Here is a 71,657-nt window from a genome sequence, read left to right on the forward strand (position 1 = left end):
GTGGCGAAGATAGCAAGCTCGAGGTCATTACCTCGGTGCTCTACTATTGTACATTGTGATATAGTGATAGTTTGCAGTATGTGGGATGTCATGGTTTTTTCCCTAGTTTGGGTTTTTCCACGTTAACATCCTGTGTACTCTTCTCTTCACTGTGTCGTGCGTACATTATCCGTTTTTCTATGTTTGATCCTAGACTCGGTTGTGGCCGAGTGTTGTTTGCAGAGCGTGTAGTCCTTTCAAAATTGACTGCGTAAAGCTCCAGCTCGCAGCATCATTTGACATGAAGGACCTGGGGGACCTTCATTACTTCCTCGGGATCGAAGTGATCCATAACCCCGAAGGCATACTGATCAGCCAACGGCATTACGTGTTGAATCTGCTCTTCAAGCTCGGGATGGCAGACCGTAAGCCCATCTCGACCCCTCTGGATAGGAACGTGAAGCTTCACCCAGATTCGGGAAAAGTGTGCAACCCGACACGGTTCCGATAGATTGTCAGAAGCCTCATCTATTTGACTATTACTCGGACAGACCTCAGTTACCCGATCGGACTGATCAGTCAATTCATGTCGCAACCTATGGTCGAACACCTTCAGTGCACGCAAAGGATATTGCGATATGTTAGCGGCACGAAAGACATGGTGTTGCTATATCGGGCAGGTGTAGCCGAACAGTTAGTCGGCTACACGGATGCCGATTGGGCCGGAAACGCCCACGATCGTAGATCCACGTCTGGATACGCATTCTCTCTAGGAAGTGCGGCGATCACGTGGAGCAGCAAAAAGCAGCCGACAATGACACTGTCGAGCACGGAGGCCGAATATCGAGGGGCGACTATCGCTACGTGCGAAGTCATTTGGCTAAAATGGCTATTGCGAGATCTGCAAGTAGAGGTGTCTGATCCGACGACAATCTATTGCAACAACCACAGCAGTATCCACCTTGCGAAAAACCTTGTGTTCCATGCCCGGACCAAGCACATTGAGGTGCATTACCATTTTGTCCGCGAGCGGATCCTTCCGGGTGAAGTCGAACTGGTGCATCTTCCGACTCCTCAGCAAGTTGCCGACATCTTCACCAAGCCTCTTGGTCTCGACAAGTTACGGCATTTCTCGGGTGAGCTTGGGTTGCGTCACCTTGACACGCCAAACTTGAGGGGGAGAAACGAAGAACAGGAACAAGAGTGTGAAAGGAGCGGAGGTGTTCATCACGGTGATGAGGAATCGAACGGAGAATTTGATTTCGAACCGGCTGAAGAAGCCGAAGGAAGAAGGGTCATAATCGTAGGAAAGAGTCGAAGACAGCCGAATCAGGGGGAGATAAGGCCAAGATGAAGACGTGGTCGGAAGTTGTCAAAGGCCTGAAGACTGAAGACTAATTGGAGACAGCCAATTCGGATGAGTACGGAATTGAATCGAAAGTGTTTGATTCAATCGGAATGTTTGATTCGGATACGCCGAATCAACTAGAGGCCATGCGGAGAAAAGGGCAGCGAAGGACGCGCCAACACCGCGACAGCAAGGGAGCTGAGAAGGGCCGGATGAGCAAACAAGCCGACCGGGAGGGTCGAGGCGTGCGGAATCGAACAGGTCAAGGAGCGCGAGCGAGGCGTGAAGCTAGAAGAAACCAGAGCGGTGATCCAGAAGAACCAGAAGAGCCTCAAGTTGAGCTTGAGGGGGAGTGTTGAGATACAAGCTCAACATTGGCCGGATTGGCTATGCAAGCCAAGAACCGGATCGATTGGGACCGATCAGTTAGGCCGGACCGGTGCGTAAACCGGTGTGCAACAAGAAGCCGTAGCGGTGCGTAAACCATGAGGCTGTTGGAAAGATATTCCGTGTAGGAATATATTTTGGGAGTTAGTGTAGAGCTCATTTATGAGCATTGAAGTACGTGTCAGTACTTCTGTTAGTCCGTATGGACTTGTATAAAAGTGCTCACTGAGCACATTCTATGTACAGACTTAGTATTATTTTTTTGAATAGAGTTGTGTGTATTGACTCTCTCTCTCTCTCTCTCTCTCTCTCTCTCTCTCTCTCTCTCTCTCTCTCTCCCCCGCGTATTGTGTGTCCAAACTCTCCATTAAACCTGTGTTTTCCTATGTTTTGCTTTCTGTTGCTTCCGCATGTTGTTCTTTTCACAAAAGTCTTACTTGCCAAATTTGTGGTGCGAGGACTCCAACCAGGAAATGACTGTTGGAAAATGCTATTGAGGTTACATTTCCTTACTTTAGGCCACGAAAAAGGGGTCAATTGGGCCCCCCAACGGGATGGATTCTAAACATGGATCTCAAACCTAATTTCTCCCGCCAATTGGAGGATAGATTCAGTGCATCCATGTGGAAGGCATGGTGTGACATTCGTCGAGGGCTCAAGTGTGATCAACCGAGATCCGATCTTGCATGGCTCCGTCAACGTATCCTATGGAACCCATGTATCAAGGATGAATCTAATCAACTATTGGGATCACGTAAGGGGTTGTCATGGGGATACATTGCAGAAGGTCTAGGAAAAAGTATAGAATGTTGGCAACGGTTTATGTCACTACCACTACAAGATCAGGCGAACATACTCCATGGAATCAGGGGCGGATGGACTATGAGATCGGAAATCATTAACGCTCTACTGATTAGGGAATCTACTACTCAAAGGACAACAATGGAGAAATGGATAGGCCACGAGGAGGAGGGATCTTTGATCCCGAGAGGTAGGGGACCACCAGACAAACTCGAAGGCTCTGAACTGCGAGACACTGAGACACCAACACAGAATAACGCAATTCGAGTACTCGCGTATATTGGTAATAAATGGATTGTAGATCCTGATCTAATCAGAGTACAACCCGATTGGCACATATGTGTTAGGAAATAGGTCCCTCCGGATGGGAAGTGAGAAGAACAGTGTTGATGAGCAAACTCAACCTCGGCCGATAGGTCGAGGCCGAATCCGGATGACGAGTACCCGGCTACGGAAGACCCGGTGAGAACCGGATGACGAGTACCCGGCAATGGAAGACCCAGTGAGAACCGGATGTGGAGTACCCGGCTACGGAAGACCCGGTGAGAACCGGATGACAATTACCCGGCAACAGAAGACCCGGTGAGAACCGGATGTGGAGTACCCGGCAACGGAAGACCCGGATGACGAGTACCCGGCAAGAGCCGGATGGTGAAGGCCCGATGAGAAATGCTCACCGGATGAAGGGACATATTCGTAAATATGTTTTCTGAGAGTCCATTGGGGCTATATTTGTAAATAGCCGAAAATTCATATTAGTATAAATATGACTTAGGGCAAAGTTAGTGGTACTGTAGTTGTCATTCTTGTTGGTGCAAGATTTGAGTGCGTAACTGTGTACATAGAGAGAGAGAGAGAGAGAGAGAGAGGAAGAGGTTGTTGCCTCTGTTGTAACCGCCGCCTGTGGCGAAGATAGCAAGCTCGAGGTCGTTGCCTCGGTGCTTTACTATTGTACATTGTGATATAATGATAGTTTGCAGTCTGTGGGTTGCCATGGTTTTTCCCTAGTTTGGGTTTTCCACGTTAACATCCTGTGTACTCTTCTCTTTACTGTGTCGTGCGTTCATTACCCGTTTTCTATGTTTGATCCTAGACTCGGTTGTGGCCGAGCGTTGTGCTTAGGGAGCGTGTATTCCTGTCAAAGTGGTATTAGAGCGAAACGACACAGAAAAATGGACGATTCGTTGGGAGGCATGTTCAAGCTCACCGGCTCCAACTATTCGGTGTGGAAGTCGAAGATAACGGACATGGTCGTGGTTAAAGATCTTTGGTTGCTAGTTCAGTTCGGGGACAAGAGACCGGACAAAATCGATGCCACGATATGGGAGGTGATACACATGAAGACAACGGCGTACATACGGTGCTTCATCGACATGAGTCTATACAACAACTTCAATGAAGAGAGCAAGGCTCATGAGCTCTGGGAGAAGATCGGCATTATGTTTCAGAACAAAAATGTTGTTAATCAGGTTTCGGTATTTCGAAAGCTAGTAAGACTCCGGTACCAAGATGGCTCCAGCATGGCGGAGCACATGAATGCCTTCCAGGGGCTGATCCACCAAGCAACATCATTGGAAGTACCTCTCGCTGATGAGGTACTAGCACTACTCCTGCTCGGTTCCCTCCCAGATAGCTGGGAGACGTTGGTTGTCACTTTGGGCAACGCCGGGCCGGAAGGGAAACGGTTATCCCTAGCAAGAGTGAAGTCGAGCTTGCTAGATGAGGAGGCGCGTCGGAAAAATAAGGATACGATCTCCGACTCCCAAGTGGAAGACAAACGAACCGTAGCCCCTAGAACCGGGAAAAGTCGGGGACACGGTCAAAGTCAAGGGGGACGCCTACTTGCTTCTATTGCGGCAAGCCGGGACACTTCCAGAAGAATTGTCGGCACTTCCGAAAAGACAAGGAAACCGACGGTACCGATTCGAAGCGGACACCGGACCGGAACAGTAAAGACCGGAGGGGGCCGGACCGGAAGGGAACAACAGCAATCGCAGCAAGTGAAGAAGAGTTGATGCTCATCACCGAGGAGAGTGAGCTAAACCTTGCCGGCGACGAGATGACCTGGGTGGTCGACTCCGGAGCGTCGTTCCACCTTACCCCGGACCGGAAATGCTTCTAATCCTACTCAGCCGGTGATCACAGCTGTGTCCGGATGGGGAATGAAGGTACATGCCGAATTGTCGGCATAGGAGACGTGTGGTTGACAACACCAACCGGATGCAAGCTGCTGCTAAAGGCTGTCCGACACGTTCCGGAGGTTCGTCTGAACCTGATATCAGCCGGTCGGCTAGATGATGAAGGCTACACGGGTAGCATCCGGAATGGTGTTATGAAGTTCAGCAAAGGGAGCTTGATTGTGGCTCGGGCCCGGAAGGTCAACACGTTGTACCTGATGAATGCCCAGTTATGCCCGAAAGAAGTGAACGTGGCATCTGACACTGCTGGTGAGTTGTGGCACAAGAGGCTGTGTCACATGAGCGAGAAGGGGATGAAGAGGCCTGCAGAAGACAACCTCATTCCAATGAAGAACGTGCACTTGGAGAAGTGCACTAATTGTCTGGCCGGTAAACAAAACCGGACCTCCTTCCGATCAAGGCCACCAATGAGACGTAATGCACTACTGGAGTTAGTGCATACTGATGTATGTCAAGTGGACACGAAGTCACATGTCGGATCGCAGTACTTCGTGACGTTCATAGATGACCACAACCGGAAGTTGTGGGCCACACCGTTGAAGACGAAAGATCAGGTGTTATCCGTCTTCAAAGAGCTCCACGCGAGAGTGGAAAGAGAAACCGGCCAGAAGCTGAAGGCGGTTCGAGCAGATAACGGAGGTGAATACCGGGGGCAGTTTGAGGAGTACTGTCACTCGAAGGGAATCCGGCTCGAATTTACCGTGCCGAAGACGCCGGAACTAAACGGGCTGGCCGAGAGGATGAACCGGACCATAATGGAGAGGGTCCGGAGTATGCTGGCGCATGCAAAATTACCCAAGACGTTTTGGGCTGAGGCGCTGTCGACAGCAACATATGTGATAAACAGATCACCCTCAGTGCCCTTGGATGGAGACACACCGCAAAAGGTGTGGAACGAGAAGGAAGTGTCCTACCGGCATGTGAAGGTGTTCGGGTGTCTCGTGTACCTGCATGTTGCTAAGGACCGGAGAGGAAAGTTGGATCCAAAGACCCGGCCATGCATATTCCTCAGATACGGCGATGATGAGTTCGGCTACCGAGTGTGGGATCCGGTTGACAAGAAGTCTTTCCGGAGTCGAGATATTATCTTCATGGAGGACAAGACTCTTGCCGACTGGGAGTTGGAGAAGAAGATAATGAACTCCGATGAGATTCGGACACACCTGGCTAAGAGCCGGTTAACACTCAAGGAACCAGCCAGTTACGGTGAGGATACCGAACCGACAGAAGAAGTAGAGGAAGTTGAAATCGGAACCAGCCAAGACCCCGAATCGGATTCGGATGAAGAACAAATAGTGGAGCCGGTTGCCGAAGGCCAAAGACGGAGATATCCTGTCAGAGAGAGAAGGGCCCCCAGAGATTTCCGAATGCATAGCATGTGCTGCTGACCGATGAGGGAGAGCCGGAAAGCTTCGAAGCGAAGGATGACACCCACAACCGCAAATGGTCAAGTGCCATGCAGGATGAGATGGATTCCCTGCATGAGAACCATACGTACAAATTGGTGGAGTTTTCGAAAGGAAAGCGGGCACTCCGAAACAAGTGGGTGTACATGTTGAAACCGGGAGATGCCGGCAACCCCCTGAGATACAAAGCCAGGATCGTGGTGAAGGGGTTCCAGCAAAAGAAGGGTGTGGACTTCAACGAGATATTTGCCACGGTAGTAAAGATGACCTCCATCCGGACGGTACTGAGTATAACGGCAAGCATGGACCTCGAGGTACAGCAGCTGGACGTGAAGACGGCATTCCTTCACGGTGACCTCGAAGAGGAGATCTACATGCAGCAACCGGAAGGATTCGTGGAGAAAGGGAAGGAGCACCTGGTTTGCCGGTTGAAGAAGAGCCTATACGGACTGAAGCAGGCTCCCCGACAATGGTACCGGAAGTTCGACTCCATCATGACCGATCAAGGGTACCACAAGACGCAGGCCGATCACTGCGTGTTTGTGAAGAATTTTGAAGGAGGCGATTTCTTGATACTCCTTCTGTATGTGGACGACATGTTGATCGTCGGACGGGACCAAGCCAAAATACGGATGCTGAAGAAGGTTCTCAACCGAACTTTCGCAATGAAAGACTTGGGTCCGACAAGAGAGATGTTGGGGATGCATATCATCCGGAACCGGCCAACGAAGCAATTGTGGCTGTCATAGGAGAAATACGTGACAAAGGTGCTTCAGCGGTTCAACATGTTAGAAGCAAAACCGGTCAGATCGACACTCCCGGCAAACTGCAGATTATCCGGTAAGCAAAGCCCGAAGATGAAAGCAGAGAAGGCTGATATGATGAAGGTTCCATATGCCTCTGCCATTGGGAGCTTAATGTACGCAATGGTGTGTACCCGACCGGATATAGGATACGCAGTCGGAGTGGTGAGCCGGTTTATAAGCAATCCCGGCAAGGAGCACTGGAATGCGGTCAAATGGATACTCCGGTACTTGAAGGGCACTTCGAACATGTGTCTCCGATTCGGCTCTGGTAAACCTCAACTTGACGGTTTTACCGATTTGGACATGTCGGCTGATGTGGATACCAGCCGGTCTACATCCGGGTATGTAATGACATCCAGCGTAGGTATCACTGTATCCGGGAGCAGGTAGAAGATTGAGAGTTCGCGCTGACGAAGATCCACACGGCCAAGAACGGGTTAGATATGCTGACCAAAGTACTGATACCCGACAAGCTGGATGCATGTCGGAAGCGGATCGAACTAGTAAGACATCCCATGCCGGAGTGAAGGGGGAGTTTGTTAAGAAACAGGTCCCTCCGGATGGGAAGTGAGAAGAACAGTGTTGATGAGCAAACTCGGCCTCGGCCTATCCGGATGACGAGTACCCGGCTACGGAAGACCCGGTGAGAACCGGATGACGAGTACCCAGCAACAGAAGACCCGGTGAGAACCGGATGTGGAGTACCTGGCTACGGAAGACCCGGTGAGAACTAGATGACGAGTACCCGGCAACGGAAGACCTGGTGAGAACCGAATGACGAGTACCCGGCAAGAGCCGGATGGTGAAGGCCCGGTGAGAAATGCTCACCGGATGAAGGGACATATTCGTAAATATGTTTTCTGAGAGTTCATCGGGGCTATATTTTTAAATAGCTGAAAAGTCATATTAGTATAAATATGACTTAGGGCAAAGTTAGTGGTACTGTAGTTGTCATTCTTGTTGGTGCAAGATTTGAGTGCGTAACTGTGTACAGAGAGAGAGAGAGAGAGAGAGAGAGGAAGAGGTCGTTGCCTCTGTTGTAACCGCCGCTTGTGGCGAAGATAGCAAGCTCGAGGTCGTTGCCTCGGTGCTTTACTATTGTACATTGTGATATAGTGATAGTTTGCAGTTTGTGGGCTGCCGTGGTTTTTCCCTAGTTTGGGTTTTCCACGTTAACATCCTGTGTACTCTTCTCTTTACTGTGTCGTGCGTTCATTACCCATTTTCTGTGTTTGATCCTAGACTCGGTTGTGGCCGAGCATTGTGCTTAGGGAGCGTGTATTCCTGTCAATATGTACTCATAAAAACACATGGCTACGTAAGGTTGGTTGGGACCCTTTGCAATGGACATGGCGTGATCCCTACGTGGGGCAAGGAAGCAAACCCATCCCTTTCTTCCAATTCACAACTAGATTGGGTCGCCACATTCTAGCTGCTCAAACCGCCCGAGAACCAGCTGTTGCGAAGGTCTGGCACACATTTCAAGCTCCTCCCACAATAATCACCAAGTTTTGGTAGAAAATCTGGAAACAACAACACACGAGGCAAATTACCACATTCCAATGGATATTAATACATAAGTCCCTACCAGTGGGAGCATGGCAACGTGGGAACCTTAGCTCTCCTAATTGTGTAGAGTGCCCACCTGCAGTAGAATCAATACGACACGCTCTGTGGGACTGCCCAACATCCCATCGAATATGATGGGGGGTTGGCCGCTTGTTGCAATTATGCCAAGTGCAAGGCTCAGTCAAGTGGGGAAATATATGTTGGCTAGCATGGCAGGCCACAATTGGCAGATACAAGCATCAGGAGGAGGGGATGACTTTGATGATAATAGCACAAGAGGTCTTTTTCTCCTCCAGCGGTAATGTCCACTCCACTCCACTTAATGACAAATCTCAAGAGGTGTTGGAATTGGTCAGCCCAATAACTCTTTGGATTCTATGGAAACAACGATGTAGGCGAGTCTTCTCCAACCAAACCACACATCCAACAAGGTTACTACAAGAGATATGGAGTGAAATTGAAGCCACTCTGAAGAGCCAATATGATGGCCTTAAGGGCAGCTCCGAGGGAGTTGAAAGACAACGAATAGCCTTCATCCAACAATGGTCGTCCTCTCCCTTTCTTGAGTCAGTGGGCATCCACATAAGATGGAACTATCACGTCCCTTCAAGGATTTGTACATAATCGTCTCATTTGTAAAATTTTATAACTAATGGAAGGAGTTTTTTTTTGGAAAAAAAAAAAACATTTTCATTTTGAATGAAAGAAAGTTGATAAGCATAAGCCAATTCAAATGAAAACAAAGCTTTATTGAAATTTTAGTATAACTCACCAAGTTGACGACGTTGGTCGATACTCATTACCAAACATTATTTCGCAACTTCGGTTATTCATGTTGTACTCAACACTTATAGCCTCTTTATACTGAATTCCAAAATTTGGAATCTCTAATGGCACCTCATCTCAATGTTGTAGATGTTGACATCTTCAAGATCAAAATATGTCCTCGCCTGCCCACGTTTTAAGCCTTTGCTGAGATCGGGCAACAACATTTGAACTTCCGATGTTGTGAAGTTGGGTGATGCTCGACCATGCGATTTACATCATCATAGAAGTACTTTTGCAAGCATTTGATATGATTTACAATGAGAAAGAACTACAAAAAGTAAAAACTTCCATGCCACTAATTATCACATTTAAGATTAGTTTCTTCCTCATCATTCTAAAGATAATTAAAAAAAGCAAAAAAGGTTTGGGGATGGAAACTAGATATTGCTTGGTAGGGTTCAAAGTACGATTAATCTATACCAATCTACCGTTTAAACTTCGTCACAAAAAAGCCTTCCGAACATCCTATTGAATCCATAGGCAGGCGAGAGGCAACCTGGCGAATTGAAACATCTTAGTAGCCGGAAGAATAAGTAATGAAAGCTTGCCCACCATTTATCACCTCATGAATAACCAAGGTGCTCACATACCATAGTAGTAAGGCTCATGCACCAAAACGTACTTCATAGTGACAACCTCTAATGTTTTCCTCGTGCCATTCCACTTTGCTTTCCAAGTTTCAAAGAAGCTCCTCATGCAACACTAAATCTATCAATAGTCTTCCCCTCTCCGACAAATGAGTAAACAATCTAGATTTGCCATATTGCCTAAGATTCAAAATAGTTAAATTCCAAATATCAATTATAATCAAATCAATACGCACCTTTCCCAACATGTAACTACCATCTACTGAGGAAACATCAATGGCAAAACATAATCAAGTGTATACAAGTCATATCACATGCAAAAGTATGTTATCAATACATGTATTCAAAGTATTGAAAATTTATGTTATGCGTACCTACTTTGGTGTACCTACTTCCTACCCTTAGGGGACATGTAACACATTACATCATCATTTACTATATTAGAGAAACTGAACTTATGCATACATGAAGGTAGGAACCAAAGAAAGAACTCCAATATTTCATGACATATTACCTTTAGAATTCACATGAACAAGATCAACCATAGCTGCAACCAAGAGATATATCACCTCTAGCAAATGACAACATCATAAAGGAAACACGCATGCAAACAATAAATAGATAAACAAAAAAACTTTTATATATCTATACTCAAAAACAAAACAAAGTTATATACACACATATACCTTTATAAGATGAACGGATCTAGACTTATGAGTAGCCACAAGCTAATGAGGAAATAAGTGAATCAAAACATAAGAGATAATGATAACAATTAAATACCAACATTTATAGATAAGAGTATATCCGCAATTGTGATGTCGAAAGCTCACATGAGGAAATGAATTAGGCATAAGCAATATGAAAGATTGAATGGTAGGAGAAATATGGCAAGAAGGATAGAAACAAGATGAAATGGTTTAAGATAACAAAAATGTATAGCTCATTTAGCACGAGCTTACACTCAAAATGAAATATCTTGTTTGAACTACAAGAGATCAAGCACATGTTGATTAGACGAACATGAGGAGTATGCCACCGACATAGCCTTAAACGTCGGTGATTTGTTCGAAGACCACCTCCCTTGTTCCTCTAGGGGATGATCTTGCTCCTTTGATAATTAATTTGATGAACCGAGCAAACTCTTTTCTATTCTCTTAAGGTAATTAACTTGTTGCATTACTACGACAATTGGTAAAAGTGAAAAGTAACACTATTGAGGATTACAGGGAAGCATAACATTCAAAATTGTCCATTTCTCGGCTAAGCTTTGCACAAGAACTAGAGCATTTCACTAGAATGGATAGGAACTTTCTCAAATGAAAAACCTATGAAATTTATGGATACATTTGCTAATGAGTCTCTCACTTTCACAAAAGGCAATGATTATTAGACTTGTTCCTTGAGCAAGTAGATTCATTGATTCCTACATTTTCCATTTCTTTCTCTCGATGTCGACAATGTAGTATTAGAACAACCGATACAAAATCATTGCGATGATACAAGTTGCAATAATGCTCTGCAACACACTCATGGAAGATATCACTTAACTACTACAGCTCCAATTAGGTGCAAATTTGAAGTGTCAAACACCACAAACAAGAACACTCTCTTAAGAAAGATTTGTAGTAGGAACCAACTTTTGCGTTCATTGGCATTATAGTTTGTTTGATCTAATTGATAGCTTTTTTTCATCAAAGAAGTTTTGGTTCATTTACGACATCAACTAGCTTTATTCTCCTCTTAGAAAGCCTAAATACCTCTTGAAACACTTATCCACACATGTATTGAGACGATGGCCTTAATTTCATATTTAACCGACATAGAATGTGTGAATCTCAACAGTCCGTAAAAGCATTTGATGCCTTTGATCGACAAAACGTGGCTACCATCCCAAGCATATAAACTCTTGTCAAGAAATATTTCCATTGCATGTTCAAGAATTTACATAGCGAAGACAACAATTGTGCATGCATCTAGAGGACTCGGAAACCTATCCAAATTCATGCCCAAAAAAATCAAAGAATCTTTGTCTATTCATTATATATATAGATAGAGAGATAGAGAGAAAGAGAGAGAATCAACTTTTTCAGCAATCATGAGAATTGATATGCGACACATGTAAACATAATAACCAAGCCTCGCACCACTTCATTAGGAAGGATGTTATTTTTGCGATCCTTAATTTCCTTTTCATCACGAACCCCTTCGAATTCCGGTCAACGGTCAACGTAAACTTGAACTGTAGTCAATGTGCATTGACTAAAACCCACTTGACTTCTTGTCAACTAAATTGATATGTTGCGTGTAGCATCTCCTTGACTCTTGATAGATAGCATTGACATGGCACACATAACATTGACCTGTGAACTAGACCAAGAACATATTGAACATTGACATTGACTTTCTACTATATACTCCAATCTACCATATTATATGTGGGATTTTCTGATTCACTTTAAGCAGGCTGGAGACCAAGACTTTCTTGATCTTGCATGAGTTGCTGAAACCTAGCGACACGAGCCTGGAGGTCCATCAAACCTTTAGCTTTCTTTGATAACAACTTGCTCAACTGCGAGACATACCGATTTATTTGACTCCCAGGCTGATCCACTTCTACCAACAGCCTCATTTCCTGGTTGTCAAAAACCCATGGTTGTTAGCTAGTGTGCTTAGAACGTTTATAATAAAAAAAATACACATTCCAGAGTTTCTGGTGAACCCTAAACCTTGAATGCCAAGCCTTAAGTAATGCTACTATGGTCTACACACTAAACACTACATGCTAAACCATAAGCCTTGAATGATGAGCTCTCTCAGCAAGAAATAATAAACCTCAAAACTAAACCTTAAACCCTATATCTTAAACCCTAAACTGGTTGCATAGCATCTCTCCACCGAATACCCATGCAAAATATGAATACCAAGGTTTTGGCCCTTTTGGTGATTGGCAAACCCTGCACTGGAATGAATGTCTTGAGAGCTATCAGATTGGTACCTTACCAACTAATTCATACATAACCTTCTTGCATTAGTTCGTAGAGTATACATACAGTTGATAAGACATCGGGAAGAGAGGGGCCCCACCCCTCATTCTCAAGGCTTGAGTAGCTAGCGTAGTGCTAAACCCACAGATTCTAATGGCTTGAGGTCTATCTATCAGTGGCACTTTACGAATTATAGCTACACTAACTAACCCATAAGTCTTACTGGATTACCTCTCGAACAAATGCTATTGTGCCTTCCAACTCCTTGCAATGAGCAGCAACCAAGTAATCTTCCTCCTGCATTGTTTTTGGGAGGCTGATTTAACAACTAAAAACTGCTGACAGCTTTCAAAGTAATAAACCATGTCTACCTTTGACAAAGCAGACACTTTCCCCATGAGATCGGCAGGGTCGATGTCCATGTTTCCTTGGGCTACAAAGGTTGGTTTCGGCAAATAGTTTATTGCACCCTCTTGGTTATGCACTTCCTCACATTGTGTATCCATTTGCTCTTCTTTGGTGCTGTTGCGCAAAGGTAACCGAGGCTTGATATTTTGTTGAACAACATTGAATCTATCTTTGGATGGTGAATGTTGTTTCAAATCATGCACTAAAGAGCTGGGTTTTAATGAGTAACTTGATGTTCCCTCTTGCTTTTGTGCTTCTTCAGATCGTAAGTCTATCTGCTCGTCATTAGTTCTTTTTTTCGTTGGTAACCAGGGCTTGCTCTCTTGTTGCCGATAGTCCAAACCATTAGCATTAAATCTGTCCTTTGATGGTAGAGGTTGCTTCAAATCATATTGACCATTCATCTGACCTGATGCTGTATGTGGCCGACTAGGAAGGATCTTTAATTCTGACTTATAAGGTTCTTCGCTTTTGTTTGACAGATGTTCCACATGGCTTTGTGGTGGTGATGTACAAGACTCTGATTGTGAAGATAATGAAGAAAAGTCCCTCTTTGAGTTGCTATTCTTTGAGAGACCTTTCACCCTTCATCAGCAAAGAAGCATAATGTTAACATCTCAAGAATTCGAAGAGCATATCAGAAGTTGCGTGAAAATGTTTGATGACTACTTACCTATCAGCATATCGGAGTGTATTGAGGGTATGTTCACAACATCCTGAACTTGGAGAAATGCAAGATATCATGACAGTCCTCGAGTTTCCAACAAAAGAATCGCGTAAAACTTCAGTCAACTTGCTTCCCCTAAATGGTATGTGACTTTGATCACTATCCAAGGCCCGGATACATTCCTTTAGAGCCAATAAGCTCTTATTGATTTCTGCACCTTCAAGTCTGAATACAATAAGCAATGTGTTAAGTGCAGAAGTACTCCTTAGAAATGAAAATAGGACAAAATCTCAGGTATATTATCAAAATGTGTAAGATATCATATTTAGTATATATCATAGATGTCATGTAATATATCTAATATGATATATGTCGTATAATATATTCGTAAGGATACAGGTATTTTTAACTCAATAACCTCGTCTGACGATCATTGTCTGTTGTGTCAGCACCTCGTTCATTACCAGCCAGATCTATGAATGATAATTTTCCGATAATTTGAGGGCGCCTTTTCTCCTTGATATCATATGCTCTTTTTATTGAAAGCTGAAGGATGGCATGAGATCTCGACGATTCCTCATTTGCACCTGTTGAACCTGTACTGCGCGAACAGCTGCCTCTCTCAATATAATCTTTCAATGTATTCAAGTCATAGATTTGAAATTCCTTCAAGCCAACAATGCAAACTTGCTGCCTTCCATCTTCCCTCATGCAAAGCTTTCTGTTAAATCCATTTTATAAAACAAAAAAACAGGCTTTGGCACATTAAGATGCATTACCAATAGTTAAGAACTCCAATTTAGAATAGTTTAATATAAAGACCTTCTGTCATTAAGCAAATCAAAGAGTTTGCCACCATAAATCTCAAAATAGCTTATCCACAATTCAAAACCCTGGTCAATATATGATGGCTGCTGCATCAAATGAAAAATGTCTTGGGAAGCTTTTAGTGGGAGCGGCTGCATTGTGAATGTTTTCCCACTACCTACATTCAGCCCAAAAGTCATGAAACAGGAAGTATTATCTGTATATAAAGTTGAAAAATGTATCTTATGCAATAGCTTGTAGATGAAGATCATGGAAACTGCCTGTTTGTCCATATGCAAAGCATGTTGCTTTCGTTTGTTGAAACAATGTTGGGATGATAGGTTCAACTGTTTCCAGATAAACCTTCAAAAAGACATTATCAAACATAAAAAACCAAGATGCAGTTTAAATTCATGGCAAAAAAAAATGAATTGATCAAGAGTTTGGTATTTACCTCATCATTGTTCACATTCTCATCGAGTATTGCATCAAAAGAGAACTCATGTTTTTCAACATATGCTGTCAAATCTACCTACAATATGATGAAATCTTGTAAGCTCTTCTTAAACATCTTGATTTCACATTCTAGAGAGACAACAGAATACCTTAAGCTTTAATTCGTCAACAGTGAGTAGGCAGCCATGCTGGGCAACCTGTATTATATCTTCCTCGTTTCGAGAAACCTCCTTCTTGTTGATTGGTCTTTTTCGCACCTCAAATTTACATCCAATATGTACAAATCAGTACTACAAATAGTGAGATTACAGCACTTTCATAAAGACAAATAGAGTTTGGGGCAATCCAACATAAAACCTATGAATGAGTGGGGATTTTGAGTATGGACAACATAATGGACATTCTAGGTCTTGAAATTCGGAAAAAAACTTGCTGATGAACAAAATGAATGACAACAATTTCGATAGAGAAGAATAAAGAAAGACATATTTACGTGAACTGAATGGATGCCTTGATGACCTATGGTACCAAAGGTTGATACATCAAATCAATACATTCCGGGAATAAATAGGCGAAACTCAAACGAAATCTTATCTCACATAGAGGTCTTCACTATTCTTGCAAGTTAACCACAATAAGACTTGCTTACCACAACTTTGATTTTGGTGGTTTGACTCTCCCTTGGAATTTCATGGTTCCCTGTTGCTGAACGCACTGCATTTGCCGATTTGTAGCTTTGCACTCTGCTTTGGCTTGGTTTGGTCATATGGACTTTTAGTTCATTACCAATTCCAGGGCCGCATGGTAAGCCACGGGCCGATAACCCAGATGCAATATCCTATTCAGAGTAAACATCAACATACCAAAAGCAACGTCTTGTAAACATCCTGAATGGAGCTAGGGCGCAATATAACAAATGCTTTTATGGAGGAGAAACTCTTCTGGAGTTCTCTCACATAGAGGTTTTTACTATTCTTGCATGTTGACTACAATATGAATTTGTTACCTCAACTTCAACTTTGGCTGTTACATTCTCTCTCAGTATTTCATGGTCTGTTGTCGCCGGCCACGTCCCACTGGCTGATTTGTAACTTTGTGTTCTGCTTGGCCTGCATGGTTTGCAGTCACATGGTGATCCAGGGGCTGATAATCCAGATGGAACATCCTGAAAACAACAATATAGAAATTCATTTTGTTGTTTATTATAATCCTTTTTACAAAATAATGCTTTTTTCCTTGGCAAAACGGGTTTTTCCATTGCAACATCATGATCTTGTTAAAAATAAAATTTCCTTTCTAATACCATTGAACAATTAACCATCCTTCACTCAGTCTGAGAAAAAAAGAAGCTAAGAAATGGTGATCCAACTAACTTGGGAGAATGCCAGACATTAGAAGTACATAAAAAAAATTCTGCTAAAGCTTAACAGTGACAAGAGATGCCCAAACTCTCCGGGCTTGAATCACATTGTTACTCAAAGGGAGTAAAGGCAGATTAGAATATGTATTTACTTGATCTTCTGTGTCCACCTGAATAACCCTCACTGACCTCACGGATTTTGATTCTTTGGGAGATTGTACAGAAGGCTGCATATTATCCTGCGGTGTCAAAGCCCTAAACATCATCCATGTGGTTTATCCTAGATAGAAATCAAAATGCACATTCTCAATGTACCCACTCCAAAGAGAACCAGTTTGTATACATAGATGGATGAATATTCCTATCATCCCAGTGAACAAACCCAAAACATAATCCATGTGCTTCTTCCAAGAGAGAAATAGGAATGTGCATATGCATATGCATACACATACACATACACAGAACACACACATACATAATGCATATGTACATATCCATATACATATATACACACTCACATATATATATATATATATAAATGTACGCATATATATACTTAGATGAATACCACATATTAAATGCATGACAAATTACAATCATGGTTTGGAAATAATAAAAAATAGGTACAAAAACTGTGATAATTAAAAGGATACCTGGATTAAAAGGTTTTGCACAAAACAATTGTCCTCAGACAAGCCTGAAAGTTCGATCATGACGTGGTCATGGAATCCGATTCGATGCGTAAGGGCTGAGATCGATTCAGAGTTTTTTTGGCATCAGCGCTTCTTCAGCTATACGTAACGAAGATGTGGCTGAATTGACTCGATGTGGTGTACATATAGTTTCTATGCTGAAAAAATGGGGCCAAGATTGGATCGATGGATCTCCCAAACAGGGTGATAGCTCCGAGGGAGAATCTCTTCTCTTCTCAGTCTCTGTCAATGGATAATTCACCCATACAGATTCTCTCTGTCTCTGTCTTCTGTGAGTATCTATCTATCTCTGTGTGATAATGACACGCGACAGAGAGACGCAACGATTAACGAAGGGAACCAACCCCCCATCGACCGTTGCGCTCTTTTCTTCTCTCCTCTATATGTACGTAGTACATACATACATATGTATTTCAAACACACACATACACACAAAAAAAAAACAAACAAACAAATAAATAAATAAAGCAAAAGGAAAAGCCTTGTTCGCATTTTTATATTGAGAGAATGTAGAGAGGGGGTAATTTTATATAAAGCACCTCCCTCCTTCCTTTGTACTTGGTTGATTGCTAGTTTATTTTCTTATTCCTTGATTAATATACATTTGAGTCTTCTATCATCTATCTATCTTGTGTCTCTTCTTCTCTCTCTCTCTCTCTCTCTCTCTCTCTCTCTCTCTCTCTCACACACACACATAAACATATATCTAATCTATTCCGTCTAACATAGTTACTCAACATAATTACTTACATGGTATCAACGTGCATTGGTAGTTCGATCTAGCCTATCCGCGTGTGTGGTGTTCTACACCAACGTTCAAGAAGAACCAGCTCATCACTATCGTAGTGCCATTACATAGTTCACATCTAAGGAAGAAGAAGAAGAAGGAAATCCTCATGGACATCATGAACACTCAAATGGGTAGCTCTCTCCCCAACCAGAAGTTGGACCGAAACAACTTTGCATCTTGGGAATACAAGATGCACCAATACCTTGTCGGCCAAGGTTATTGGAGCTACATCAAAGGAGCACAAGAAAATCAGACCCAACGGATGTTGAATACCCAACATGGGAGCAAGCGGGGAGTCGAGTGATGTATTGCTTGGCGAGACATGTGTCTATGACTACATGTTTGGCTACATTCGGGAAGCCAAGACGCCGAAAGGAGCTTGGGAGAATCTCAAGAAAACATTCGCCGCCAATACGACAACACGCAAGCTTTAACTCTGCCAAGAGTTTAACAATGTCCAACAAAGGGACATGTCCATCGCAAGCTACACCTTGAAGATCAACGAGGTTTGTGATTCACTCGGCTCAATAACCGTCAATGTGGAGGATGATGAAATGGTGCAAATATGCCTAGGCAGCCTCTAGTCTGCCTCTAGTCCAATCGGCACGTCTAATTTAGAAGATGTATGGTTTGTCGACTCCGACACCTCAAATCGCATGACGTCTCACGAAGAATGGTTTTGTGAATTGAGAAAACCCTATCGACCCGGCTATGTGGAGACTAGGGATGACCCTACACATCTGATTCGACATGTCGGCAATGTCTCATTTGGGAGAGAAGACAACAAAACCTACATCAAGAATGTCTTGCATGTTCCGACCATAACGAAGAATTTGGTCTCGGTCAACCAAATCATGGAGCAAGGCATGCAAGTTCAATTCAACCAAGGCGGTTGATTCATTGAAAAGGAAGACCAACACATCGCTCGTGGTCGGAGAGAAGGTCGAATGTTTATCCTCAAGTCGAACGATGTAAATTTGGCCATGTTCGCAAAGAGCCATAAAGCCGACGCTGACATAGAGCTATGGTACAAAAGAATCAACCATATCAATCTCCAAAAGTTGAAGGGCATGTTGTCAAAAGGTGTTGTCGTCGAACTCCAGACTTTCAAAGACATGGGGATCGAAGGCATATGTGCAACTTGTCAATTTGGCAAACAACATCGACAACCATTCCCAGAAGAGAGGAACGCAAGCAAAGAACTCTTGGACGTAATGCACTCAGATGTATGGGGACCTACATAGATTGCAACATTCGAAGGATGTTGTTGAGAATCAAGCTCAACTTGGTCTAGTGTGTGAACTCACCTTGAGAGTGAATAGACACTCCAACGGTCAAGAGTCACCATTATGTCACCTCTTTGTATTCTAGCATTTAGTATGAGTCATAGAATCATATTCTAAGACACATAACTTATGAGCTTTCACATTCCCCATGCTCCATGAGTCTTGTAGTTAATGAAGAGAGAGGGTTGACTATATAAAGCACCCTCCTCCCACCTTGTATTTAGTTGAGTCCCTTCTCCTATGTTAATATACTTTACCTTGCGTATTCTCTGTGTCTTACTCCTTGTCTCTCTCTCTCTCTCTCTCTCTCTCTCTCTCTCTCTCTCTCTCTCTCTCTCTCTCTCTCACACACACACACACACACACACACACACACACAGTTCACACCTATTCCGCTGCACAAGAATCATACCCGATTCTTTACAGATGTTGATATTATGTTACCTTTATCGACAAGTTCTCTAGGCACACTTGGGTCTTCCCCATGAGGCAAAAAAGTGAAGTGTTCGCACACTTCCAAAAATTAAAAAGTGACGTAAAAAAGGAAACAGGTCGGCATGTTCGATGCCTTTGGTCAAACAGAGGAAAAGAGTACTTCTCCGACGGATTTTTGGCCTATCTCTAGAAAGAAGGAATCAGCGAGAGTTTACGTGCCGACACACACCGCAACAGAATGGAGTGGCCGAACGCAAAAATTGGCACATCCTCGAAGTAGCAAGGGCAATGATGAACGAAAAGAATCTACCAAATGTTTGCATAAAAGGCACACTCCTTCCACTTTGTATCCTTAGTGTGAATACATTCACTAGTTAGGGCTTTAGTATATATAAGCCCAACCCTAACATTGTAGAGATAGAGTTTTATAGAAGAGAATAAAACAGAGTCTCCATTAGAGCAAGTTAATGATATCTATCCTACCTTCTATCTTCTTGCATATTTTTTCTATGTTGTTTGTTGTACACATCTGTTGCCGGTTCTCACACATTGTTCTGCATAACTTATTCAACATTTTGGTATCAGAGCGACTTGTTGTTCAACGACAACAAACAACAGAATAAGTGAGAAGAGAAGTTGTCCAATTGAAAGAAAAGACCAAGCCAACAACATCTACCTTCTAGAAGATGGCTTCAACATACTCCCGAACTTTGAGGTGGCCTTACGAGTGTGTGTCATTGTAGGACCAAACCCTACGAGAAGAGAGAGAGAGAGAGAGAGAGAGAGAGACTAACAGACTGACCAAGTGACACATTCGAGATCTTCTCCAAGTCTGCTTTCGTACAACTCTACATAGGAGAATGAAGTTATAGTTAATGTATTAAATACGGCCTTGGGACAATTCGATTGTGACCTATAATATCCTTGTACATTCATATTGAATTTGTTATTTGAATTCGAACCTCATTCGATGGATGATGATCCACTATTTTCTGTAGTAATTGTTTTATTTTCAATTTTCTATGTTTATTATCTTCCCCGATTTAGTACTAAATTTTTGGCCAAAAGTTGGTACACGGTAGCATGCTTCCACCCAACTGAATTTAGGTGGTAAGACAACTTGTACGAATTAAAGGTTGGGATGCTAATTGCTACAACTGTAGATAACGATCACCTCGGCCACCAATTCTGGATTGGTAAAGTTGTAGATGTAGTGATGCATGACAGCATATCGCTAATCAATCAAGTCTATAAAGGTGCACTGGTACAACAGTAGAAGCAAGAATGCATTTACATGCAAGTACACACTGGAGAGGATGGAATGCTCAATGTCAAGAGGAAATAGAAGGAGGAAAAGAAATATTCGAAACCCATCGACCATTGACATCAGTGAGGTGTATATAATTGTGTACGATTTTACACTAACAAAAGTTGGACGTCTAAGGAAGCCAACAATAAACATAATAAAAGAGAAATTGCCAAGCTTACAAGGCTTCTCAGATCGAAGACGAACTAGGTCAGATGAACCTAATCTGGAGTCACACCATTTGGTTTTAGACAAACACAATGCTTTGATCTTCATTGTATATTAGTTACAATAGTGATTCTCATAAAAAGAGTGGTGATATTGACGCAAATTAGTACTGAGTGTATTTTTGGCATTAGAACGAGTCCAATTTAAGCTTGTAAGATGTTGGCTGATATAAATGTTTGTTGTTTTGAACTCTATCACTTCTAGTGAAGTAAGTTTGTCATAATAACAATTACTTGTAATTATTATGAAAAAATATACAATGCAATTTTTTGTATTTTGTCATTTTTTTGTGTTTTTTCAATTTTAGCAAAAGGTGTTTTTTTAAGCTTTTCTATAGAATCTTTGAGAATGTGTGATACTAGTATCAATGAGTTTTGTAATATAAGTGAAAAAGTACTAAAATCAAACTGAATATTCCTTATCCTTCCATTTGTGCGATATCCTTCCACTTGTGAACGCGAACGTGTTAAGTCCAAATGGGACAGTGTGAATCCATCCATTATTTCATGTATTCGACATGGGGGTCACATGAAATGTGGCTCCCAAATCGAGTAGCCATGTTTGTACATCATGTGCATTGTATACAATCACTCCGATTGACGAGCCTTCAAATGAGAGGATTTCTCCAAACCGAGATTCGGCAACGTTTACTTCATTGGCGATTGGGGAATGGTTTAAATCGGATGATCCCGAATTCCGATCGAATTTCTGCCCATTTCCCATTTTGTTGATCAACCAACAATCGGTAATGTTGTGGTCGCCTTTCTACAGTGTGTAGTACGCATTCGGCTTGCCATTTTGTGATTTCGACCGTGGATGATTGTTTCTCCTCCTCAACTGGCTTGGACTTATGCCGGTTCTCTGAGTTGTATTGGTCGAAAATGGGCTTCAGCAACATTGTCAATGGAGAGTTCCAATGATCTTCAATTGATGTCTTCCGACAATATCGTCCCAAATTGTCTAGTGTTAACTTCTACATGTTATTGGTGATGGTTGTACAAAAGACCTCCCAGCTTGCTAGAAAGCTCAAGAGAAGTGTAAAGGCTTTGATTTCTTCCTCAAAGTTCAGCCCTTATAAGGAGAGTTCAGCCAACACCCAGCTAAAGGTGTTGATGCGAGAAATCGTCAACTCCGTCTCTTTCATCTTCATATTGAACAATTGCCCCCCAATTGCCGAATCAATATGAGTTTGGACGAGGATGATTTCTTTTCATATATCGCTTGCAACTTCTCCCATAGGGTGTATGTCGATGTCTCATTGGTTATACTTTCAGTCAACTGCATTCGAATGGTTGAACTTGCAATTTCATCCGGAGATCGCCATTCATATGTTGTCATTGAGGCCAAATTGCCTTGATTTGATGCTGGATGATCAATACATCCTACATCATCTCCTTTTAGAGGGCAAAAATTTTGCTATCAAATGTTTTGATCTTGTAACCGGTGTTGGATGTCAAGGCCATCATTCTTGTGGAAGTGAGTGCTTGACCTTGTCCTTTCCTTTAGACGATTTTCCTACTCCTTGTGTTGTTGTTGCTGAATTCCAAAGTTGCTCTAATACCAGTTTGCAAGACACTGTATATGTCTTAACTGAGTATTGTGGGTTGATGTGCCGGCTAATGCGGAATAGCAAAATAGGATCTTTGAATATGTAGGCAAATCAAAACACAATAGAGAATATGGTGCACTGTTCAAAATACTCAGACATTATATGTAGAGAGATGAAGACAACAATTATACAGAGGAAATGCAGTTACAGCTCAAGAATACTATCTCATCATAAATCCCATGAACTCTCTTTAAAAGATTTGCTTCCTCATTCTCATAGTTAGGGTAATTGAGCCCCAACTTTGAGGACGTGTTCACACTAGGCTACATATATGGGCAGAGTGGGACTTTTAGCCCAACACTAAGTTTCCTCTTTTTTTAAGTTCTTTGGTTTAAGGCAAGCATAACTTAGTCTTTTCTTGTGTTTCATTGGGGGTATAGTTTTGATATTAAAAACCACATGATATAATCAACATTACTCCGGTCTTTAATATACATGGGCTATATACATATATATATATATTTCATATCATTGTCCCCTAAAAATATTGTCAATATATATATATATATATATATATATATATCAGGTGTGGCAGGTTGCTATCAAATATGAAAACAAATCTTTGCAAACAGCTTTATGTGTTTTTTTTTTCTTTCCATAAAACATTGCTTGAAAGCCAATGATAACAAGAGATCAGCAAGCAATGTGTTTGACGATGCCCTCTGTTATTGGGGGGTGTGTGTGCGTGGTGGGCGACTAGATGCATGAAATTACATATGTATATGGAGAAACCTCATTTAAACCTTGGCTCAAAAAAAAAAAAAAACACACACACACAGAGGAAGAAGCAAAGGAGGAACGGAACAGGGGAGGCAGGGCATGAACAGGAAATAAAGACTCTACAGACTATGTATGTAGTATGTATGTATCTAATACATAACATAAGAGAAATCAACGTCCACACCATTCCAATGTAATGTAATGGAATAATGGAATGGATTGGTAAGAGGTATGCTTGAGAGTGTTTTCTTTACTGGAAGAAAGAGAGAGCAGACAGAGAAACGAAGGAGCCGAGCCCAGCGCAGCAGAAAGAGATGGAAGCATGAGGAGTGGCGATTGCCCCAATAATAACTACAGCAGCAGCAGCATCAGCAGTAGTGAGAAGGAGAAGGACAAGGACAAGGACAAGGACGTCCATCGCTTACTCTCTTGCTTCCACAAAGGCATCTCTCCTACCTCTCTCTCACGTAAGAAATCCTCTGCAGTTCCCATTTTAATCTACATTTATATCATCTCTTCAGGCATAGGCCTTTTGAGAACGAGTTTCTATGAGATTTTTCACCTTCAGATAAAGACCTCCCACTATATTGTAAGTTTTAGAAAGTTTGAAATGAACTTTTTCTATTTTATTTTGAGATAGGTTTGCAAGCTTAGTAGCTTATGAGATTCATTTATTTTCTTGGGTTGTTTTGAGAGATAGTAAAAAAGTATATCCCATCAATGTGGTAGATTTTACATTCTGTTAAATCAAATATTTCTATAAATCTTTTCGTTATATCAAGTACATCTTGTATGGAAGTAAACAAAATTTTCAACCGTAGAAGGGTATGCTGAAGGTTGGTTTTGAGAAAGTGTTCTTACTTTGTCAGAATCTATCTATTTATTTGGTTGATCGGATGACACTTTGCATTCGATCTATTCCAATTACGGGATACCACAAGACGTGCTCCATTATGGGAAAGAACTTCTACATAGAAATCTGCGTACACTCATGCTTTTATAGTCACGCCATTTTCTAAGAAAGGTGGTTGTCATGGTACTAAGTCAAGAAATTATGTGTAGGAAATATACTCTCATGCTACTATATCAAGAGATTTTACATAGAAGATAAAAGTTTCATGGCATCAAATCAATGACTACTGCCATGTTTCTGAATTTCATTCTAAGCAATGAAAGAAAATCTAGCTGTTTGTTCTTAGTGCTGGGGCCCCATAATAGATTTATGAATGGCCGATCTCTGTATCTAGGTTATGCAGTTGATCTTCTGCTATCTGAGCACCCACTGAAGAGGTGAAATTTGCATTTCTACTTTATTGTATTTTGACATTCCATTTGGCTGTTTTGTTTTGACAGTTCAGTTGAACTTGTAGTTTCAACTCTTAGTTTGCGTTCATGAAATGCACCTCTCTGGTTTCTTGGTTGATGCACATATAAACTTTTGGTTTGTGCTTGTGAAGTTATACACATGCATATAAATTGGAATAACTTCTGATAATAACTGAACTGCTATTGCTATGTTTGTCATTAGTTAATTGACTTTGATATAAGGTCATGTTAAATACTCCTTTATACTTGTTTCGTTCATTGCATTATTTTCTTATGCATGTCTGTTTCTGGCTCATATTCGTTTTAATCACTGCCTGTAGGTAGTTACTCAAAACGATGCTCAATAAGCCCTCTAAGTAACAAAACTCTTGATACTCTGAGGAATGAAGCTTCTTCTACTACTTCACTTGAAGGTGATTTTACTGTATCCAATCTATTCATTTACATTCGACTTGTCTTAATTGTTCGTCTGATTATAAATGATAGATTTTGCAGATGGTTTTGTTACACCAGAGGTGAAGAGTGTAAAATGTAAACCCATAACCAAAGAGATAAGTCCAGGTGTGTTTTATGGCTCACCTGCTGGGAAGTGTGGTAAACGCCCTCCACAAGTATTACGCCTTTTGCATGAAATTCGAAGAGATCTTGCAGCTGAAGGATACTCCTTCTCAAGGTTTCTTGGGATAACTATTCTACTATCATTACATCATTTCCGATGACATAAACTAGAACCTATTTAATGCTTGGTCATTTTTCTTGCTTGCAGAGAAGCGATATGGGTCACTTTTGCTAAACAGGACCAAGCTATCCAATTTGTGCAAAGTCATGGCAGAAAAGATATTGCTATATTCACTTACCAAGACCACTTTACGGGGCAACGGCGATTTTTAGCTACAACTTATAAAGAATTCTGGTTCAGGCATGGATTATGACTTATAAGCCATATTGGGCTTTATGTTCTTGAGAACAATTTCAATATGTGCAGATGCAAGTAAATGACTAGGTTCATAATGATGTTATTAAGTTGATATGAGTAAAATTTGCAGGTATGAAACAGTGCCACCAGAGTATCGACATCACTATGAGATAATCACAGAGGTGAGGATTATTTATAGCTTAGCATGGGATGTGAATTTGTGGTACCCCACTTCATGAGCCAAAATTTTATATAAGTGTGTATTTATTATTGCCTTCAAAATAAAAGTTGGGCAATTCCAAATATTGTTGTAGAAAAATGGAAAACAAGCTATAACCCTCTAAATTCTCCCATATCTAAAGAGGGAATGATTATAATTACAAGATATAGCCTTACGGAATGATTAAAATTACAAATATGGCCGTTATGTGATGATTAAAACTACACATATATATAGTCTCGTAAATAAGAGGAAATTGGCAAATGTAGCAATATTGCAGTTATGTGGGCTTTGCTTTTCATGTAGACTCAAGTTATAGTTTTTAAGCCTCAAAATTTATACCATTGGCATCCTTGTGCCAGTAAGTCCCAATCAAACAAAACTCTAATTGTTGTGGTTGTACTTTCATTTAGCTTTTATACAATAGACTGATAGCAGGAAAGCCAAGGTATTAATCTAATTACCTGCATACAAGGAGTTATTCTGATCTTCGTGTAAGATGAGAATGTATTTAAGGCAGTGGCGCACTAGGACATAAACATGACACACAAGTGCATTGCTTCCATTTTATATTTTTTTACTATCTTCATTCTTTTTAGATATATACTAGTATTGTTACTGTATATGATGGTATAGAGTTGAGAAGATCAATCCTCCACAACAATGTCGTGTCAAACAATAATTGATACTGCTTAATCATGTCTAGTCATTGTTCAATACCATTGTGGGAGAGTTTTTGGGGTGGTCCACGTGGGTCAACCAGAGAATCTAGAACAAAAGTATGAGAGATTTGGGAGGAAAATTAGGGGTTCGTGAGAATGTAAACGTGGATTGTAATTTGCAGAGTGTTTTGAATACACCAAAACTTCTAGAATGCTCATGCTAATCGTGCAATTCATGTGTAGTGTAATCACATTGCTTATCTCTTGCTTATCTCTTGTCTTAGTAATTTGTAAATTGGATAAGTGTGCGCATGATATGGACACTTTGACATAGATGCTTCTCTGTACTTTTTGCAGGGTTCTCCATGCCATCTTTATTTTGATCTTGAATTCGATCGTTTGGCAAATCATGGACTGGATGGAAGTGTTCTTGTTGATACTTTATTATTGAAAGTTGCAGAAGCTTTGCATGAGGTATATTCTTTAGAGTACAATCAATCATGGACTATGGAGCTTGATTCAACAACCACAGGTAAAGATGAAATATTTTCCTGCTAAGAGTTCAACTTTTTGAGGATCTGCTTCTAGCAGGAATTATGGATTCCATATTTCATTTTGAATTAAACTTTACTTGCTTTAGTTATATATGTTCAGATTAGTGAATTTCTGACGATAGTTTACATGGATAAATCGTTGTTTTTAATAATAGTTTAAGACAATAGAATCAAAATTTTGAAGCTACATTATGAAGTCTATAACATCTGGATTCCATACTTCACTTAGAATTAACTGTTCATGTTACATCATTGTAGTTTGCAAGTCGTGTCCATAATGGCTACATGCCTTTTAAAATTGACAGTTTGTTCATTTTTTTCAATTTACTTTCAATGAATAAAGCATGACGGTTTCAATGACTGTTTATTCATTTTTTTTCATGTGAGTCTAAAGCATGCAAATTGACTATTTGCAATATCCAGTTTATTTTATTTTCGATATGCTTGTATACTCCACATAGTTTTCTGATCTTCTATGTTGGAGATTCACCATCCCAGGAAAATCCTGGTATGTCTACTGTGGGTGTCCGAGCCAGAAGTAAATTCTTACAAAGCAAATATGATCACATAACAGAAAATGTGAACATTCAATGAAGTGTTAGAAAGGAGTATTTTCTTCCTCTACATGATAATCTCTTGAAAAAAGGGAATGTGAATTCCAGGTTTTCTATCTTCATCTTTGGCATGTTTACAATATTGCCTTACTCTAGTGCATATACTATTGTTTATAGATATCAAAGCCAGGTAATGTGATTCCTTTCCCATAACTTATGGAACTATAAGAGCAAAAAGATTGTGTTTTTTTTCATTCTATAATGGTCTACAACTATGATACAGTCAACGTTATGTCATGTATGAAAGAGCAACAGTTACTGGCTACCCTGAGCTCATGCTGTGCAGTTATTTTCTGAAATACATTGTACATAGTTTTGGATCAGTTTTTGTCATAGGTCTTCTATTAAAAATATAGTTTCATTGTGTTTTATTGTGAGAGCACAGGAAAATTTTCAAGGCATATTATTATCCGAATACCAAAGGTTGCATTCAAGAGCAATTCTCATGTCGGTGCATTTGTTTCAGAGGTGAGGAATTAATACCAAATTGTACTCATCTTTAATTTTGCTTTATTTAATTATAGAAAATTTGTGCTGTGTGCCTAATAATATCTGAATCCTAAACCCTAGGGAATAGACTTGTGGGTTTGTTAGTATTCTGTAAGCTGCCATAAATTATGTTTATCATAAGTGATATATGTATATTCTGAAAGAGAGATGATGTGATTGCGTGGTTAGATCCAAAACACTAAGGGAGTGGGCTGCTGTGTGAGGAGAGAAAAAGTAGAAAAATTGTGCAGAAAAATAGAGAGGAAACCGTAACGGCTAAAAATCCCTATTTCATTACGAGAAGTTTGTAACCAATTCTTATTAATAAGTGGCTTTTCAGTCATTTTGGCATGTTCACATATGGCCAATGACCAAAAGTTATAAAAAAAAATGTAAATGCCTATAACCTGTCAAATTGGAGCCAACAATATAGTATTAAGTATGTCTAGAAAGCTCTCCAAGAGAACTTTCACATGGAAGGTCAAAATACACTAAAAAAGGAGAGCCCTTGGGGCTTTTATCCCCAACAACCTCCCACTTAAAGGACTAAGGAGGCTCCTTTAAGCTAACTCCCACCATCTGTATGCATAGCTGATGTTTTGCCTTGGGTAGACACTTTGATCAAAGTGATTAGGCCATCCTCTAGCACCTCTTTGATGGAGTGGTATCTCATATCAATATGCTTTGTGCGAGCATGAAACATTGCATTCTTTGCCAAACATGTGGCACTCTACTATCACATCCAAGGACAGGTGTGTTTTTGTTGTGGAAAGATGTACCTCCTGAAGGGGAAAGAGTCTGATCGGCTGGGAGCTGGTCGACTAAGAGTTGATCAACCAGGAGTCGGATATGTATGCACTAGGAGTCGGATATATATACATATATGTGAGTCAACTGTTCAGCTGACGAATGGAAGCCGACTAGGCGCCGACCAGAGTTATAAGCCGAATTGATTGATTGCCTATTCGGCTGAGGCCGAAAATCGACGATAGCTGACTTGGCTAATACCCGCGATATTTGTAAATAGCCTAAATGTACCTATTCTGGGTTATATTTGTAAATAATGATGTATGTATATGAGTATAAATATAGCGAGGTCAAATAGTAGAATGGTAAGGGAGATAGAGAGAATAGTTGTGAACAGTTTTTGGAGAGACAAGTGAGAAGACCATTGTGGACGAGAGGGTGTGCAGGCTGAGCTTGGAGAAGAAGTCAGCCTGTGAATCCGACCTTGTAAGTCGATGACTCTGCACATCAAACTTGGATGTTATCTGTTTTCTCTGTTACCTCTCTTTATTTTGGTCATCCCTCTACATATAGACGAAGGCTGTGTTTCGGTTATAGCCGAATCTGAGTGTTGTAATAACCCTAGCTTGTTAAGGAAGAATCTGTTGTAAATCCACTCATAGTGAAGTTGTTTTGGAGTCTGTGGGCTCCCGTGGTTTTTGCCATTAGGGTTTTCCATGTTAAATTTTTTTGTGTGCGTGTCCAATACTCCCATATTCCCAACACTTTTTAGGCATTCCAAACTCATTGCACACGTGGGTTATCCAAATGGTTTCTTTGAAAGCTGCTGAAGTCTAGAGCACCATGAAATAGCTCCACCTACAATGGTCTATACCTAGCCACTTGTGGATTTGTGTGTATCCATATCACTGCCATATCTGAATCACAAAATCCGTTTAACTCTAATGGATCCTTTCCATAACACAGGCATTTACCTTTTGTTCCTCTCAAATATCTCAAGCTAGATTTTATTGCTTCCCAATGAGCTCTACCAGATTAGCCATGAACCTGCTAACAACTCCAACTGTATGAACAATGTCTGGCTAAGTGGCAACCGTAGCATACATAAGTGAACCAAAAGCTGATGCATATGAACGTTCTTCATGTAATTGGCTGCATCGTCATCTTGGGGCAATCATCTTAGGAAAGCTTAACATGTGGCTGCAATGGCCATCCAAGAGGCTTAGCATCAGCCACATGATATCTGTCCAGCACTTTTTCAATATACTTTTCTTGGGATTATGGCAAAGTATACTGCTGCTTATCCCTTTTTATTCACATACCAAGTATATGCTGAGCTTCCCCAAGGTCTTTCATCGAGAATGCAGAGTTCAGCTGCTGTTTTAGAGCATCAGAGTACTCATTTTCTTCCCTGCTAGCAGCACATCATCTACTACAGTACTAGAATAATTGGGCTGCCATCTTCATCCTTTTTAGTGTACAAATAGTGGTATGCATGGCTTCTTTTGAACCCATGTTTGAGCATAAATGCATCAAACCTCTTATACCGTTGTTTGGGGACTGTTCAGCCCATATAAGCTCCTTCTCAGCTTGCATACCAGATGCTGTTTTCCAGGAATGGCATATCCTTCTGGCTGTCATGTTCAACTCTTGTCTAAATCACCATGCAAAAAGTCTGTTTTAACATCCATTTGGAATAACTCCATATCCAAGGGGGCTGTGAGCACAAACAAGGCATGTAGTGTAGTCAGCTTAACCACAGGAAAGAAAAACTCTCGGAAATCAATGCCCTCTTTTTGGGCATATCCCTTAGAAACCAGCCTCTTCTGGTTGATTGCTCTGATGGAGATTAGTCCCCTAAAGATAGTTATGATACTTGAAATTAATTATCTAATTGATAAAACTTCCGTGAGGAATTTAAATTTGGAACACAGGTATGACCCAGGAGTTTGTGGACTACACAATGTTGTCAGATATCATGATTGTAGGTTAATATCTCATGTAATATCTTTGCTCACGTATAGCTAAAAAGATTACTTGATAGATGACCATGGCTACTTAATATCTCTGTAATCTTGTTTTGTTGTTTATGGTAGCTATCTGACTGGTTTGTTACTTGATAATAATAGCTGAATTGTTGTTTATTTTATTCCTATAATCCAGATATGCAGGCGGATAGAGAAGCATCGCAATACTGATGAGTGTCTTAATGATATGTATGTTTTGAAAGGACAATCACGAGGAGACTGCTGCTCACAGCTTTTTATTGACCAGGCTGTTTATTCAAGAAATCGAAGTTTTCGTCTCCCGTTCTCCTCCAAGGCTGGCAAGTCATCACGACTTTTACCAACTGGCAGATTCCATTGTAAAGAAATGGTAAGAATACTTCCCTGCAATTATCACTCAGACAACGAGGCATTTAACCTTTACTATGATGTCTCAGATGATGTATTAAGCACACTACAATTGATGGAAAGTGGAAATAAAGAGGTTGTACTCAATGGAGGAAGAAAACCATATTTTGGTAAAATATTTTGATTTTTCAAGGTCTACCTCGAGTATCATAGAATATGTAATACTTAAATTACATAACATTGAGCACTTGTGGTACTGTGTGCTTAATGGCATTGAATGAGAATCATAATGTATAGTATATAATCAAAGTGAAATCTAAATATCATGGAAACATTCCCTTGATTTATTGGCAATAATACATATGCTTCTCGTAAATCCTCTCAACTTTTTAACACCATTTGTATTAAGAAGCTTTTTATGGTATCCTACATAAACAAGGTTGAGATTGCCTCCGCTCATTGCACTAGAAAGAAAAGAGGATGCCATGACAACAAACTTGATACTGTATGTTTGGAGTAAATCAATTCCTCTGGTTTCTTTTGGCCAGACTGATCGTGAGGTTTTTGAAGATTCTCTGATTTGCCATGTTGGATCGGAATGTGAGAGGCTTCTAACATTTGGGGAGGTAATTCAAGTTTACACTAAAGAACAAGATAAGATGGTTTTGGTGACAAGTCTTAGTCTATATTTAGATGGATGGTGCTGATGAGCGTTTATTATCTGAACTTCTAAAGATGAACAGCTATGGTGGGTCATTGGCATGCTCTGCTGCCGATTCACATTATCTAATCAGGACGACCAAGAATGCAGAGTTTTGTATTTCTGGGAGGTCGCCATTTCCTGATGTTGACATATTCATTGAATCTATTGCTTGTATTGAAGGCATTCCAGGTTGATCCTCAAAGATGTGCTTGTATGTGTGTCACTGGATCTTCACTTGCATTGGAAATTGAATATAGTAGTTAGGAGTGAAAGTTCTGTTCTTTCTTTCCAGGGAAGATAAGGAGCTGGTACTGGTTCTCAGAGTATGGTGTTGTTGTTTATAATATTATTGGGAATCGGTATTGTGAGAACATTGGTAGACAGCATAAAAGTAACCATGGTATATATTCTTATTTCCTTTTTACTTTCTGTATTTCACCCATGTCTTCATCATTTTCTGCCTCAGGTTGGATCTTAACTCTCTTCATATTTTTTTCTTATTGAAATTTAGTTATGTATATTGTGGATTTTCGAACAGCAGGATATTACCAAAAGTGTCATGACCCGGATTGCCAAGGTATATGATCCATTTAAATAAATGAATAACTTTGCAAAATGTTTTCAATCTTCTTGTAATCTTGTACAGGTTATAAGTCTCCGTTGAGGCCCATTCCACGCCATACTATTCCACCAGATTTCCCCCTCTCTGTTGCTCATGAGCCATTTTTACATGAGAGTGCTGACTTATTCTCAACACATCAAAGGCATGAAACTCACTCATCTCAGATATTCTCTTGTCTTTCTATTAAAAGTCAAGAATCAGAGAACTCTGTTGGGGTATTCCATAATGGAAGTAAATGGGATGACGAAGAAGAAGATGCTTGGTGGGAGGAGGCAGTCAACCGCTTAGAGAACTTGGAAAAGAAAACGAGAGACTTTGAGGAAGAGGTCAGTAGTTAAGGGGAACTTTTTTATTTTGGTGGGGCTTCTGCTTCTGGAGGATCTGCGTTTTTTTGTTACCTGGTGATTTTTGGTGACTTTTTTCTAAATGTTTGAGAGGATGTTCACGTTAATGCAAAGCCATAGTGGCAAAACAACAAAGGACGATCTACATTTTTGATTGATGTTCCTGATTATGGTGGAAAATATAAAAAAAAGGTAGAAAAGATGGCATTATGATGCAAAAAGGTTCACTAAAAGACCAGGTAACACAAAAATGCTTACTCACTTAACATCACCCAAAACATTATCTCATTAGCTAGTAGTAGTGATGTTAATAATGATACTAAATTTTAAAAAGAGATTTAATTTAATGTCAACTTTTTCCCCCTTAATTGATGCTACATTTCCAGCCCATACTTGCCGAATGTACACCAACCGATGACGATTGGTGGGATATTGTTGGGAAGGAGCTCGAGCGCCAAGGGATTTGATCAAAATAGAAATATGTTGTAAAGATATAAAATCCTCTTGTTTTTATTAGAGACTATATATGATGATATTATTCTCTCTGTCTCGTACAGTATAAGATTCATTGACATAGTGGAGATTACTTTTCATTGATATCATATTTAAGAGTAAACTAATATTATCTGGTGCATATAAGATCAACTTTAATCCTGTTTTTTGAGAAAAAAAGCTTGACACTGAAGCGTATAATTATGTACATATAATCAATCATGTAAACAAGGCTGACATTTTGATAAAGTTACAATATGTTGTGTTCATTCTTGAATTCAATATGACAATTCAGTACTTTAATTAGGGGTCATAGTACACATCATTTAATCTTGTTTGAGGACATTTTTCCAAATGGAGCACTTGGATCATATATATGAACCTTGGTGTCAACTTGTAGATTCATAGTGGCTTTAAAAACTAGCAACTGATCATCAAATTCTATAAAGTGAGAGTAGAATGGTCAAAACTCAGTTGCAGCAGCTGACATGTATTTGTATCAACATTGAAGTAAATGGCATCTTGGCACTATATCAGTTCTTAACTGTTATGTTCACAGAACTTTCCCTATAGTGATGAATGTTAAAACATGGGAGCCACACTCTAGACGAAGAGCCTAGAAATGGGGAACTGCTTGTTCTGGGTAAAATATCAAAAGTGGAGTTACATGGTGCTCTAACTTTATAATTAGCACTTCCTATAAACAAAAATGCACTTGGGGTGAGAAATGAAGTATTGCTAGCATAGTGAGATGAATACAATAAAGTAGAGCTTAATGGAGTTTTGGCGAAGTGGCATAGGAAAGTCAATCACTAAATGTAAATGTTAATACATGGATGATTTGGTCGGTTGACTTGTAAACACCACAATAACTAAATTATTGAAATTCTAGATATAGTTAAGGGATCTATAAAAGCTACGGCTACTGAATGTATGCATAAAGCATGTGACAAAGCTTTATGGTTGGTAGTAGAATACAATCTACTTTCCCATTGATCTTATATTAGAGGAAAAACCTTATTTGACATGGGCTCATTGACAAATGAGACTAAAGCCTTTGGAGTAACACAGGGCGATGCCCTCTTTGGAACTTCTCTATGGTGTAAGTAGCTCCATCTTAGATGCTTTATTGAGTGCATTTATCTATTTATTAATTATTGTATCCTCAATTGGGGCATTTTTGTATGGTAGGTTTTGACCTATGCTTCCGCTAAAATTTAAATGTTCTATTATCAATATGAGTAGCCTCACTTCTTTTTATCTTGTACCTTGTACTATTGAGCTTTATGGTCTATTAGCATGTTTATCTCATCCAATCAAAAGAGAAATACGACCATTGACTCTAAATGAATGTTGGAAATGGTGGCATGGCTTCTTTTAAACTTCTAATCTCAATTCTACTTTGTCAATATCTTTTGATTCACCACACAACTAGGGTTTTAGTGCTCTAGGATTTGGTATTTCATTAACTCTTTTCAATATGGGCTAGTGTTAATAACCCTTCAATCTTTAGTGTTGCTTTTTTTTTGGACATGAAAAGCAAAACAGAACAAGAAAAGTATGAAAAGGCTATCTATGTGCCACCTATTAGCACATAAGGGATGGTGGCATTGGGTAAAGAGAAGATACTACATGATATGGTTATGTCATATTTGTGATATGCAAAATATTGAAATAGACAAGGCACATTTGTTAGCTACAAACAAAATGCTAGAAAAGTCCACATAATTTATAATAGTAAAATGTCTTGAAGGCCTTTTACAAAAGTGGAAAGGAAAGAGTGAGTATTTTCCATCATAAGCTACAGGTTTAGAAGAAATACAATTTTCCAGGGTAACATGAACAACCATGCTAATAAGAACTAAGGGGAGAAGGCATGTTGGTGCATGCAAAACAATATTTATAGAGTAATGAGGTCAGGTTCCAAATTGAAGTGGAGGATCCACACTAGGACATATTCATATAACTTGAAATAAATGAGAGTTACTGTGGTAAGTCTTTAAGTCTTTCAATTCCGAATTTAGGATTGCATGTATAAAAACACATTCCTTATCTCTCATAGTTTGGAAATTGATCTCCAATCCTATACGATTGTAGCAAGAATAATCATTTTCTACAATCAAATAATTTTGAGTGTTCCTTTATGCCCCCAAATGATTTTAATTTTTTCCCTATTTCGATCCCCTCTCAACTAATTATATGTGCTTGTAACAGAACTAGATAAGTTTGATGCGGTCATTTGGGGAAATTGCAAAAGTGGTATTTGTAGAAACACTAGAAAACTTGAGGGTATTCCAAAGTTATATCTAGCGTAAAATAGGTATCTCTATAGCCATTTCAATTGTTTGTCACTCAAGATACTTCAACAAGCCTCCAAAGTTGCTCTACAAAAACAAATTTGAGATTTGTTTCATGCTATTTTTCTTGTTGCAAGATAGACTTTTGCCTAGAGGCCCAAAAAACATGCAAATAGGTGGTGTAGCTTTATTTTCTTGAGTGGGGAGAATCGGAATTTCTAATGAATGGCCTATTCGAGTAAATCAACCTACAACACAATAGTGAGATAAACAGTAGATCCTCAAGTAACATCGTGGTCATGATTGAATGGAACACTACTTTTTAAAACTCCCTTCTTTAATCCGATTTAGATGCGGTTTTATAGTCTTCTTGAACCATGAGCATCCATGTAACCATTTCTACATTTTCTATTTGGATCAACTTAAAAACTTGGGTTGGTCTTCATCTAACACCCTAACACAAATAGATAAATACATCGGCATGTAAAAGCAAAATGATCAACATAGACCTACGACATGTTTATTTGTTGGCTGAGGCCGAAACCGGAAATCGTGGAGATAGCCAACACGGAAGGCTAAGTTTGTAAATAGTCGAAAGGGTACATTAGTATATAAGTACTTAGGGCAATCATATTAGAGGTGTGCATTATTGTAAAATTACTGTTGATGAGGTTGTTGCCTCCGTAACTGTGAGAGTGAACGAGTGTGAGTGGAAGCGTGTGAGCTCCATAGCCGCCTGTTGGCGAAGCAGGATCTCGAGGTCGTTGCCTCTGAGATCTCTGATTGTATTCCTTTCTCTCATAGTGTTCTGTTTCGGAGTTTGTGGACTCCACGTGGTTTTTTCCCAGTTCGGGTTTCCACGTTAAAATCTGTGTCATTCTCAGTTTCTGTATTCTGTTTTTCCTTTCCATTAGATTGACTATTATTCCGCACACGTAGAAATGGTTGTGGCCGACAACGATTTCACTTCAATACACTTGTACATAGTCAACAACCATTTCGACTACATGGTCTATATACATTTCTAAGCATTTACTTAGTAGAATTATTAGACATCGGTACACAGTTCTACTATTTGTTCCTTCTCTTTAATAACTTCTCCCATTTGTTAAGTTCTCTCTCATTAAATATGATATGATATGGCATTAAATATGATATGAATCTCGAGGGTATGGCATGTGTATGCAATGTTGGTTACTCTTTCCAATGCACATGCAAAGGGGAGTTCTCTTCAATATGGCAGCTTCAAACATACAAATAGAAATTCTTTGCAACTCTTGCAACCAAAACCATTACATCGAATACAATGTCACGAAGTTGTCCTCGATGAATGAGTTTCACCATTGTCCAAGATATATATAAATACATACATGTATGTTTTTGAACGACAACAGTATTTTTTTCCTTTCTACCACCATGATTCCAACATTATATATACGTACAATACATAAATTGCAATATCCCTGTTTAGGAATGGTAGTGTGACGGTAGTACAACACCACAACCCAAGTGCATATGTACAATGGTAACATTTGAAATGGTAGCATATTCTTTTGGAAAGACAATGCCTTTTCGACAACCACATGCATATTCATAGATTTGAATGATGTAATGGAGTAAGGGAAATATGATATTAAAGCTGGGATTGTCAAAATCTATGCATTTTAGATCTTTTTCGATTGAAACTATGTGACAATATTATGAAACAAAGAACATACTTTTGCAATCAGAAGTAGAAAACTTTGATGGATTCACATTTGCATCGTTTGTAGGCAGAACATCGACTCCAAACATATATTATGTGGAAGCCAAAAGTTGACATCTAAAATGGGAAATTGTTTCAGATGAACACTCATAATTCTTATTCAAGAGAGGTACTTTTCTTTCTTCATTTACAGTGATAATGTGGGAAGTATGAAAGAAAAACAAAATAATATGTTTATTCGTCGTGAATGTCCAATCTCAGCCAAGAATCTCTGAAAGGAAACAAACACTGGACAGCATTCTAAAGAGTCATCTCATAAGGTCGCATCATAGCGTTGTCTTCGTGATCAAGAATCTGCATTATCCACAAACGACGAAAAATATTAGGTTCAATCATTGCAAAGACTAGAATTTAGAGTTGGAGTAAATAAATCAAGGATAGATCAACATGGATGTTTTATTTTCCATTGTTGTTTTCTAGGAACACCCATGTTGAATCTAGCACAAAAACACCTTACTTCAAGAAGGTATTGTCTTTACATTAGACTTGTCTCGTCAAAGTGAGCAAAAAGAAAGAGGCAAAGAAAGGCATTTTCCATTGAACTTCCTCTAACATCATAGAACCAAAATTTATAAAGAGAAAAAGAGAGATGGGGACTCACATGGCAATGGTAAGTATAACCGGGCTCTCCTGTGGGATCAAAGGGAAATGGCTGACCACTCGGAAGTGCGAATCGTAGAATTATCGTGGTCACATAAGAAGGCTTCATCTTGAAAACATTCTTCCAACCAGCCTCATTAGGATGGGGTGGTTTTAGAGGTCCATACAAATAGCTCTCCAATTCGCAATCCTCTACACCTCGGTTCTTCAATACACATGCACTCAACTTATCCACATCTTTAAGCCTTTGCTGGTACACTACTTGGAATCCAGCAAGGTGCACATGGAAAGGGTGGTTGTCTGGGGTGAGGTTGATGATTCTCCACACTTCAGTCGTTCCAATCTTTGGCTTCTCGGTGACGGTATCGGTAAATTTCTTGAAATTTATCAAGAGATGTGTCGGCTCACCATTCGAAGATGAATCAAATTCGTATAAGGTTATGTTCCGAGTTGTGACCGAATTGTTCATGCTTAGCTTCTGGACTTCGACAAGTTTATCGGGGATTCGAGATTTGTCATGAAAAAAAGCCCACCGCCTACCAACCACAAATTTCATCACTTTTCCGTTCCTATCGTTCACGGGGTCCCCATCGGGGAACGGATATACAGCATCATTTGTCATAATGATATGCCTGGATTTAGATGTGGAGAAATCTACAACCACATCTATAATTTCTGATGGTGCCACCAACACCTTTTTTAGATGAATGGGTTTCTCAAAATAGAAACTATCGGCTCCGATTTGGGTAAAATGCATACCGTTGTCGAATGCCAACCGGTAGAACCTCGCATTGCTAGCATTGATAATCCTGAATCTGTATTTTCTTCTCTGCACCTTCAGGTATGGCCATGCCTTTCCATTTACCAATACAACATCTCCAAAATACTCTGGCTGAAAATAAATGCACACATTCAGCCAAAAAAGAGAGAAAGTTCACTAGAAGAAAACAGCAATGGAGTAAAAACTAACATGCACTCATAGTCATTTTCCTGATCTTTAAAAGCATTCATTGCCATAACGACAAACTTCTACCTGCCATTCGGGATGTATATCTGGATTGTCACCGGTAGAGTTGATATAGATTTGTCCGTTCTTTGTAAAGCTCCGATCCATAATGACAAGTTCGATATCGAATCTCTCGTGAGGAAGCTTCCAAATATCATGTTCAAGGATCGGGTTAATAATCTTATAAGCACCCACCATGCCGGCTAACAAGTTCAAGCGTGTGAAAGCATCAGCATGGTCATGATACCACAAGTTACTTGTCTCCTTGACATTTGTATACTCATAGACCTCGTTCGTCCACTTTGGCCCTTTCTCCTCGAAACCATGGGTGAACCATGCGAGTGCATTGCCATCACTCTTCGGTTCGCTCATGCCACCATGCAAGTGCACAACAGTAGGAATACCTGGGTAACGAAGAAAGGACCACAAAGCACAACAAAGAAGGTGGGTCAAAAAACAAGAGTGTCACTCTTTACTGGTGGGTTTTATTGTATCTTTGGATTATCTATAGTGTTAAAACATAGATTCGAATATGTGCACCCATAAGTTGTTGACAGTTGAGGTGATAAAAGACCATTTTTCACCAAGGGATACAGGGTATCTCAATCAATAGGTTTCGGCTTCGGGTCATTAAATAATATGTGAGGAAAGCAATCATGAATTGTTATGTACCTTTCTTAAGGCTGGGACCGCCGATCGTGTCGTCAGCATCAAAGATGTGATGGTTTGGCAGGTGATTTTCCCACCTCACATATGTCTTCACGCCATGCATTGCCACGATCGTCGGGCCTGGCACTGTTGCCTGCTCCTCTGACTCGCCATACGCAAACACCTGAGATGGCGGAAGATCTCTATGGAATTTCTGCCATCCATATCCCATGCCAAGTTCTTCTTCTTTTTAGTATGCTATGCTATGGGAATTACTAATGAAGAAGAAAAGGGGGAATTAACAATATCTATTTAGGTTTAGAGACAATGAATAAAGACATAGGCACATACATACATACATACATACCCATTGTTTGAGATACATGCCAATGGTGAGGTTGTTGGGTAGCAGGTGAACATGTCCATGGCTCGTTTCTGTGCAGAAGCCATGGAGAATGGGCATCCTGGGGAGCTCGTCAACGAACATGTCGAGAGCCATGGCATCCTGCAAGAGGGTAGCTTCAGTTGCTCCGCCCTTGGCATCATCATCAGGAGTAGCAGCAGCGAGTGATGGGTGGGGGGGCATCATCATAGAAGAAAGCAAGATAGCCATGATTAGGATGCATATGCAATGCCTCTTCCTGGCCAGAAGAAAAATGTGGGGCCGTAGAGGATCGATGAGAGGTAGCACCACCTGCAGCATATATATATACATATACATATACATATACATGATGATGATGGATATGGTGATGGTGGTGGTGGTGTGGTCTCTTGGAGAAAGAGCAGAACGCAAAAAACACACAAGAAGTGAATAAAAGGGAAGGGGGCTGACAGCAGAGATTTGCTCCTGGAAATGAAAGAAACGAAGTTCTTAAATACACACACAACACAAGACAAGACAGAGAAAGAGAAGAGAGGCTTCTTCTAAATTTAAACCAGAAAGGTCTGTCTGTCTGTCTCTCTCTCTGACAAAGTTTTTTTGGTCTTTTCTTTTTGTGTGTTGGTCTTTTGCACAGCCTAATTCTAATTTCTGATGCTCTCTCTCTCTCTCTCTCTCTCTCTGTGTCCTCATCCTGGTAATATTAGCGTCACGTGCGCATGTATTTCAAGCACGTGCGGCCACACAGCCCCCACACACATGCACGTGACCCACCCACCCTCCAACCCATCCATCCATCCATCCATCCATCCATCCATCCAGAAGAGCTTCTGCTGCACCACCATTTCACCAAATCTATGTTACGCCAGGCATGGCATGTTGATGATGATAGATCGACGTGCAAAATAAGAACTTTAGAAAGAAAATCACAAAGAAAGACCATAGCTCTTCTTCAGAAGCATCAGTACTGAAAAGAAAAGAAAAGAAAAGACAAAAAAACCCAACGGAGTCGTTGCAGGATGCATTGGGTAACAATTCAGCGGCTTGATTCTGCAGAAACATAAAATGAGTCCTTTAAATTGGAGGATGCCCATACATATAGCTTTTTACGCCCACAAAGTTCCAGCAAGGCGATGGATTGGATTGGATTGGATTGGGCAGAAGATTGTAGGCGAGCATTCATTCCATCACCGAGAAATTAAAGGTTGACGATGATCACCAATTTCGATGAAATGGTGGAAGGAACTGATTTTAGATGAAACCCCAATTATAGGGCGAAGACCTAATACAAGGCATTCGATTAAAAAGGAATTATGGAATGTTGTTGTTATATATATCTCTGAAATATATGTATGGATTGAGATAAACAATCCCAATTCTGAATCAAACACATTGACCAAAAAACAATTATTAAGAAGAAGGATGATCTGTCAGAGAATCTTCTGATCCACAATCACACTGGGCCAGCCTTCATGGCACCCTACAAACCATTTAAAAGGGAATCAACAAATCAAATCGGATTGAGCTATGGAAGCAATCAGTGATATGGGACAATCTAAACACCCACAATCAATCCAAACCCACTGTCTGTTGCTTGCACAGATTCTGCAGAGGAATCAGAGATGAAAGATCGGCTCGTTGATTCATATCACCCAAAACATAGGTAGGCGACAAGTGCTGTATATTTATAGCCCCCCCCACCCACCCACCCACAAAAACAAATGTCCGATCCGAGCACATCTTCTAGCAATTAAGATCAACAATGGTGAAGCTCATTCCAGGTGGATCGGTTTGTGCAGTAACAATTATATGCATGAATTGGATCGCATAATTAATCATGGGTTGGCCACGACTGTTGTTACCGAATATGATCATATGTATATACATAATTGGATGAATTTGATTGCTTGGGCATACCATCATACTCCAATCATTCCCTGAAAGTTTGAGAGAATTCAAATGATAATATGCCTTGTTAAGTACTAGGAATTGGCAAAGGCTTGGCTCAAGCTTGAACCTCTTAGAATATAAAATAAAGAATAATATTAGGAGAAAAATAAAAGATATTTTGATAAATAAAGTAAGAAATAATTATTCCTAAAATACCCCTCCTCTTAGAATATAAAATAAAGAATAATATTAGAAGAAAAAATAAAAGATATTTTGATAAATAAAGTAAGAAATAATTATTCCTAAAATACCCCTCTTTTATAAAATCGTGTTTTGTATCTACCCTGTCTCTTATATATACACAACACATTACCCCTCTTTTATAAAAACGTTTTGCAATTACCCTCTCTCTTAATATATACACACATTACACATTGTAATCACTATGCATGAATTGGATCGCATAAGTAATCATGGGTTGGCCACGACTGTTGTTACCCTAAACCCTAAACCCTAAACCCTAAACCCTAAACCCTCTCTCTCTCTGCAACGGTCGTGCGCCAGCAGCAACGGTCGTGCGCCACGCTGTCGTCGCTGTCGTCTGCGACGTCTGTCGCCGCCTGCTACCGAGTTGCAGTCCCCCCCCATCGTGCGCTGCTGTCGTCTGTTGCCGCGCTGCCGCCTCTGACGTCCGTCGCCGTCTGCTGCCGTCTGCTGACGTCCGTCGCCGTTTGCTGCCGTCTGCTGACGTCCGTCGCCGTCTGCTGCCGTCTGCTGCCGTCCGTCGCCGTCTGCTGACGTCCGTCGCCGTCTGCTGCCGTCGGCGTGCTGGACGACCTACTGCAGTTCGTCATCATCCGTTGTAGTCGCCGTTGCCGTTGCCGTGCTCTTCTCCACCTTGTTTCTTGAGGTTGCCGAGTGTCACGTTTCTTCTCTTGGCGGCGCATCCTTGTTCTTTTTAGCGTGCTCGTCGTGTGCGAAATGCCAATGTGACTACGACATAACACAAACTCGGCTAAGTCTCGAACCCATTTATTTTATCCTTTTTCTTTTCTTTTCTTATTGACACTACAATGTCTAAACGAAAGGAACACAAGGATACACAAGACGAGGCTATAAGTAAGGAGGACTTTTTGGATATGTTTAACCGTTTAACAAAAATAGAGACGGATATGAAAAAATGGGTGAAAGACGCCGAAACCCACAAGAAAAAAGATAGAGAGGAAAAAGACACCCTCAAGGCCGAAATAGAAAAACTTAAAGAGGAAAACACAAACCTCAAACAACAACTTAATGACATCAAGGTATCCCGAGAGGACGGTGAAATATCCTCCATAGAGGATATAAAAGATGAGATCAAAAAAGTTAAAGAGGAGGTTAAAAATAACATAGAATTAGCAAAAACGGGTTGGGTAGATGTCGTTAAAAGAAACATTAAAAAAGAAATAAAGGATGAAAATATTGTTAATACCACCCTCGAAGAGGAGAAAATGCGTCAGGCCCGACGCCTAAATGTGCGTGTCACTGGGCTCAAGGAAGGTGCATCCCCGGACGAGGATGCACAAACACTCGGGAAAATGTTAGGGTACACAACGACCCTACCTATTACCAAAGCTTGGAGGGCCGGACGCGACACAACTAGGAAGAGAGCCTTAGTTCTTCAATTTAAAGACTTAGACTCTAGAATCACTTTCTTTAAGAAGAGACCAATTCTTCGAGGATTGGGTGGGGACCCTATCTATCTCGATGAAGACCTCACCAAGATGCAAATTGAGCATCGCAAGAGTTGTATGCCAAAGGTTATGCAAGCTCGCAAAGACGGGCATCGCGCCTTTTATCGAGATGGGCGAGTGATCATAAATGATCGCACTACTAATTGACGGCGTGTGGCCCATGTGACAGAAAACACACTTAGGATGACCTTATGGAATTGTAACGGCGCACTCTGGACACACCCCGGCCGCCTAGAGGGGATATTAAAGGAATCAGATATAGTTTGCCTAGTAGAAACACACCAAAGCCCAAATAGGGGACTCCCACGAGTCGAAGGATTTCGTTGGGAGTCGGCTTTTAGACAAACCTCACGTCGATGCACTACCAGGGGATCTGGAGGTGTCGCAATATTGTTTCGGAGGGAGCTACATAATAGGATAGAAATACTGAGCACTGACCCAGAAGCTCGTTTTATGTGGGTGAAAGTCTCCACAAGCAAGGACAAGGCAGTAATTTTCGCCATTTGTTACTTCCCCCCAAAAGGCTCTCGTTATAATCTGGCTGGCGAGGCGAGATCAGTTGATGACGGAGTGCCACATGGGCCTTCCCCATATGAACCTCTATCGGATGACATAATCCGATATTCTTCCCAAGGCGAAGTATTCCTTGTAGGAGACTTTAATGCGAGAACCCAATCCCGACAATGCACAATATTTCAAATGAATAGAAACCTAGAAATGGTAAATGTCGATCCTTCAGACATAGACACCACACGTAAATCAAAGGATCAAGGTGCAGACGCCACGAGCTTTGGCCATCATTTGCTCGAACTCGGTAGTCGGCACCAGATGGTCATATATAATGGTTTAGCCAAGTGGCCAGGTTCGGAAGAGCTCACATGTTTCCCACATGGAGGAGGGGAAAGCACAATCGATTATCTAATAGGACGCCCTGAAGCCACCCACATGATTAACTCCTTCCGAGTGACCCCATGTCCTATTGGCGCGGACCATAGTTTCTTATACTTCGAGATAAAATGCGATATCTCTAACGTCACCAACTCTAGTCAACCACGCCATGACATCACAATACATTTCACACATGAGCTCTCTGACATATATGCTCGACATGTTCAAGCCCATCTCTCCTCCCTTGATCCCTCCCTACCTTTAGAGAGCCTTAATACGAAACTCACACACATCCTTCATTCTGCAGCGGTTAGCAGCTTCCCATACACGAAACACTCCAATCAAGGTAAAGTAGGATCTATGCCACAAAATAGATGGTATGATGAGGATTGTAGGTGCTTACATCGACAACTTACAATATCGCAACTCAGTGGTAGTATTACCTCAGTACAAGCTCGTAAAGAAATGCGCAAGATGACACGTCGTAAGAGACGAGCATGGGAGGCATCCCAATATTGGGAACTCTACCACATGCTCATGAGTAACGATTGTGCCACTGCATGGAAGAGATTACGGGAATCAAGACCACAAACACCCATCGAAGATCCCGAAACTTGGCACACTTATACAGAGAGACTTTACCACATCCCAAACCAACCACCCATTCCAATGCCTTCCACACCCCGACCTACTGTGGGGACACTCTTCACGACCTCTAGGGTCACGAAGGTCATAAAGAAATTACAACATAGGAAGTCCATGGACCACACAGGGTTGCGAGCAGAACACATCATATACGCGAGAGAGTGCCTAGCTCCCTTACTAACTCTAATCTTCAATCGTGCCCTTGCAGAGGGTTTTCCATCACAATGGACCATGAACACAGTGGCCCCCATACATAAGGGGGGGGACCCCATGGACCCAAATACTTATAGGACCATTATGATAGGTCATACCCTTGCTAAATTATATGGTGCAGTAATGGAGGCAGAGCTTAGCGAATATATGGAGACCTTAAATCTTCGTGCACCTGAACAGGCCGGCTTTAGACGAGCCTTCTCCACTATTGACCATATCTTCACACTTAGATGCTTAATTGACCAGACTAAGGCTCGCAAGAAGAAACTATATTGTTGTTTTGTGGACTTCCGCAAAGCCTTTGACACGGTCCCTAGAGAGCGGTTGTTTGATAGGCTTAAGAGCTTGAGGATACCAGATGACATGGTTTGGGCCATCTACGCACTATATGAACAAGTGTCCGGGTGTGTTCGATGCCCAGGCGGCATATCCGATAGTTTCACTAGCACTATTGGTGTAAAACAAGGTTGCCCCTTATCTCCGACTCTTTTTGGGATCTACATTGATGAGATCACAGATTTTATTGCTCGTAAGGGAGGCAATGGAGTAGTCCTTGGAGATACGCAGGTGCGTATCTTGCTCTATGCAGATGACATAGTTTTGCTCTCTGAATCCGAACACGACCTACAAAGGCACCTTAATGCCTTAGATGACTTTTGCACACAACGAGGATTGGTAGTGAATCTAGGGAAAACTAAAGTCCTTATCTTCCACACGTCGGCCCAAGTTAGGGCTAAGTGTCACCTAACTATCTCCCATAGCCCAGTTGAGGTGGTTGGATCATATGTCTATCTCGGAGTCACTTTCAGTGCCCGCTCAGGTAAATTTTCGATGACACAAGCAGCGAAGGATAGACTTACAAGAGGACATGCATCCCTCTCACTCCTCGAGAGACGATGCCACCAAGCATACTTCCAAGAGCCACGAACTAAAGGGTGGCTCTTTGACTTATTAGTGACTCCCTCTCTCATGTATGCATCAGCGGTCTGGGCCCCAGGACTACCATCTTTCATGTGGACGCAATTAGAGAGACCATTGGTGATGATGTTATCACGCCAACTCCGAAGCAAATCGTCGGTCCCACATGACATTATTAGGGCTGAGTTCACTCTACCCCCTATGTTAGTAGAAGCACTTTTTCAACTGGTAGTCTTTATACACAGGATACATAACCAACCACTTGATAGAATATCCCACCAAGCCTTTAAGGCTTCTCGAGCATTGTATGAGTCCGGCTATACTAGCTCATGGTATGGCATGATGGTGAGTTGGCTTCTTGCCAACGGTCTAGACATTACTAACCTCCCCCCCCTTAAGTACGACCACACGAATGATAACACTTTACTCTCTCATGAGGACCGTAATAAAGTAATACGCCAAGAAATATGGCAAATTTATACCCGGTATAAATGGATCACCCCACTAGAGCCACTCCCATCTAAAATGTCGTACTATAAAGAACACTTTATGCACTTCTCTGAGTTAGGTTTTATCACGCGCCCAAAATATCTAGATGTATTCTTACCACATGCACTAAGGGTTGCCATTGGTCAACTTAGAATATCATCTCACCAACTTGAGATTGAGAATGGACGTACTAATGGAGTCCCTAGGGAGGAAAGGATATGTAGGTTATGCCACATAGAGATAGAGGATGAGTACCATTTTACATGCAAATGCCCCACCTATGCCGAGATAAGGGCAAAATACCAAGACATACTTGGTTCCTCTCCCACCCTCCCTAAACTATTAGATACACTAGATATAAAGAAATTAGGTAGATACATCTTAGAATTGAAACACCACAGAGAGAACAAATTACAAAACGTTGATAATAATGTTGCTAATGTTTACCAACATATAACAAATGAAGTTTTTCAGGAACAGGGGGAGACAATGAATGTCGACACACCTGTACCACTCGGACTTCTCCTTGATGAAGCAGAAAATCAAAGAAGAACCAAACGCCCTCGGATGCCGGGTTTCAAAGCAACTCGACGAGATGTAGAAGCAATAAAGAAAATAAGGGAACGTGAACTACACCGCCTAGAAGCCATGGCTAGGGCACTCTATGCATCGGGACCATGGGTCACACCCACACCAAAAACTTTTGACCTCCCACTTCTTTTTGAGAGACTTGGGTGGAAATGAGATTAGGCTTGGTGCAAAGTTTTGTACACTACTAGAACTTTCTTAGCTTAAGCTATTTTCTTTTATTTTTAGTTTTGATGATTGGATAAACACTCATCTTTTGTTGTAACCTATTTGTCTCATGGGCCAAATTTGGCCTTAGAAGACGTTAATATATCTTTCTTTCTTTCTTTCTTTCTTCTCTCTCTCTCTCTCTCTCTCTCTCTCTCTCTCTCTCTCTCTCTCTCTCTCTCTCTCTCTCTCTCTCTCATCTTCTTTCTACCTCTTATGTTATTGCTTGATTTCTTACATGATATCATAGCAAAATTAGAGACATCAATCATGTTACTCCCTCCTGGAGAACACCTTCAATTACTCCCCCGAGTAATCGGGTCAAGGAATCGTGGTGCATAAGAGACTCAGGGTCACGATGTACTATCGATCGTTGGTCGGATCGTTTACAGAGAGTGAGACTAACACACTGAATGTTATATAGATATATGTATCGAGATGTGACAGACACGAAGTTACCCACAAGCATATATGTATATTCGATTACATGTAGCATACAAGTACAGATACAAGTTCCGCGTATAATCGGAAAGACACTCACTTACTCTCTACTAGTCTACTCCTAGGCTTAGTCTTCTCTGATTCCCCCTCTCCCGTGTTCGCAGCTCCTTGATATATATAGCTTTCCTTCTGCTCGGTGCTTTCCACATGCACCTTCCTTGATATTCGGCTTCCTTATTTGGTTGTTAGTGCTTGGCTCCTTCTGATGTGTTTTCACACTTGTCCCACTGGGTAACACCTGGCATGCTCATGGGATAGTGCCTTGCGCGTTGAACCCACAAAAAAAATCGATAAAACTCGATGGTCCAAAAATTCGAAAAATTCTAATATACATCACTCCTCCAAAATGGGCAAAATGCTTGCCGACTATTTCGAGTCATCGGTTTTGTCAATGACTTCGGCCGTGAGTTCGGCCCGGTGATCTAGCTCTGTGGGCATGTCTTGTGCCTCTCTTATTTCGTCCTTCATAGTGGTCTGCTGGGCTGGTTCGTGAGATGCCTCCTCTTGGTCGGCATGCCGATGATCCGAATCCTCGTGCTCGTGCTCCTGTTGCCGTATCGGATCCTCATTTCTCTGCTCCTCGGCTCCCCGTGTTGCCCCTTGCTCGGGCATGCTTTCGTGGGAAGCTTCCTCTTTTCTTTGCGTTTGGGCCACCGAGTCTGTCTCGGCCCGGAGTTGCTCGCGTTCGTATTTATCCATGTCAATGGCGAGTAGGAGTTGATCATTGGTGAATTCCTCAAGGAGGGTCCCAATCGATGTGGTATGCATCAGTGCTAGGGCGTGGAATTTTGTGGTGAGGTCTTCTCGAAGCATCTGAATGCTATTCTCGTCCATTTTGTAAAAACCGCGGCCCTCCTTTTCTCGATTTTCTGCATTTGCTTGGAAAATTTGTAATTCGGCCGCTTGTGCTGACCACTTGTTCCATCCCCGAGCCAACGCAGTTTTGATCCCCGGTTCAACTGCTCACGATATTTTGATACTAAAGCCTTGGCTCGTTCTTCGTCCATCTCATATTTGACATGGAGTGTTTGTAACTCGTCTGCAGTAGTCGCGATGTCAAGATTGAGCATGGCTTTAGATGTTGAGCGAGGTGATCATCCCGTCGAGCTTCTTTTGAAAGAATTCCGTGTCCTGCTCATATTTGCGGATGAGCCTGACCTTCTCTTCTTCAACCTCCTGCTTGCATTTCTCCAAGTCTTGTTGTGTTGTTGTCTGAAGCTCCTAGAGGGAATCTTCCAATGCATTCTTTTCGCTCTCTATCTCGCACAACAACGGGTGTTGTAGACCGAAGTCTCACTTCATTTCAGTGTGCTCATACCGGTGTCGTGATGTGGCGTGCTCGAGAGTGGGAAAAACCGGCGAAAGGGGGGTTCAAAATGTGCATGTGCAATGTGTGTGCACACAAAGTGTTACGGGCAGGACCATATAATATCCCGTGGTGAGAATTTACCGTAGTATTCTATACACGTGGATAAGTGTGAGGGTTAAACGAGAGTGTAAAGAAGGGGAGGATTATTTTTAATCCTCGGGATTGAGACAACCCATTAGGCCAAGTGTGAACTTGCCTTGGGGCCTTGGGTATCGCTATAAATAAGAGGCCTAGCTACCCTCATTTCATCATCTTGTTGACTACGTCGAGACTCTGTCTTGTGGTGGGTCAACTCCTATAGCAAGCGCGCCAGCATCAGGTACGACTCGACGCCACGACGGTGGTATGGGACACTGATCAACGCTCGAGTCCGTCTCGATCCCTTCGCTCGGGGGTGGTTGGGTGGATCGGCACCCTTCTTTCTCTCTCTCCTTTCTATCTATATATCTATCTATATTCTATCCTTATCTAATGCTTACATTAGTTCATGTCTCTAACACAAAGGCAATTAATTGTGCACATGCAAAAGAAAAGGGAAAAGAAAGGGTGGAAAGGATGTATAGAAGCTCGTGTGAAAAGTAAGAGAGAGGAGAGATAAAAAATAGAGGGGAGACTGGCTAAGAATTTATAGAGATAGAATTATATATTATATAAGAGAGAGTTAGTGGGCTAGTGGATAGTCACATTGCACGGTTCAAATCCAGTCTTACAATATAGTGTGATTTAAGGAATTTTATTCTTTTTTTCATTGAAAACAAAATTAGCGACCCCCCTTCCTTTTTTCCTATAAAAGGAGGTTGAGGGGAGCTCATTTGGGAGGACGTTTAGGGAGGAAGAGACTATCGCTATTTTTCCTTTAGAGCTCTTCATCTGCTTCTTCACCACTTCTCTTCATCTCATACCCCTTCATCCCCTCATCGCCACGTGCTCGTCTTCTTCGCGTGCTCGAAGTGCTCGTGAGCCCAAGCTTCGTTGGTTCGACGTTGCTTCGCCCCGTTCATCGTTGCGAGCCTATGTGCTCACCGTTTGGGTGGTCGTGGTTCGTTGGGGTTGGCATTTTGGTGGTGCTCGTGTGTTCATCTTCACCATGTTCGGATTTTCTCTTGTCTCTAGGGCATTTAGTATTTATGTTTTGATTGAGCTTGTGGTTAACTAGAAGTTGTCATTGTAATCAAACCCTATTTTATAAAGGGTCCTCTTGCGTTGGAATCGAACACGTATTTATTTCTTTGGCCAATATCATTCGTGTTTCTTTCTTTCTTTCTTTGTTCTCGTCCACTTGTACGTTCGGCCGTCTTGTGACGAGAGAGCATTTCGGGCGTGCCCATGCACCTCTCCTCCTCATAAAGGCGTACGAGCATTTTGTGCGTGTGTTTGTGTCTTTCTTGTATGTTCGGCCGACCGTCTTGTGACGAGGGAGCGTTTCGGGCGTTCCCATGCACCTCTCCTCCTCATAAAGGCGTATGAGCATTTTGTGCATGTGTTTGTGTCTTCCTTGTAGGTTCGGCCGTCTTGTGACAAGGGAGCGTTTCGGGCGTGCCCATGCACCTCTCCTCCTCATAAAGGCGTACGAGCATTTGTGTGTGTGATTGTGTCTTCCTTGTACGTTCGGCCGTCTTGTGACGAGGGAGCATTTCGGGCATGCCCATGCACCTCTCCTCCTCATAAAGGCATACGAGCATTTTGTGCGTGTGTTTGTGTCTTCCTTGTACGTTCGGTTGTCTTGTGACGAGGGAGCATTTCGGGCGTGCCCATCCACCTCTCCTCATAAAAACGTACAAGCATTTGTGCGTGTGTTTGTGTCTTCCCTGTACATTCGGCCGTCTTGTGATGAGGGAGCGTTTCGGGCGTGCCCATGCACCTCTCCTCCTCATAAAGGCATACGAGCATTTTGTGCGTGTGTTTGTGACTTCCTTGTACGTTCGGCCGTCTTGTGACGAGGGAGCGTTTCGGGCATGCCCATGCACCTCTCCTCCTCATAAAGACGTACGAGCATTTGTGCGTGTGTTTGTGTCTTCCTTGTACGTTCGGTTGTCTTGTGACAAGGGAGCGTTCGGGCTTGCCCATGCACCTCTCCTCCTCATAAAGGCGTATGAGCATTTTGTGTGTGTGTGTGTTTGTGTCTTCCTTGTACGTTCGGCCGTCTTGTGACGAGGGAGCTTTCAGGCGTGCCCATGCACCTCTCCTCCTCATAAAGACGTACGAGCATTTGTGCGTGTGTTTGTGACTTCGTTGTATGTTTGGCCATCTTGTGACAAGGGAGCGTTCGGGCTTGCCCATGCACCTCTCCTCCTCATAAAGGTGTATGAGCATTTGTGTGTGTGTTTTGTGTCTTCCTCGTACACTCGACGTCTTGTGATGAGGGAGCGTTCAGGCGTGCCGATGCACCTCTCCTCCTCATAAAGACATATGGGCATTCGTGTTTGTGTTATCGTCCCCTTGTGCGTTCATCTTGCGTGCTCATCTTTGCTTGTAACCGTTTGATCACTTAGCTTGTGCGGTGATCTCGAAAAGTCGACGTGTCGTGATCAACGAAAGCCATCGGCCTCACAAAAGAAAAGGGCAACGAGACCTTCCTTGGGAAGGGGTCGGAAGTAGTATTGTCGTAAAGCAAACCTCGGGTCTTCTCTATCCCTCGAGTGCTCCCTAGTCCAAGACCCCTGTGGTCTCGCCCAAGTAACACACACGCGCGAAACTTCACAACATAAATTGGTGAACCCGACGTGAAAGGGTGGCAAGGGAGAACCAAGATGTGAGGAGGAGAACTCGTTGAAGCAATGGTGGTGGTGGTGGATCGCTTGGTAAATGCTCGAGAAGGCATCACCGGCCTAGACCAGGCCATAGAGATGGTGGTTAGCACAGCAGGTCAGTTCAATGGAAGAGATACCACGAGCTACTTGGATGCCTATAAGGCCGAAATGCTTATGCGAAACGTCCCCGAAGATAGGCGGCTAACTGGATTCGCTAGAGTGGTAATGCCGAGTATCCACGCAGAGGTACCCGAGATCCAAGCGGACTGTTGCAATTGGGTGGAGTTCGAAGAAAGACTCCTCGAGAAGTACGACCTTGATGACTCACTCAGAATTTCGAAAAGGGATCTAATGGAGTGGATTGAGCTTCCTGGAAAGGGGATAAATACTATGGCACTTCTACAAGAATTTGAGAAGCACTTCGCGCGACTCTCGGCTCTCGATAGGATGGTGCTTGACACAAGCAAGGTCCTACTATTCATAAAATTTGTTGATGCACGAGACCGAGAGAGGGTGGGGCTCCTCCTCGAAACTGATGATGGGCTCACAATGGATTGGGCTATGGTAAAACGGGTTTGTAGTCGCTTCGATAAGAGAAGGGAATGGAACGATGGGTCTCCGTTGAGCAGCCAAACATCCACAGGCTCCATTAGTGAGACACACGAACCCAGGGGTGGTAGAGCACCTCAAGAAAGAGAGCAAGCAAATGCAAGGTTCGTCCCCAAGAGAAACGTGGTTGAAGCACTATCGGGAGGGTCGGCAATAGACGAGCTCACAAAGATGGTGCGAGATCTCCAAATAGCGCAAGCTAGGAGAGAGAGTGGCGGCCCTCAAGATCAACGTCCCCCATTCGCGCAAAGATGTATGTGGTGTGACAATCCCGACCACCTACGAAGGGAGTGTGGAGACTTTCAAGAGGCCCTAAGAAGGGATATTGTCTATCTTTGGAACAATAGGGTCTATTCGACGGAGACAAGGTGCCCCTTAGGATTGAATCAAGGCCGAGGGGGCATGAGAAGGCTAATGGAGGAGGTCGAAGCACGACATGTTGAAGCCGTCCACTACTCGACGTCGGCTAGGATCTGAGTGGGGAAAGAGGTGAGGAGGCAAGAGGAGAAAGAGTTTGACTTTTGGCTGTCAATCCTTGGAAGCCTCTTTAGGTGAAAGTTCAAAAGAGAAGAAGCGGACGAAGCAGAAAGAAGGGTCCAAGAAGCAATCGGATCGAAGGATCCGATGGAAGAAAAGAAAGGCTTAGTGGAAGCCGCTTGCCAAAACTATGAAGTAATGGTAGAAGAGAAGAAGGTAGTGTTAAAAACAGTGCTCGGCCACAACCGAGGAATAGGATCAACTCACAGAAAACAGGAAATACACAATGCACTAAGACAATAGAGAGAAGAGTGCACAGGATGTTTTACGTGGAAAACCCTAAATGGGAAAAACCACGGGAGTCCTCAAACTCCAACTATCACTATGAACAGAGATGTACAATGGTGAAGCTACAAGGCAACAACCTTGAGCTCACTGTCTTCACCACAGGCGGCGGTAATACACAGAGGCAACGACCTCTTCGTCTCTCTCTCTCTCTCTCTCTCTCTCTCTCTCGGCTGCTCTCTTCACTCTCTTGCACTCTCGGCTGCTCTCTTCACTCTCTTGCACACATGAGAGTGGCAACACACAAATTGATGGAAATTAATTGAAACTTTCCAAACTTCACCTCTCGGCCTCAACCAAGGAAAACACACGAATCGTTGTTGCAGAAAATGGGAAATGCGAAAGATAGAGTGGACACACGATTTAACGTGGAAAACCCTGTACGGGAAAAACCACGGGAGCACAAGACTCCGAAGCAAAACTATGCACAGAGAAGTATACAATGGCGAGCTGCAAGGCGATGACCTTGAGCTCGCTGTCCTCGCCACAGGCGGCGGAAATACACAGAGGCGTCGACCTCTTCCTCTCTCACGCTCTATCTCTCTCACGGCTGCTCTCTCTTCACTCCTCTTAAGTGGAAAAACAGAAAAATGAGTAGAACCACTAAAACTGTTTGCCCTAAGTCATATTTATACACATATGACTTTGGGGCTATTTACAACTATAGCCTCAAGGGTCCTTGGCAAACATATTCACAGATATGTCCCCGCATCCGGATCTCTCTCCGGGTACAATCGTCATCCGGCTCCGAAACCGGGGGGGTCTTCATCATCCGGTTCCGAAACCGAAACCGGGATCGTCGGCATTCATCTCCGACATCCGACCATCCCATCCGAAAGGGACCGTAATCCCAACAAACTCCCCCTTCACTTCGGCATGGGATGTCTCTCCAATCCGATCCTCTTCCGGCATGCTTCCAGCTTGTCGGGTGTGAGCACCTTGGTCAGCATATCCGACCCGTTCTCGTCCGTGTGGATCTTTGTCAGCACGAACTCCTTGTCTTCTATCCTTTCCCGGATCCAGTGGTATCTACGCTGGATGTGTTTCGTCCGGGAATGGTAGGCCGCGTTCTTTGCAAGGTGGATGGCACTCTGACTATCGCAGTAGAGTCGGTACTCCTCCTGCCGGATCCCGAGCTCTCTAATGAAGTCCTTCATCCATATTATTTCCTTGCCGGCTTCAACAGCTGCCATGTACTCCGCCTCCGTGGTTGACAACGCAACCGTCTTCAGCAGCCTCGACTGCCACGAAACGGCTCCCCCTGCATAGGTCATCACATACCCCGATGTGGACCGGCTGGTATCTGCATCAGCCGACATATCCGAATCGGTAAAACTGTCAAGTTCGGGCTTACCGGAACCGAATCGGAGGCACACGTTTGCCGTGCCCTTCAGGTATCGGAGTATCCACTTGGCCGCGTTCCAATGCTCTTTGCCGGGATTGCTCATGTACCGACTCACCACTCCGACTGCGTATCCAATGTCCGGTCTTGTACACACCATTGCGTACATCAAGCTTCCGACGGCAGAGGCATATGGCACTTTCATCATGTCCTCCTTCTCAGCCTTTGTCTTGGGGCTTTGCTTGCTGGACAGCTTGTAGTTTGCCGGGAGGGTCAATCCGACCGGTCTTGCTTCCGACATGTTGAACCGTTGAAGCACCTTTGTCACGTACTTCTCCTGTGACAGCCACAACTGCTTCTTGCTCCGGTCCCGGATGATGTGCATCCCTAGTATTTGTCTCGCCGGACCCAAGTCCTTCATTGAGAAGGTTCGGTGAAGAGCCTTCTTCAACATCCGTATCTTGACCTGGTCCCGTCCGACGATCAACATGTCGTCCACGTACAGGAGGAGTATTAGAAAGTCTCCTCCTTCGAACTTCTTCACAAACACGCAGTGGTCGGACTGCGTTTTGAGGTACCCTTCGTCGGTCATGAAGGAGTCGAACTTCCGGCACCATTGCCGGGGAGCCTGCTTCAGTCCGTAAAGGCTCTTCTTCAACCGGCATACCAGGTGCTCTTTCCCTTTCTTCTCGAATCCTTCCGGTTGCTGCATGTAGATCTCTTCTTCGAGGTCACCGTGAAGGAATGCCGTCTTCACATCCATCTGTTCTACCTCGAGGTCCATGCTTGCCGCTATGCTCAGCACCGTCCGGATGGAGGTCATCTTCACTACCGGGGCAAATATCTCGTCGAAGTCGACGCCCTTCTTCTGCTGGAACCCCTTCACCACGATCCTGGCTTTGTATCTCGGGGGGTTTCCGGCATCTCCCGGTTTCAGCTTGAACACCCACTTGTTTCGAAGTGCCCGCTTTCCTTTCGGCAACTCCACAAGTTCATATGTGTGGTTCTCATGCAGGGAATCCATCTCGTCCTGCATGGCACTCAACCACCTGCGGCTCTGGGTGTCATGCTTTGCTTCTTCAAAGCTCTCCGGCTCCCCCTCGTCGGTTAGCAACACGTGCTCTGGTTCCGGAAATCTCCGGGGGGCCCTTCTCTCTCTTAGAGGATATCTCCGTTCCGGAGCTTCGGTAACCGGTTCTTCCGATTCTTCTTCATCCGAATCCATTTCGGGATCGGGGCCGGTTCCGGTATCATTTTCATCTTCTTCGGCCGGTTCTGTTTCTTCACCGTCTTCGGCCGGATCCTCGAGTGCTAACCGGTCCCTTGCCGGTCGGGACTGCTCCTCGTAGAGTTGATCCTCACCGGTCGACTTGGAGCTCTTCATCTTCTTCTCCGACTCCCAGTCGGCGAGTGTCTTGTTCTCCATGAAGATGATATCGCGACTCCGGAATATCTTCTTGTCGACCGGGTCCCATACTCGGTAGCCGAACTCGTCATCGCCGTAACCGAGGAATATGCATGGCCGGGTCTTTGGATCTAGCTTTCCTCTCCGGTCCTTTGCCACATGCACGTATGCGAGACACCCGAACACCTTCAGATGCCGGTAGGATACTTCCCTACCGGTCCACACTCTCTGCGGCGTGTCTCCGTCCAAAGGTACTGAGGGTGATCTGTTTATCACGTATGTTGCCGTCGACATCGCCTCAGCCCAAAACCCCTTGGGTAATTCCGCATGCGCCAGCATACTCCGGACCCTCTCCATTATGGTCCGGTTCATCCTCTTGGCTAGCCCGTTCAGTTCCGGCGTCTTCGGCACAGTAAACTCGAGCCGGATTCCTTTCGAGCGACAGTACTCCGCGAACTGCCCCCGGTATTCCCCTCCGTTATCCGCTCGTATCGCTTTCAGCTTCTTGCCGGATTCTCTTTCCACTCTCGCGTGGAGTTCTTTGAAGACGGACAACACTTGGTCCTTTGTCTTCAACGGTGCCGTCCACAGCTTCCGGCTGTGATCATCAATGAATGTCACGAAGTACTGGGCTCCGCCATGTGACTTCGTTTCTACCTGACACACATCAGTATGCACCAACTCCAATGGTGCGCTACGTCTCGTCGGTGGCCTTGAGTGGAAGGAGGTTCGGTTCTGCTTACCGGCCAGGCAATCGGTGCACTTCTCCAGGTGCACATGCTTCACTGGAATAAGGTTGTCTTCTGCAAGCCTCTTCATCCCCTTCTCACTCATGTGGCACAGTCTCTTGTGCCACAGCTCACCGGCAGTGTCGGCTGCCACGTTCAACTCTTCCGGACACAACCAGGCATTCATAAGGTACAGTGTGTTGACTTTCCGGGCCCGAGCCACTATCAGGCTCCCCTTGCTGAACTTCATTACGCCGTTCCGGATGCTACCTGTGTAGCCTTCATCGTCTAGCCTCCCGGCCGAAATCAGGTTCAATCGAACTTCCGGAACGTGTCGGACATCCTTCAGCAGCATTTTGCATCCGGTCGGGGTCGTCAACCACACGTCTCCTATGCCGGCAATCCGGCACGTACCTTCATTTCCCATCCGAACACAGCCATGCTCACCGGCTGCGTAGGATGAGAAGTATCTTCTTTCCGGGGTCAGGTGGAACGACGCTCCGGAATCTACCACCCAGGTAATCTCATCGCCGGCAATGTTTAGTTCACCTTCTTCGGTGATGAGCATGATCTCCTCTTCACTTGCCACGAGTGCCGTCGTTCCTTTCCGGTCCTGCCCTCGCCGATCCGAACCATTCCGGTCCGTGGCTCCCCGGTATGCACCGTTTCTCTCCGGTGACTTCTTCGAATCGGTGTCGTCGGCTCCGTTGTCCTTTCGGTAATGCCGGCAATTCTTCCGGAAGTGCCCCGGCTTCCCACAGTGGAAGCACGTGGGTCTTCCTCTTGACTGCGACCGGGTCCCCGACTTCTCCCGTCTTTGCGGACTCCGGTTCCATTGTCTTCCCCGTTCCGATTCGGTAAACAACATCTTCGGATCGGAGGCCGGTTCTTTGTCTCTCCGACGCGCTTCTTCGTTCAAAATACTTGTCTTTACCGTTTGTAGGGACAAGTTATCTTCGGTGCAGGAGGTGCTGAGAGTCACCACCAAGTTCTCCCAGCTTTCCGGCAATGTACACATCAGAATGATGGCTTGCATTGCATCCTCCAGCGGGAACTTGATCGCCGCAAGCTGGTTCACGAATCCCATGAACGTGCTTACGTGTTCCACCATACTCTCGCCGTCCCGGTACTTGAGGTTCACTATCTTCCTCATCAGGGAGGTCCGGTTCAACGCATTCTTCCTCTCGTAGAGGCCCGACAGCTTCCGCCACATCTCATATGCGTTGGTGTCGTTCGCCACATGTTGTAGAACGCTCACGTCTACGTATTGCCGAATGGTTGCAACGGCTTTCCGGTTCAGAAGCCTCCATTCCGACTCAAGTACTCCCTTCGGTATTTCCGACTTGTCAATCGGTTCGTACAGGTCCCGAACAATCAGAAGATCCTCCATCTTGATCTTCCAGTCGGCGTAATTCTGCGCATTCAGCACCATCATCCCCGACTGCCTGCTGCCGCCGCCTTCCATTTTCTGCAGCAGTTCGCTCTGATACCAAATTGATGGAAATTAATTGAAACTTTCCAAACTTCAACTCTCGGCCTCAACCAAGGAAAACACACGAATCGTTGTTGCAGAAAATGGGAAATGCGAAAGATAGAGTGGACACACGATTTAACGTGGAAAACCCTGTACGGGAAAAACCACGGGAGCACAAGACTCCGAAGCAAAACTATGCACAGAGAAGTATACAATGGCGAGCTGCAAGGCGACGACCTTGAGCTCGCTGTCCTCGCCACAGGCGGAGGAAATACATAGAGGCGTCGACCTCTTCCTCTCTCACGCTCTATCTCTCTCACGGCTGCTCTCTCTTCACTCCTCTTAAGTGGAAAAACAGAAAAATGAGTAGCAACACTAAAACTGTTTGCCCTAAGTCATATTTGTACACATATGACTTTGGGGCTATTTACAACTATAGCCTCAAGGGCCCTTGGCAAACATATTCACAGATATGTCCCCGCATCCGGATCTCTCTCCGGGTACAATCGTCATCCGGCTCCGAAACCGGGGTCTTCATCATCCGGTTCCGAAACCGAAACCGGGCTCGTCGGCATTCATCTCCGACATCCGACCATCCCATCCGAAAGGGACCGTAATCCCAACACAAATAAGCAACAACTTACAACAACAACTTCAAACTGTTTGCCCTAAGTCATATTTATACACATATGACTTTCGGGCTATTTACAAATATGGCCTCAAGGACCCTTGGCAAACATATTCACAAATATGTCCCCGCATCCGGATTTCTCTCCGGGTACATTCGTCATCCGGCTCCGTAGCCGGGGTCTTCATCATCCGGCTCCGTAACCGGGTCTCCATCATCCGGCTCCGGAACCGGGTCTCCATCATCCGGCTCCGGAACCGGGTCTTCATTCCCGATTCCCGGACATCCGACCATCCCATCCGGAGGGACCGTAATCCCAACAGACTCCCCCTTCACTTCGGCATGGGATGTCTTTCCAGTCTGACCTTCTTCCGGGCCGCTTCCAGCTTGTCGGGTGTGAGCACTTTGGTCAGCATGTCTGACCCGTTCTCGTCCGTGTGGATCTTCGTCAGCACGAACTCCTGGTCTTCTATCCTTTCCCGTATCCAGTGATATCTTCGCTGGATGTGCTTCGTCCGGGAGTGATAGGCCGCGTTCTTCGCAAGGTGGATGGCACTCTGACTGTCGCAGTAGAGTCGGTACTCCTCCTGCCGGATACCGAGCTCTCTAATGAAGTCCTTCATCCATATCATTTCCTTGCCGGCTTCAACAGCCGCCATGTACTCCGCCTCCGTGGTTGACAACGAAACCGTCTTCTGCAGCCTCGACTGCCACGAAACAGCTCCCCCTGCATAGGTCATCACATACCCTGATGTGGACCGACTGGTATCTGCATCAGCCGACATGTCCGAATCGGTAAAGCCGTCGAGTTCGGGCTTACCGGAGCCGAATCGGAGGCACACGTTTGCCGTGCCCTTCAGGTATCGGAGTATCCACTTGACCGCGTTCCAGTGCTCTTTGCCGGGATCGCTCATGTACCGGCTCACCACTCCGACTGCATATCCTATGTCCGGTCTTGTACACACCATTGCGTACATCAAGCTTCCGACGGCAAAGGCATATGGTACTTTCATCATGTCCTCCTTCTCAGCCTTTGTCTTGGGGTTTTGCTTGCTGGACAACTTACAGTTTGCCGGGAGGGTTGACCCGACCGGTGTTGCTTCCGACATGTTGAACCGGTGAAGCACCTTTGTCACGTACTTCTCCTGTGACAGCCACAACTGCTTCTTCTTCCGGTCCCGGATGATGTGCATCCCTAGTATTTGTCTCACCGGACCTAGGTCCTTCATTGAGAAGGTTCGGTGAAGCGCTTTCTTCAGCATCCGTATCTTGACCTGGTCCCGTCCAACGATCAACATGTCGTCCACGTACAGGAGGAGTATTAGAAAGTCTCCTCCTTCGAACTTCTTCACAAACACGCAGTGATCGGACTGCGTTTTGTGGTACCCTTCGTCGGTCATGTAAGAGTCGAACTTTCGGTACCATTGCCGGGGAGCCTGCTTCAGTCCGTAAAGGCTCTTCTTCAACCGGCATACCAGGTGCTCCTTCCCTTTCTTCTCGAATCCTTCCGGTTGCTGCATGTAGATCTCTTCTTCGAGGTCACCGTGAAGGAATGCCGTCTTCACGTCCATTTGTTCTACCTCGAGGTCCATGCTTGCCGCTATGCTCAGCACCGTCCGGATGGAGGTCATCTTCACTACCGGGGCAAATATCTCGTCGAAGTCGACGCCCTTCTTCTGCTGAACCCCTTCACCACGATCCTGGCTTTGTATCTCGGGGGGTTTCCGGCATCTCCCGGTTTCAGCTTGAACACCCACTTGTTTCGAAGTGCCCGCTTTCCTTTCGGCAACTCCACAAGTTCATATGTGTGGTTCTCATGCAGGGAATCCATCTCCTCCTGCATGGCACTTAACCACCTGCGGCTATGGGTGTCAAGCTTTGCTTCTTCAAAACTCTTCGGCTCCCCCTCGTCGGTTAGCAGCACGTGCTCTGGTTCCGGAAATCTCCTCGGGGCCCTTCTCTCTCTTAGAGGATATCTCCGTTCCTGAGCTTCGGTAACCGGCTCCTCCGTTTCCTCTTCATCCGAATCCATTCCGGGATCGGGGCCGGTTCCGGTATCAGTTTCATCTTCCTCGGCCGGTTCTGTTTCTTCACCGTCTTCGGCCGGATCCTGAGTGCTAACCGGTCCCTTGCCGGTCGGGACTGCTCCTCGTAGAGTTGATCCTCACCGGTCGACTTGGAGCTCTTCATCTTCTTCTCCGACTCCCAGTCGGCGAGTGTCTTGTCCTCCATGAAGATGATATCACGACTCCGGAATATCTTTTTGTCGACCGGGTCCCATACTCGGTAGCCGAACTCATCATCGCCGTAACCGAGGAATATGCATGGCCGGGTCTTTGGATCTAGCTTTCCTCTCCGGTCCTTTGCCACATGCACATATGCGAGACACCCGAACACCTTCAGATGCCGGTAGGATACTTCCCTACCGGTCCACACTCTCTGCGGCGTGTCTCCGTCCAAAGGTACTGAGGGTGATCTGTTTATCACGTATGTCGCCGTCGACATTGCCTCAGCCCAAAACTCCTTGGGTAATTTCGCATGCGCCAGCATACTCCGGACCCTCTCCATTATGGTCCGGTTCATCCTCTCGGACAGCCCGTTCAGTTCCGGCGTCTTCGGCACAGTAAACTCGAGCCGGATTCCCTTCGAGCGACAGTACTCCTCGAACTGCCCCCGGTATTCCCCTCCGTTATCCGCTCGTATCGCTTTCAGCTTCTTGCCGGATTCCCTTTCCACTCTCGCGTGGAGTTCTTTGAAGACACACAACACTTGGTCCTTTGTCTTCAACGGTGCCGTCCACAGCTTCCGGCTGTGGTCATCAATGAATGTCACGAAGTACTGGGCTCCGCCATGTGACTTCGTTTCTACTTGACACACGTCAGTGTGCACCAACTCCAATGGTGCGCTACGTCTCGTCGGTGGTCTTGAGTGGAAGGAGGTCCGGTTTTGCTTACCGGCCAGACAGTTGGTACACTTCCCCAAGAGTACGTGCTTTACCGGTATCAGGTTGTCTTCGGCAAGCCTCTTCATCCCCTTCTCGCTCATGTGGCACAGTCTCTTGTGCCACAGCTCACCGGCAGTGTCAGCTGCCATGTTCAGCTCCTCCGGACATAGCCGGGAATTCATCAGGTACAGTGTGTTGACCTTCCGGGCCCGAGCCACTATCAGGCTCCCCTTGCTGAACTTCATTACGCCGTTCCGGATGCTACCCGTGCGTGTAGCCTTCATCGTCTAGCCTCCCGGCCGAAATCAGGTTCAATCGAACCTCCGGAACGTGTCGGACATCCTTCAGTAGCATCTTGCATCCGGTTGATGTCATCAGCCACACGTCTCCTATGCAGGCAATCCGGCATGTACCTTCATTTCCCATCCGGACACAGCCGTGCTCACCGGCTGTGTAGGATGAGAAGTATTTCTTCTCCGGGGTCAGGTGGAACGACGCTCCGGAATCGACCACCCAGGTCATCTCTTCACCGGCAAGGTTCAGCTCCCTCTCTTCGGTAATGAGCATTATCTCTTCTTCACTTGCCGCGAGTGCCGTCGTTCCTTTCCGGTCCTGCCCTCGCCGATCCGGACCTCTCCGGTTCGTGGCTCCCCGGTATGCACCGTTTCGCTCCGGTGACTTCTTCGAATCGGTACCGTCGGTTCCGTTGTCTTTCCGGAAATGCCGACAGTTCTTCTGGAAGTGCCCCGGCTTCCCACAGTAGAAGCATGTAGGTCTTCCCCTCGACTGCGACCGTGTCCCCGACTTCTCCCGTCTTTGCGGACTCCGGTTCCGTTGTCTTCCCCGTTCCGATTCGGTAAGCAGCGCCTTCGAGTCGGAGGCCGGTTCTTTATCTCTCCGACGCGCTTCTTCATTTAGAATACTTGTCTTTACCGTTAGTAAAGACAAGTTCTCTTCCTTACAGGAGGTGCTGAGAGTAACTACCAAGTTCTCCCAGCTCTCCGGAAGGGTACACATCAGCATGATGGCTTGCATTGCGTCATCCAACGGGAACTTGATCGCCGCAAGCTGGTTCACGAATCCCATGAACGTGCTGACGTGTTCGACCATGCTCTCGCCGTCCCGGTACTTAAGGTTCACTATCTTCCTCATCAGGGAGGTCCGGGTCAGAGCATTCTTCCTCTCATACAGTCCGGACAGCTTCTGCCACATCTCATAGGCGTTCGTATCGTTCGCCACATGTTGCAGAACACTTACATCGACATATTGCCGGATCGTCGCTACGGCTTTCCGGTTCAGGAGCTTCCACTCCGACTCTATTACCCCCTTGGGTATCTCGGCATTGTCGATCGGTTCGTACAGGTCTCGGACGATGAGAAGGTCTTCCATCTTTATCTTCCAGTCGGCGTAGTTCTGTGAGTTCAACACCATCATGCCCGAAGGCCCACTACCGCCGCCTTCCATTTTCTGTGTTACCGTCGCTCTGATACCACTTTGTTAAAAACAGTGCTCGGCCACAACCGAGGAATAGGATCAACTCACAGAAAACAGGAAATACACAATGCACTAAGACAATAGAGAGAAGAGTGCACAGGATGTTTTACGTGGAAAACCCTAAATGGGAAAAACCACGGGAGTCCTCAAACTCCAACTATCACTATGAACAGAGATGTACAATGGTGAAGCTACAAGGCAACAACCTTGAGCTCACTGTCTTCGCCACAGGCGGCGGTAATACACAGAGGCAACGACCTCTTCGTCTCTCTCTCTCTCTCTCTCTCTCTCTCTCGGCTGCTCTCTTCACTCTCTTGCACTCTCGGCTGCTCTCTTCACTCTCTTGCACACATGAGAGTGGCAACACACAAATAAGCAACAACTTACAACAACAACTTCAAACTGTTTGCCCTAAGTCATATTTATACACATATGACTTTCGGGCTATTTACAAATATGGCCTCAAGGACCCTTGGCAAATATATTCACAAATATGTCCCCGCATCCGGATTTCTCTCCGGGTACATTCGTCATCCGGCTCCGTAGCCGGGGTCTTCATCATCCGGCTCCGTAACCGGGGTCTTCATCATCCGGCTCCGGAACCGGGTCTCCATCATCCGGCTCCGGAACCGGGTCTTCATTCCCGATTCCCGGACATCCGACCATCCCATCCGGAGGGACCGTAATCCCAACAGGTAGGAAATGACGAGGGAGCCGGTCCATCAAGGAAATACGACGCTCGAGGTGCACGAAGAAGGGAAGAGCCGAATCAGTCTCAAGAATGTGACGAAAGATGGAAAGAGAAGGGGAACCCCCCCAACTTCAAGCTTTTCTCGGAGATCGAACAAGCAACGGACTTGAAGAAGGTAGTGGAGGAAAGGATCCTCGATAGTCGCATAGAGTTTACTTTGCGAGAGGTCCTCGGAATTGCCAAGAAAGAATTCCACGAGGTCATCATCGACCTAATGAAGAGGAAGCGGCTCTCGACGAAGCAAGAAGTGGCAAAGCCTACGATTGTAAATGCATTGTCAACTGACGTTCCGCTCCTTTGGAAATGGGTGCCGATGTTTCTTGCTGAATTGGCAAGTGGCACCCACGCCTTCAATCTCTTTCTCCGTGAATGTCAGGAGCCCGATGACGACTCCTTTCCATTGCATTGCCTTGAGCTTTTGGAGGTTGATATGGCCAATCTGCTTGTGCCATAACTCTATGTCGGAATCGGCTTTCATGCCCTTTGCGAACATGGCCGATTTCATCTCGTGTGAGTCGAGAATGAACATTCAACCCTCTCTTCGTCCGCGAGCGATGAGTTAGCCCTCTTTTTCGATGAAGCAACCGCCTTGATTAAATCATGCTTGCATTCCTTGCTCTACAATTTGGCTGATGGAGACCAAATTCTTCGTGATAGTTAGTACATGCAAGACATTTTTAATATAAGTTTGCTTACCTTCTTCTCCGAACGGAATATTGCCGATGTGCCGAATCGGGTACATAGTGTCATCTCCGGTTTCGATATTTAGCCGGGTCGGTCCAGCTCTCGAAGTTCTCGGAAAAATTCTTGATGCGACGTCATATGGTTCGAAGCACCGGAATCGACGAACCATACGTCTTCCGGACCGGAGGCATTAGTAGAAGTAGAGGCCGACATAGAATTCACTCTATGTCTCATCACGAACATTCCGTTGCGATCGTCATAGTCGGAGTTGATGGCGTAATTGGTGAGTTGTCGGCTAGTGGAAGTCGACTCGCGTATCTTCTTACAGAATTCTTCTTCGTGGTGACCGATTTTTCCTCAATATCCGCATTCGACTGAGCTTTGTCGGTTCGGACTGGAATGGAAGCTCCCCCTTCTTCTGAAGGTTCCTCGATGGCTTCTGTCTTGATGCCAAAATTGCGAGTTGTTTTCGTAAGTCGGGCCTCGTCCGCCTCGTCCTTGGCCGAATCGGCCTCTTCTTGCACGACCATGTCCTCTTCCTCTGTTTGTATGCGTGTAGAGCATGTGGCCTTCTGAGGTGTTGTTCCTCGTTCAAAAATGGTTTTCTTCGACCAACAACATAGATTGAAGATCGAAGAAGGAGGGTGGATTCTCCCGTGCTAGTATGGCGGTCCGCATCGCGCCGAATCGTGGTGCAAGGCCGCTGAGGCATATTTGCACCATCTCATCATCGTCCATATTGACACTTATTGAGCCAAGTGAGTCGCAAAGCTCCTTGATCTTCAAGGTGTAGCTTGTGATGGACATATCCCTGTCATGACTTATTCAGGAGGAGCCGTATTGTGGTAGTCGAGTTTGTAGAAATCCATTGCAGTGTCGACAACAGATGGAGAAGGGAGTACATGGTAGTTGTGGAAGTCGGCAAGGAAGTAATTTGGATGAAGGAATTTAGCAAAGAGCTAGGGATCCGGGAGGAGGAATTCCGGCTCTACTACGATAGTCAAAGTGTCATCCACCTTGCGAAGAATGCGGCCTACCATCCCCGGACCAAGCACATCTAGAGAAGAAATCACTGGCAACGGGAGAAGGTAGAAGATCAAGACTTCATGCTGATGAAGATTGTTGAGATAGAATCTCAACATTGGGTACGTAAAACAGTATGCACAACATGGTCGTAGCGGTGCGTAAACCAAGAGGCCGTTAGAACGTTATTCCTCGTAAGGATTAATTTTGGGAGTTAGTGTAGAAGGCTCATTTATGAGCAGTCAAGTACTGTCAGTACTTGTGTCAGCCCAATAGTCAGGGCTTGTATAAAAGGTGCTCACTGAGCACGAAGTACACACAGAGAGAACATATAGAGATTTATTTTTTGAATATAGTTTTTGGTCTGCTCTCTCTCTCTCTCCTTCTCTGTGATTTCTGCGTTTTTACCGAATTGTGTACTCTGTGTCTTACGGATACACTTCTGCACACACATTCTTTTACATGGGATCAGAGCACGAGGGTTGAGACTCCTGTGCAGCCGACAGAAAAGGTTGTGATAAAGACAGAGTTAAGGTATTGTTTTTCGAAAAGGCTAAGATAGCAATATGGACAGAGGAATGGGAAGCTCGCTATCGACTGAGAAGCTTGACAGGAGCAACTACGCATCTTGGTCGTAGAAGATGCTCAAGTACCTACTTGGTCATGGTTACTGGAGTTATGTCGAAGGAACTAATGATTCAACACCCGAATTGACACACAGAGATTTTTCGGCTTGGGGACAAGCGACAAGCAGAGTTCTTTACTGCTTTGTGTCATGTGTGAGAGACCAACTCTAAGACCCAAAGGACGTGTGGGCGAATCTCAAGAGGATTTTTGCCACTAGCACAACGGCCAGGAAGCTACAGCTCCGGCAAGAGCTCAACAATGTCTGACCGAAAGATTTGTTTGTGGCCGATTACACGACCCAAATCAAGGAAATCTGCGATTCCCTCGCCTCCGTTAATGTGAACATCGAGGAGGACTAAATGGTGTAGGTTTGTCTTGGAGGGTTAGCGTCAAAGTTCGGAGCACTCCATATGGCAGTCTGCACAAGGGAGAATACACCCTCATTCTTCGAGCTTCAGTCGATGTTGCTCGTGGAGGAAAATCACGCGGGTGCATCGACGATTACGCACGCCAACAGCAAGATGCTGTACACGGAGGAAGATAGGGCCCGTGGTCTTGGCGGACGAGGTGGAGCGGCCGAAAAGAGCACAACGTGCGGCATAATCGAAATGCCAGAAGCAATTCTGAACCCTCCGGAAGCAGGGGGAGTCATAGCGGCGTCGGAAGCCGGCAAGAGAAGGCTACGACGGATTGTTGGTACTGTGGCAAGAAAGGCCATAGAGAGAGCGAGGGTTGGAAGAAGAGAGCTGATTCGGACAAAACCGGATTGAGTGGAAGAGACACAAGAAGGTGCCAGAAATCGCACTACGCCGAGGGCTCCGAACGAGCTGGAAATGGATTGGGCCCAACCTTCGTAATGAAGCACAAGGCCAATTCGATGGCCTTGAACACCTTGAAACCAAGCGATGTTGATTCCGGAGCATCGAATCACATGACGAGTCACGAGGAATGGTTCTCGTACTTGGAGAAACCGGAAAAACAAGGAGTGGTCGAAACGGGAGACGACACTCCGCATACCATCGAACATGTCGGTGAAGTTCCCCTTAGCCACGTTGAGAAAAAAGGGAAATTCATGAACGTGTTGCACGTCCCGACAATAACCAAGAACCTGGTGTCGGTCGGTCAGATTGTCGACTAGGGGTTGCAAGTTCGATTCACCCACCTCGGGTGCTACATTGAAGAGGAAGGCCAAGTTATTGCGCAAGGGCGCTGTGAAGGGAGGATGTTCATCCTCGACACCAACCAAGATGGAACCGCACTGTTTGCAAAAGGAGAAACGGTTGAATGAGATATCAACCTATAGCACAAGAGGTTCGGCCACATTAACTTCCCACGACTTCGTGAAATGTAGATGAAGAACATTGTTTTCGGTTTGTCGAAATTTCGTGGCCGGGATGGCCAAGTCTGCGAAGCTTGCCAACTAGGGAAGCAACACCGACTTCCGTTCCCAAACAAGCGTAATCGGAGTTGAAATCCGCTCGGCTTAATCCATTCGGATGTGTGGGGATTGGCATAGAACGTGAGTTTCGGTGTAAGCCGTTACTTCATAACCTTCATCAATGAATTCACTCGGCACACCTGGGCATGCTTCATCGCGAAAAAGAGCGAAGACTTCGCTTGGTTCCTGAAGGTGAAGAGCCTTGCGGAAAGGGAAACTAGGCGTAAGATCAAGTGCTTATGGTCTGATGGTGGGAAGGAGTACTTCTCCGACCAATTCACAAGTTACCTACAGAAGGAAGGGATTTGATGTGAATTCTTGTGTACATACACGCCGCAATAGAATGGTGTGGCCGAAAGGAAGAATTGAACAATCGAAGAAGCCGCCAGGTCAATGCTTGCAGAGAAGCATATGCCGAAGTTTTACTTGGCTGAACCCGTAAGGACAGCTTTTTACTTGCAGAATCGGATTTGTGCTAATGGAGGAGTGTCGCCACATGAGTTGTATTACAGGAAGAAACTGAACCTGGCACACTTGAGGATTTTTGGCAGCATTGTGTATGTGCATGTGCCGAAGGAGAAGAGGAGGAAGTTGGATGCCAAAGCTGAGAAGTGTATCTTGGCCGGCTATTTAGATGAGCAAAAGGGGTATAAGTGTTATAACCCCCGAACAAAGGAAGTTCGCGTAAACCGAGATGTCATGTTCGACAAGTCCGCTTCCTGGTACTTGCCTTCGCCTCCAATCATTGATGAATCCATTCCGAATTCTTAAGAAGAGGTTAGCGAGGCTGAGATGCCTTCGCATGATGAGGAAATCAAAGCTCTGATAGAGAGTCCAATCTCATTTTGGCTAAGTGGGCCGAATGAGGGGTTGGCCCGAGATGGCCAACCAAATGAAGAGCCGGCGAGTAGTGGAGACTCACCCGTGTTGTAAAGAGAAGAAGAAAATGTTGGAATACAATTTCGGCAGTGCCGAGTCAGATTAGAGCGAATCTGATGTCGGGCTAATCGAGAAGGACTCTCCACAAAAGAAGTCGAAATCAGCCGAAAGGCCGTGAAATCGGGTAATCACGAATAATGCTGATCTACCCGCCTGAAGAACCCCGTAAAAAGATACGACTATGTTGTTTAGTCGATAATAACTATTGTCAACACAATATAGGATGAGCGTTGCTCACCAAACGTTCTATCAATGAATTGTGGTTTAGAAGAATAGATACTAAACTTGTTGTAAACTTATCGATGTTCAGTAGGCATCGAGATCGCTATTTATGCAATAAGTTATAACAGAAAGGAAATAGATTGATAGAGCGTTTCGTACACAGAGATTTCCTAAACTAACTTTATATTACTAAATAAAACGATGTCTCTTTACACTGCCTTCGGTTCCTTTTATAGGAAACCGGAAGGACTTCCTCATCAAGAAAACATATTGCCAAACATGGCAAGAACTACAAAATCTTTAACTAACTTATAATTTCAATTTTACTTCGGCCATATACTGACTCATCAATCCTCTATACCAATCCGAATCTGACTACGACTCCGAACCTTCTTCATTTTCGACTCCGACACTTCCCCACTTATCCGGGTAACACTTGGCACGTTGTCGTGAAGAATTTCGGCTAGAGGCGGAAACCGGGAAACATTGGCTACATTGGCGGGTTGCAGCGTGTGTACGCACCCATGTACATTTAGTGTGAATATCGAGGGCGCCTTTATGGCGCCGAAGAATATGTAAGTCGGTATTTATCCCACATTGTAACGCATCCCTCTCCTTGTTCTATAAAAGGAAGGGAACGCCCTTTGTGAAAGGGTTGCCCATTTTGCATTAGAGGGTATACCGTTAGGTTTAGAGTTAGCTTCTTCTTCTTCTTTTCCCCCCTCTTCGTGTTCGTTTAGGGTTTGCTTCAACTCATCTCCTGCGCAAGACCCTGCTCGGCGCAACGAGCCCGTGAGCTCCCCGACCGACGGCTTGGCAACTGACGACTACTGTAACCTACCTTGGTCCGGCTCGACGCCGGGAATGTATTCTTCCTTATATATATATATATACGTTGTGTCTGTCTGTGTATATTCGCGTCTCTGTTGGTGTTGGGTGCTTCCCCTTTCCTGCGTCTCCTGTACATAAGGGCGTGAGTAGGGTCGGCATGTGTGTGTGTGTGCGTGTGTGTGCGTGAGTCGGTGTTAAGCGCGCACTCCCTCTCTTTCTCTCTCTCTCTTCGGTAGCTTCCGGTGTTCTTCTGGGATCCCCGGAAACGGTGAAGCGCGACTTCCTACGCTCCGTCACTCCCTAGTCCAAGACCCCCGTGGTCCCGCCTTTCTCCACGCACGCGCGTAAAAACGCAACATATTTGGTGAACCCGACGTGAAAGGCGGCAAGGGAGGATGGAGTTGGAAGATGACGACCTTGCGGAGATGGTGGCCGAAGTGGTGTTGGAGTCGGCACGAATGGTGATGAGGCGAGAAGCAGCGCAATAGGCGGTTGAGCGAGTGGTCGAAAGAGTCAACCGTTTCAACGGGGACAAAGTCCCATCTTACTTGGAAGCCTACAACGCGGAAATGGAGGAGCGTGGCGTAGACGAGGCGTTAAGGATGGAGTTCTTCTATCGGATCGTAGCTGTCCGGATGCATGCGGAAGTAAAGGAGCTCCGTGAGGCTCATGGTTCGTGGGAGGCCTTCGAAGAGGCACTCCTGAAGGCATACGGAGGACGGCGGAAGAGCCGGGGACGACACGACTTCGACTAGTGGGTAGCATCGGCAAAGACCCACTGGGGCGCGACGAAGGCGTTCTGAGAGTTCGAGCGACGGCTTGCTCGGCTCCCGGAGCGGGGACAAGGTTTGGTGGGGGCGGACAAGGTCCTGTTGTTCGTCAGGTCGATCGACCGAGTGGAACGGGAGGCCATCGGGATTGAGCTCGAAGACGATGACGGGGCGAATGGGCTTACGGAGGACTGGTCGAAGGTCGGAAGGGTGTGCCAACGGCTAGACAACGAGCGAGCCGAGAAGGCTAAGAGGAAGGGGCACGACGGCGTGCCATCACAACGGGAAGAGGCCGAATGACAAAGGGAGTTGG

The 71,657-nt window shown here is 44.1% G+C and overlaps 4 protein-coding genes across 4 annotated transcripts; 2 read left to right on the top strand and 2 right to left on the bottom strand.

Annotated features, from left to right (window-relative positions):
• Positions 1 to 11,775: 11,775 nt before the first annotated feature.
• On the bottom strand, positions 11,776 to 17,475 carry LOC147857108 (kinesin-like protein KIN-13B). Its single transcript, XM_087328620.1, has 13 exons — positions 17,248 to 17,475; positions 16,747 to 16,833; positions 16,241 to 16,399; positions 15,884 to 16,072; positions 15,384 to 15,491; positions 15,233 to 15,310; positions 15,060 to 15,141; positions 14,794 to 14,956; positions 14,390 to 14,692; positions 13,978 to 14,196; positions 13,268 to 13,889; positions 13,128 to 13,193; positions 11,776 to 12,544 (listed from the first exon to the last, which is right to left on the bottom strand). The coding sequence occupies exons 1-13, from the start codon at positions 17,305 to 17,307 to the stop codon at positions 12,368 to 12,370; spliced, it is 2,313 nt and encodes a 770-aa protein (XP_087184746.1). The 5' UTR covers positions 17,308 to 17,475; the 3' UTR covers positions 11,776 to 12,367.
• A 6,513-nt stretch (positions 17,476 to 23,988) lies between these two features.
• Positions 23,989 to 33,750, top strand: LOC147857109 (DNA primase). Its single transcript, XM_087328493.1, has 14 exons — positions 23,989 to 24,148; positions 25,328 to 25,420; positions 25,503 to 25,680; positions 25,774 to 25,926; positions 26,054 to 26,105; positions 27,163 to 27,337; positions 28,359 to 28,441; positions 31,373 to 31,585; positions 32,112 to 32,189; positions 32,299 to 32,455; positions 32,559 to 32,666; positions 32,778 to 32,843; positions 32,913 to 33,214; positions 33,619 to 33,750. Exons 1-14 carry the CDS (start codon positions 24,004 to 24,006, stop codon positions 33,697 to 33,699), a joined length of 1,884 nt encoding a protein of 627 aa, XP_087184619.1. The 5' UTR covers positions 23,989 to 24,003; the 3' UTR covers positions 33,700 to 33,750.
• Positions 33,751 to 37,846: 4,096 nt separating this feature from the next.
• LOC147857110 (multicopper oxidase LPR1-like) lies at positions 37,847 to 40,780 on the bottom strand. The gene is made up of 5 exons (XM_087328739.1): positions 40,408 to 40,780; positions 40,065 to 40,254; positions 39,420 to 39,796; positions 38,388 to 39,278; positions 37,847 to 38,080 (listed from the first exon to the last, which is right to left on the bottom strand). Exons 1-5 carry the CDS (start codon positions 40,771 to 40,773, stop codon positions 38,027 to 38,029), a joined length of 1,878 nt encoding a protein of 625 aa, XP_087184865.1. The 5' UTR covers positions 40,774 to 40,780; the 3' UTR covers positions 37,847 to 38,026.
• Positions 40,781 to 42,184: 1,404 nt separating this feature from the next.
• On the top strand, positions 42,185 to 44,192 carry LOC147857111 (uncharacterized). The gene is made up of 2 exons (XM_087328128.1): positions 42,185 to 42,211; positions 43,617 to 44,192. Exons 1-2 carry the CDS (start codon positions 42,185 to 42,187, stop codon positions 44,190 to 44,192), a joined length of 603 nt encoding a protein of 200 aa, XP_087184254.1.
• The last annotated feature ends 27,465 nt before the right edge of the window (positions 44,193 to 71,657 follow it).

This window comes from Azolla caroliniana, unplaced genomic scaffold (genome assembly GCF_043228905.1).
Source record: "Azolla caroliniana isolate FFs.n. ecotype wild unplaced genomic scaffold, voAzoCaro1.0.p SCAF_12, whole genome shotgun sequence".
NCBI lineage: Eukaryota > Viridiplantae > Streptophyta > Polypodiopsida > Salviniales > Salviniaceae > Azolla > Azolla caroliniana.

What these genes read in the sequence shown, in the direction of transcription:
- LOC147857108 (XM_087328620.1), bottom strand. Translation starts at nt 17,307, where the DNA reads ATGATCGAACTTTCAGGCTTGTCTGAGGACAATTGTTTTGTGCAAAAC. An exon ending in AGGTGGACACAGAAGATCAA is followed by an intron (nt 16,400 to 16,746) that starts GTAAATACATAT and finishes TGTTGTTTTCAG; the next exon opens with GATGTTCCATCTGGATTATC. An exon ending in GATTTGCTTAATGACAGAAG is followed by an intron (nt 14,693 to 14,793) that starts GTCTTTATATTA and finishes TGGATTTAACAG; the next exon opens with AAAGCTTTGCATGAGGGAAG.
- LOC147857109 (XM_087328493.1), top strand. Translation starts at nt 24,004, where the DNA reads ATGAGGAGTGGCGATTGCCCCAATAATAACTACAGCAGCAGCAGCATC. An exon ending in TTCTACTACTTCACTTGAAG is followed by an intron (nt 25,421 to 25,502) that starts GTGATTTTACTG and finishes TAGATTTTGCAG; the next exon opens with ATGGTTTTGTTACACCAGAG. An exon ending in GCTTGATTCAACAACCACAG is followed by an intron (nt 27,338 to 28,358) that starts GTAAAGATGAAA and finishes GTGAGAGCACAG; the next exon opens with GAAAATTTTCAAGGCATATT.
- LOC147857110 (XM_087328739.1), bottom strand. Translation starts at nt 40,773, where the DNA reads ATGTATATGTATATGTATATGTATATATATATGCTGCAGGTGGTGCTA. An exon ending in GCATGTATCTCAAACAATGG is followed by an intron (nt 40,255 to 40,407) that starts GTATGTATGTAT and finishes TATGGATGGCAG; the next exon opens with AAATTCCATAGAGATCTTCC. An exon ending in ATATACATCCCGAATGGCAG is followed by an intron (nt 39,279 to 39,419) that starts GTAGAAGTTTGT and finishes ATTTATTTTCAG; the next exon opens with CCAGAGTATTTTGGAGATGT.
- LOC147857111 (XM_087328128.1), top strand. Translation starts at nt 42,185, where the DNA reads ATGGTGAAGCTCATTCCAGGTGGATCG. An exon ending in AGCTCATTCCAGGTGGATCG is followed by an intron (nt 42,212 to 43,616) that starts GTTTGTGCAGTA and finishes AATGACATCAAG; the next exon opens with GTATCCCGAGAGGACGGTGA.